We start from the raw sequence: 72,089 nt of genomic DNA, 5'->3' as shown, positions 1-72,089 counted from the left end.
ATTCATCCTCAGTGGTTGAACTCTAGAGTGAAAAACTGTGAGTAGAATGTCATATTCAAACATGTACTCAGATTAATATGCAATTTTTGTTTTACAGAAACAGTATGTGAACTTGTAAGTCAGTTGATGTGCTTATGTCTGATGTGACACAGTTAGGTGCCATGGCCTGTGCCCCCCTGAAATGGCGGCTGCCTGACCTGTGTGGAGGGACAAGTGAAAATGAGGTAATTCCGCTGGCGTTGTGCGCCGTTGAAGTCGGCGGTCGACGACCGCTGTGCAACACTGCATTGGTTATCATTGGGGCCTATGGGTTCCAGGAGCCAATGGCGAAGTACGCCGGCGGTGATGGTACGTACCGCTGCGGACGTGAGTGCCATTTTCTATCTGTTCACTCACTTGCAACCCGACCTTCAACAGGAGAGGACCTGACCTACACTGCAAGTGCTGCTGTGACCTGTGTCTGGAAGTGACCATAGCTCGTGTGTCTGGGGAAAGGGCCCCTGCCTTCACTTCGGAGGAGTTGGAGAGACTGGTGGATGGGGTCCTACCACAGTACCCTTTACTTTATGGTCCTCCAGACCAACAGGTGAATACACTGTGAGCATGATGCGTGGGGCATGAATGTATGGAGTGCTGTGTGTGTAAGCCTCATGTAGAGGGGGGCTGAGGGGTCCTGGGCAGAGTGCTGCCTGTATGGTGGTCAATGTCTGTGCGTAAGGGGAAAAGGGATATGGTGGGCCATGAATATGACTAATACCTTTTCTGCTGTATTTTTCCTGCAGGTCAGTGCCCATCAGAAAAAGGGTATTTGGCGTGCCATCACCAAGGAGGTGCGGACTCTGGGGGTCTTTGACAGGCGGAGCACCCACTGCTGCAAACAGTAGAAGGACCTGCACTGCTGGGCAAGGAAGATGGCAGAGGCCCAGCTGTGGCTGGCTTCCCAACGAGGAAGGGGTGCCTGTCGTACCCTGACCCCCCCTGATGTTCCGCATCCTGGCGGTGGCCTATCCAGAGTTGGATGGGTGCTTGAATGCATCACAGCAGCCACAAGGGGGTGAGTACAGATTCAGAGTCTTGACTTTGCGCGCGTTAAGGTGTTACCTGGGTGGGGAATGTGGGCTGTGGGTGCCCCTAGGCCAGGGCGAATATGGCAGGGTAGGTTCCATGATGGGCAAGCTCAGATGCACTCCAACCACAATAATGTTGGTGGCCATCTACTACTGGGCAGGGTCCTGTGATTTTCAAGTGTGCAGCTAATGGCATTAGGCATTGTACCCCGTGGGCTGGTGACTAGCATTGTAACTGGTAGTGCATGGACTAGTGCATAGGGCTGTTCCCTGTGAGTTGTGTTCCCCAACGGTAGTGTTGTTGCTGGCATTGACCAAGTGTATCCTTTTTCTCTCCCCCCCTTTTTTTTTTGCCGCCCTTTTCTTGTGTGCATTAGCATCATCTGGCAGAGGAGCAGAGGCACCGGCGACGGAGGGAGCTGCATCCCACATGGCCCAGGAGGGCGAATCCATCGACGGTGAGGGCACCAGTGGGACGGAGGGCAATGGGAGCACCACGACGGAGACAGGAGGGGACAGTACAGACAGCGACTCCTCCTCCGATGGAAGCTCCCTGGCGGTGGCGGACACCTCTGTGCCACCCGAACTACAGGTACATCCGCCACCCCCGTACCAGCATTGCCCTCCCAGCTACCCCTCAGCGTGTTTCCCGTGCCCGCTCACCCAGGAGGGTGGGCATCTCTTTCACCCCAGGCACCTCAGGCCTGCCCCAATCAGCCCTGCTGCCTTCAGTGAGGAGGCTATTGACCTCCTGACATCCCTCTCTGTTGGGCAGTTAACCATACTGAATGCCATCCAGGGTCTAGAAGGGCATTTGCAACAAACAAATGGATACCTGGAGGGCATTCACTCTGGCGTGGAGGCCCAACAGAGAGCATTCAAGGCTCTGGCCAACTCACCGATGGCAGCCATTGACCCTGTCTCCAGCCCCCCCCTCCAACTTCCTCTGCTCAGTCCCAAACCCCCCAACCCCACCCTATCCCAAGCACACCTTCAGACCAGCATTCACCCAAAACAACACACAGAAGTGGCTCAGGCAAGCATAAGTACCACACTTCATCCCACAGGGACTCACACACGCACCATCCAGATGCAGACACACCAACATCCACTGCCACTGTCCCCCTCCCCCTCGTCGTCCACCTCCCTCCCAGTAGTGTCTCCATACACACCTGCATGCACTACATCCTCATCCACTACCTGCATCACCAGCATGCCTATCACTACACGCCCCTCACTGGCAGTTGCCACCCCCACATCCATGCATATGTCCCCTGTGTCCTCTCCCACTGTGTCTGTGACCCCTCCTCCCAAAGTACACAAATGCAAGCACACAGACACCCAACAGCCATCCACCTCACAATAGCATCCAGCCCATGCATCTGCATCCAAACACACCAGACTGACACCTCCAACAACCACTCCCTCTTCCTCCACTCCCAAACATTCACCCTCTTCCTGCCCCAGTGTCCCTAAGAAGCTTTTCCTCGCCACCATTGACCTATTCACCATCCCTCCCCCATCCGTCACTTCGGGCCAAGGTGGCCAGAACCCACCCCAGCACCTCATCCACCTATTCCACGTCCACTGTGATTTCTGCAGCTACTGCAGGTGTGAGAGGCTCCAAGGAGGCACTCGTCAGCACAGTCAGTGTGCCAGAATCACCTGCCAAGGCCAAGAAGGAGACACCAGCCAGGAAGGGGAAGGAACACCAGCCAGCATGGGCAAGAAAAAAACACCAGCTGGCAGAAGCAAAGAGGCATCACAATCTGCCAAGGGCAGGAAGGGGCACACAACACCAGCCATGGTACTTCAGCTTTCCGAGACTGCAGGGGAAGGGCTGGAGCCTCCCCCCACCACTGACAGCACTGCCACCTGCACTGTGGCCAGCACCGCCGTCCGCCCCGCCGCCAGCAGCACCACTGCCAGCAGCAGCAGCCCCAGTGGGCAGCTGTCCTAGGCTGCATGTGAAGAGCTTGAGCCTCCCACCACCACTGAAAGCACCGCCACCTACACCACAGCCAGCACCGCTACCTGCACCACGGCCAGCACCGCCACCTGCACCACGGCCAGCACTGCCACCTGCCCCACCACCAGCAGCACCACTGCCAGCAGCAGCAGCCCCAGTGGGCAGTCGTCTGAGGCTGCAGGTGAAGCGCTGGAGACTCCCACCACCACTGACAGCACAGCCACCTGCACCGCGGCCAGCACCGCTACCTGCACTGCGGCCAGCACTGCCACCTGCACCGCGGCCAGCACTGCCACCTGTCCCACTGCCAGCAGCACCACTGGCAGCAGCAGCAGCCCAAGTGCACAGTCGTCCGAGGCTGCAGGTGAAGGGCTGGAGCCTCCCACCACCACTGACAGCATCGCCATCTGCACTGCAGCCAGCGCTGCTACCTGCCATGCCGCCAGCAGCACCACTGCCAGCAGCAGCAGCTCCAGTGGGCAGCAGTCCGAGGCTGCAGGTGAAGGGCTGGAGCCTCCCACCCCCACTGACAGCACAATTGCCATCCACTGATCAGCCGTCACTGCCGGTGAGCAGTGTGTAGTAGTGACTACATGGGCTGCAGTGCGTCCTGGCCTCTGCAACACCTGTCGGTGGGACACGCAGGTGAGAGACTGTGACCTTGCCCTATCCAGGATGAAGCACACTGGGCACAAAGCCCCCTTCAGAACCAGTGGAAGAAGGCATCCACTCACCCCCTCCTTGGCAGGATGAAGCACACTGGGCACAAAGCCCCCTCCAGAACCAGTGGAAGAAGGCATCCACTCACCCACTCCTTGGCAGGATTGAGCACACTGGGCACAAAGCCCCCTCCAGAACCAGTGGAGAAGCCACCCACTTGAGAGACTGTGACTTTGCACTCCCCAGGAGCAAGCACTGGGCAAACCACCCACTTGAGAGACTGTGGACTTGCACTCCCCAGGACCAAGCAGTGGGCAAACCACGTACTTGAGAGACTGTGGCTTTGCACTTCCCAGGGCCAAGCAGTGGGCAAACCACCCTTTTGACAGACTGTGGCTTTGCCCTCCCAAGGACCAAGCAGTGGGTCGGTACTTATAGGAGCCAGCCATTTAAGACCTAAATCCTGAATTCTATAGTAAAGGGCCTGAGGATTCTCCATGGGGTTTCACTTTGTTTTCCAAAACTTGATACAATAATATTCTGTATCATGTCCCACACATTCTAATATACCTTTCTTTATTTCGGGATAGAGATTATTACCCCCTGGGTTTATAGCCTGATAGGCGGCTTGTAATGTTCCCGTTAAGAGGGAGGCAATATATTGTCCCCACCTGTCTTTGGCCATGTAGCTGATATAGCAACACATTCAAATTTAGTAAAGAACGCATCTGGGTCCTCTCCCTCTTGAAACTTCTGCAGGACAGAGCTCGGGACAATGGGATGGACTCCACTGGAACCTATGGTATCAGTTAGTTTCCGTAATGCCGTTTCGTGAACCAACTGGTTGTTGGCTATGATTGCGGCTTGGCTTTTCAGAGCATTTTGGAGTGATTCATGGTCAGTACATGGCTCTTTCTGCTGCCATACCAATTGCAGATGACGTTATCCCTCTGCCAATTGGTGTATCATGTCTTCCAATGTGGGTTTGTCTTCCATTATTTTCTAGTTTATATTCACTCCTCTCCCATATATATAGGAAATCCCACTTCTGACACCACTGTGGTGGGCTCCCTGGGTGAGGGGGGGGAAGAACACAAAGGCCCTCATTACAACCCTGGCGGTCGGTGATAAAGCAGCGGTAACACCGCCAACAGGCCAGCGGTAAAAAAAAATTGAATCATGACCACGACGGAAACCGCCAACAAAGACAGCCACTTTAACACACTGACCGCCACGGCGATAGCAACAAACACCACAGCAGTAACCACCGACAGCCAGGTGGAAGACAATGTACCGGCCACAGCATTACAACAGGCCAATCCGCCACCTTTTCTGGGGCGGTACCAGTGCCATCAAAAGCACGGCGGAAACAGAACACAGAAGGGAAACCACTGACCTCTCGACACTCAACGAAGAACCAGGACGCCATGGAGCCAGAGTTACAGGTCCTGCCCATGTTGGTTTACCTCCTCTTCTACCAGGGGCAGCAAAGACGCCGGCGACGACCACAGTGAGTACTGCACCTAGCACACAGGGGACGGGGGAGGAAAGAGAGAGTGACACACACATACACGCAACACGCAATACACCGACCCCCACCCTCACCCACAACAACATACACACAAATACATGCAGCAACATGACATTTACACCCTGTCACCCCCGGGAGGACGCAAGGACAAAATGAAATGATTGTAACGAGTGTAATCATCAAAAAATCAGATAGGCCAGGATAACTTAAAATCATTAGTATATACAAATATGAACAGCAACTACACAAGTCCGGATAGTGTTGCAATCATTGTCCATGGACCAGTGGTCCCAAAATGCATGGGCGAAGCCCACACATGGTACCTGACTCGAAACGGAGAGAACACTGCTGGGGCATCAGATCAAAAATAAACAGGCACCTCAGGGGAGGGGTGGAGAGGGGGGGGCCTCAGCCGGATGAACGGACGAAGCCACTGCTCCACGAGGGACCTCCATGCCCACTGATTGGTCCTGGGGAGTGCAAAGCCACAGTCTCTCAAGTCTCTCAAGTGGGTGGGTTGCCCATTGATTGGTCCTGGGGAGTAAAAAGCCAGTCTCTCACGTCTCTCAAGTGTGTGGTTTGCCCACTGATTGGCCCTGAGGAGTGCAAAGCTAAAGTCTCTCAAGTGGGTGGGTTGCCCACTGATTGGTCCTGGGGAGTGCAAAGCCACAGTGTCTCAAGTGGATGCTGTTCTCCACTGGTTCTGAAGGGGGCTTTGTGCCCAGAGTGCTTCATCCTGCCAAGGACTGGGGGAGTGGATGCTTTTCTCCACTGGTTCTGGAGGGGGCTTTGTGCCCAGAGTGCTTCATCCTGCCAGGGACTGGGGGATTGGATGCTTTTCTCCACTGGTTCTGGAGGGGGCTTTGTGCCCCGAGTGCTTCATCCTGCCAAGGATAGTGATAGTGGATGCTTTTCTCCACTGGTTCTGGAGGGGGCTTTGTGCCCAGAGTGCTTCATCCTGCAAAGGACTGGGGTAGTAAATGCCTTTCTCCACTGGTTCTGGAGGGGTTTTTGTGCCCAGAGTGCTTCATCCTGCCAAGGATTGGGGGTGTGGATGATTTCTCCACTGGTTCTGGAGGGGGCTTTGTGCCCAGAGTGCTTCATCCTGCCAAGGACTGGGGGAGTGGATGCTTTTGTCCACTGGTTCTGGAGGGGGCTTGGTGCCCAGAGTGTGCTTCATCCTGCCAAGGACTGGGGTAGTGTATGCCTTTCTCCACTGGTTCTGGAGGGGGCTTGGTGCCCAGAGTGCTGCACATGCAGTGTGGCAGATCCCATTCCCTCACCTGGGTGTGTGTGCCACGAGATTGCCTGGGAACAGGTAGCATGATACTCCATGGAGTCAGAGACACACTCCACCCTGCTGTGAATTTGCCTGCCACCTGGTGGTACTAACAGTGCTGGGTGTCTTGCCTCATGTAGGCTGTGCAGGGTCCAGGCCGCCTCCTGTAGCCTCAGACCGCTGTCCACTGGGAATGTTTGCCATGTCGGCTGTGGTGACACTGTTTGAGCACGTCGCAGGGCTGGTGGCAGTGGTTGCGGCGGTGTCTGTGGCGGAGATGCTGCCGGTGGTGAACGTGTCAGCACCAGTGGAGAGAGACAGCAGGATGTCTCCTTCAGCCTCAGACGGCTGCCCACTTGCTAAGGCAGCAGATGTACAGGTGGCGGTGCAGGTAACGGTGCAGGTGGCGGTTCAGGTGTCGGTGTCCACCACCGTACAGGTTGCTGTTCTGGTTGCCAGAAGGGGTGACTCTAGTCCCTCATCCGGAGGGTCCTTGCGCTGTGCTGACTTCCCCTGAGACTTATGTCCCTTCCCCACCTTGGATGTCGCTGCTGGTCCTTTGGCACTGTCCACTTTTGTCTTGGAGGAGGCCTTGCTAGGTGGTTGCTGCAGCTTTTTCCTACAGCATGTGGACACCTTCTTCACCTTGGCAGGTGGCAGAATGGGCTGATCCTTGGCCTCACTAGGTGGCACACTGGCAGCCCTGATGGGTGCCGCCCGCGATGTGACAGGACTTGCTGAGACCACAGTGCTGGGGGATTTGGTGGCTGAGGTGCTGGGATGGGACCTGGACATCCTGGCCCTAGGGGAAGGATGCAGGGGGGAGGTGTAGGGAAGAGGTCAATATTAGCCAGGAAAGGGTTTTTAGACACACTGGGATGGGAAGATGGAAGGGGTTTGGGAGTGGAGGAAGAGGTAGTGCTTGTAGGAGGTGTCTGTCTGCTGAATTTGGGTGAAGGTGCATGGGCTGGAGGCTGTTGTGAGGTGGATGGCTGTTGAGTGGGTGTGTGCCTGCATTTGTGTACTTTGGGAGGAGGGCTCACAGACACACTGGGAGAGGACACAGGGGACATGTGCATGGTAGTGGGGGTGGTGAGTGCACGTGAAAGGTGTGTGGTGATGGGCGTGCTGGTGATGGAGGTAGTGGCTGAGGATGTAGTGCATGCAGGTGTGAGTGGAGATGAGACAGGGAGGGGGAGAAGGATATGGATGAGGGGGACACAGTGGAGGCAGTGGATGTTAGTGTGTCTGCATGGGGATGGTGCTTGTTTGAGTGCCTGTGGGATGTGTAGTGCTTATGTTTGCCATGTCCACTCTTGTGTGTTGATGAGTATGCATGCTGGTCTGATGGTGTGCTTGGGATAGGCTGAGGTACAGGGGATTGGGTCTGGGTAGTGGAGGTTGGAGGGGTGAGGCTGGACACAGGGAAAATGGCTGCCGTCAGTGCTGAGGCCAGAGCCTGAAATGCTCTCTGTTGGGCTGCCATGCCAGAATGAATGCCCTTCTGGTGTGCATTTGTTTGCTGCAAATGCCTCTCGACACCCTGGGTGGCATTCAAAATGGTTGATTGCCCAACAGTGAGGGATCTCAGGAGGTCAATAGCCTCCTCACTGAGGGCAGCAGGACTGACTGGGGAAGGGCCTGAGGTGCCTGGGGTGAAGGAGATGCCCACCCTCCTGGGTGAGCGGGCACGGGAAACTCGATGAGGGGCTGCTAGGAGGGCCATGCTGGTAAGGGGGTGGCGTCTGTGCCTGTTGTTGTGGTGGGCACAGAGGTGCCCACCACTGCAAGGGAGCTCCCATCAGAGGAGGAGTCGCTATCGCTGGTGTCTTCTCCTGTCCCCGTCATGGAGCACCCCTCGCCCTCTGTCCCACTGGTGCCTTCAAACTCCGTAAATTCACCCTCCAGGGCCATGTGGGTTGCAGCTCCCTCCTGCTCCGGTGCCAATGCTCCTCCACCAGATAATGCTAATGCACACAAGGACAGGGTGACAAAACAAAAAGGGGGGGAAAGATAGAAGAGAAACGTGGTCAATGCCTGCAACACCACTGGGCTAGTGTATGCACTAACAGTGCAGGGGAAAAGCACATGCCCATGGGGGACTTTGCCTAGACCTATTTGATGCACAGCTGGAACCCACAGGAGCCTGACTAGGTGTAGAGGGCAACTACCACCTTTGGGGTTGGAGTGGCACTGAGCCTGCAAAACAATGGATGTTCCTTGGCGCGTCTGCCCTGGCCTAGGGGAACCCACAGCCCACTTCCCTCACCCAGACACCTCGTAAAGCGCGCAGAGCCAGCTGAATGAGACTGTACTCACCTCCTTGTGGCTGCTGTGATGCCCTCAAGCGCCCATCCAACTCAGGATATGCCACCGCCTGGATCCCGTACATCAGGGGGGTCATGGTGTGACGGGCACCCCTTCCACGTTGGGAGGCCATCCCCAGCTGGGCCTCCGCCGTCTTCCTGCTCCAGCGGCGCAGGTCCTCCCATCCTTTCTGGCAGGGGGTGCTCCATCTATGGTAGACCCCCAAGGTCCGCACTTCCTTGGCGATGGAACGCCGAATACCCTTCTTCTGCTGGGCGCTGACCTAGAGGAATAGTGAAGTAAAAATGGATGTTAATCCCCCGTCCGGTTCTTCTCACTCATTGCCCACAAACCTCCCACCCTGGCCCAGAAAAACTCTTATCCCAAGAGATCTACATAAAGGGATAATCCACTTTTTCCTAGGGACCAAGTGCCAGATGTATGAAAGCATTTTGCATTCGCAAACGGTGCGAATGCCCGTTTGCGAATGCAAAATGCAAGTTCAGAATGTATGAAATACATTCAAAACACAATTTTAAGGAATCGCTAAAATAGCGATTCCCTAAAATTGCGACCCTGTTTAGAGAGTCGCAAATTGAGACTCACTAAATTAGAATTCGCAAATAAGGATTCCTTATTTGCGATTTCTTAGCACTTGTATAAAGCAATTCCTAAATCCAATTTTGGCATTTAGGAATCGCTAATTACCATCAAGTTGAACTTGGTGGTAACCATGTGCAAAATTAAAAAATGCATTTAAAAATGCATTTTTAAATTGTACATGTAAAGCACACATGCCCTTTTGGCATGTGTGCACCTTACATGTCCCCAATTTTTTTTTGGGGTGCAGCAGAGGGGGCCTTAGCCCCCCCGGCACGCTGGGGTTTTGCATTTCCAAAATTGCGATTTCTGATACAGAAATCGCAATTTCGGAAATGCAAAAAATTCGCAGATATGGGCCAACAGGCCCATAGCTGCGAATGGGGCCGGTATCGCAATTTGCGATTCGGTAATAGCATTTGCGATTTTTAAGAAATCACTATTTCCGAATCGCAAAGGGCTGTAATGATGCATCTGGCCCCAAGTATCTAGGGCAAAAAAATACAAAATGCGCAAGGGTCTCAGGTTGCATGGGGCAAAAATGACAGAAACTCGAATTGCTGTTGTCCTTGCTCCAACTCGTGGTGAACGTCTTTAACGGCAAAGTCCTTCATCTAAATTTAATAAAAAGGCTTTTAATGTAAGGAGGTTTTACATTGTCCATATAGGTTTCGAACTTTGGGGAACATTTGTGATCTAGAAAGTGTATAGTCCTACTGCCTTGCCCCTGTTTGGACCAAATCTGCATCAGAACTATCTCCCAATAGCATCGCTTTATACTTGGTTTCACTTCCTTGGTTAAACTGCGGGGATCTCTCCACACCTCCTTCATTTGAATACTTTGGCACATATCTCTAATGCATTTAAACCAAGGAATTGACATTGCACCCTCGAGAGTTAGTAACTCTGCAGCGGCTACTTGGAGGGATACCAAATGGTCAGATGACCAGAGGTGCACCCAATGCAAAAGTGGTTTCAAAGCGATTTCGTTATGGATGTTACTAAGCGCTAGATCAAATCTAAGGTGGATAAGAGGTGTGCTCATCGGCAAGTCCCTCCTTACAGGTCAGGCAGCCGCCATTTCAGGTGGCCACATGGCAGGCTAACTAACTGCGTCACAGCACTTTTGGCCAGGAATACGGACAGACAAAGGCACACAACGTTTACATCACGATTGTGCTAAACAGCCTTGTGAAACCTATGTGGTATATGACCCTCTGCTCACCCTTCTCCTCCATAGGGCACGTCCGCTGGGGCAGGTGATGAGATGGCGGCATCCTCCGGTGTACAGACTCCTGGTGGACCTGTCGACAATGGAAGACAAACACATCATTATCACCTACAGACTTCATCGTGCCACAATCCAGGAACTGTGTGCCCAGTTGGAGACAGACCTGATGTCAGCTATCCGCCATCCCACAGGAATCCCCCCTCTAGTGCAGGTCCTGTCAGTGCTCCATTTCCTGGCCAGTGGTTCCTTTCAAACAACAGTGTCCATGGCTTCAGGGATGTCACAGCCAATGTTCTCTAACATGTTGTCCAGAGTGTTATCTACCCTGCTGAAACACATGCGCAGCTACATCGTGTTCCCTCAGGTGGAGGATTTGCCCACAGTGAAAGGTGACTTCTATGCCCTGGGACATATCCCCAACATTATTGGTGCCATTGATGGTACACATGTGGCATTTGTCCTCCCCCCGCAGGAATGAACATGTGTACAGAAACCGCAAAAGCTACCATTCTCTGAATGTGCAGATGGTATGTTTGGCAGACCAGTACATCTCCCATGTGAATGCCAAGTAACCTGGCTCTATGCATGATGCTTACATTTTGAGGAATATCAGCATCCCTTATGTGATGGGCCAACTCCAGAGGCACTGTGTGTGGCTAATAGGTGAGCCCAAGGTCCCAGCACAGTTGACATATGTGTCTGGGTATGGGAGAGTCCATAAGGGTTAGAGAATGTCTAACCGTTGTCCCTCGATATTTGCTGGTGACTCTGGTTACCCCAACCTGTCATGGCTACTGACCCCAGTGAGGAATCCCAGGACAAGGGCAGAGGAACACTACAATGAGGCACATGGGCAGACTAGGAGGATAATAGAGCACACCTTCGGCCTCCTGAAGGCCAGATTCCGGTGCCTCCATCTGACAGGTGGCTCCCTATACGACTCACCGAAGAAGGTGTGCCAGATCATCGTGGCATGCTGTATGTTGCACAACCTCACTTTGCGACGCCAGGTGCCTTTTCTGCAGGAAGACGGGCCTGATGCTGGTTTTGTGGTAGCTGTGGAACTTGTGGACAGTGAAGAAGAGGAGGCAGAAGAAGAAGATATAGACAACCGAAAAAACATCATCATGCAATACTTCCAGTGAGACACAGGTAAGAGGATGGCACTGCTTCTCACATCTCAGACTACAGTAGGACATAGCATTAATCTGCCTTTTTACCTCTGTGTATGGACCCTGACATGTCACTTTGCAATTCCATTTCACAGATCTGGGTTCCACTTTGTGCCCTCTGCTATGTTTACTGCTGCCCAACAACTGTGTAACATTGGTATGTGAACATTGACATTGCTATATTTCTGAGAGGTCCTAATAACACATTTTTGAAAGTACAGACTGACTCCAGATTGATTTGTGATTCAAGCTTGTTTATTTCTGTGCTAATAAGTGGAGGGGGGTGTGCAATGGGCTTGGGTGATTTTGGAGGAATGTCCATGGTAGAGTTCAGTGTCTTGGTATCACAGGTGCATTGTCCAAGGGGGCATAGGAAGTGGAGTGATGGCAGGTCAAAGTTGTCAGGGTGACAAAGTGGGACAAAAGGGTGACAATCAGGAGAGTCTTATTTCCTGGCGGGGGTCTTGGCAATGTTCTCTGTCTTGTTCCTGGATCTTAGGGACCGTTTTGCGGGGTGGTTCTCCTTCTGCAGAGGGTTGGGTGCTGGTGGCCTGTTGGTCCTGTGGTGGGACCTCCTGTCCACTAGCGCCGGCGGAGGTGTAGGGCTGTTCATCGTTCAGGCTAGTGTCAGGGGCCCGTTTTTGTGCACTGTGTCCCTCATGGTGTTGGCCAGGTCTTCCAGCACCCCTGCAATGGTGACCAGGGTGGTGTTGATGGACTTCAAGTCCTCCCTGATCCTCAGGTAGTGTTCCTCCTGCAGCCGCTGGGTCTCCTGAAACTTGGCCAGTACCGTGCCCATGGTCTCCTGGGAATGATTGTATGCTCCCATGATGTTGGAGAGTGCCTTGTGGAGAGTGGGTTCCCTGGGCCTGTCCTCCCAGCTTCCCTGTTATCCTGTGCCTCTGTCCCCTGAACCGTATGCCCACTGCTACTGACCCCAGGTCCCTGATTGTCTTGGATTGGTGGGACTGCCTCTGGTCCCTGTAGTGGTGGACACACTGCTGATTGACGTGTCCTGGGGAGAGACGGATGGGCCCGCTGGCTGGATGCTGTGGTGGTGTCTCCTGCTGTCTTCACTGTGGGCCTCTTCTGGGGCTGGGGGGCTGGATATGTCTAGCACCTCCTGTCTGGTGTCGTTGGGTATGGGTCCTGTTGGGGTGTAAATGCATAGTTATTGTTTCTGTGTCTGCCATATTATGCATTGGGTGAGTTACCCTCTACTCCTGTGCTTGCATTGTTGTGTTTGCCATTGTGTGAATAGCGTTTTGGGGTCTGTGTGGGTATCTGTACTGGACATGCTTTGGTAATGGGTGTCCATGCTTTGGTGTTGCATGCAAGGCTTGGTATTGGGATGGCTGGATTGTGATAGTGGGGCATATGTGAGGTGTTGAGTGATGGGGGTGAGGGTAGGGGTATGTGATACATGCAGGTGGGGTGGGGGGATATGGTAGTTAAGATATGACTTACCAGAGTCCAGTCCTCCTGCTACTCCTGCGAAGCCCTCAGGATGCAGTATTGCCAAGACTTGCTCCTCCCGTGTTGTTAGTTGGGGGGGGAGGAGGTAGGGGTCCCCCGCCAGTCCTCTGTACAGCAATCTGATGTCTGGATACCACGGAACGCACCTTCCCCCGTAGGTCGTTCCAACTCTTCCTGATGTCATCCTGTGTTCTTGGATGCTGTCCCACTGCGTGGACCCTGTCGACGATTCTCTGCCATAGCTCCATCTTCCTAGAAATGGGGGTGTGCTGCACCTCTGATCCGAAAAGCTGTGGCTCCAACTGGATGATTTCCTCCACCATGACCCTGAGCTCCTCCTCAGAAAACCTGGGGTGTCTTTGAGGTGCCATGATGTGGTGTGGGTGATGTGTGAGGTGATGTTTGTTGTGCTGTGTGAAATGTTGTGTTGGGGTGTGTTCTTTGAGGTGCGTGGATGTTGTATGAGTGATGGTGTGGTGTGCTTGTAGATGCTGGTGTAGTGTTTGCTATTCTCTCTCTCTGCTTCTTCACAAAAATTTAGTTTTAAGGGTTTGTGGGTAATGTGGATGTGTGTCTTAGAGTGTTGTAGGTGTGTAAGTGTGGTGTGTGTATGTGTATCAGGTGTGTGTATATTGAATTGTCCAATGTGGTTGTGTTTTATAAATGTGTGTGTATTTTCAGCGCGGCGGTGTGTACCGCCAATGGATTACATTGGTTGAAAGACCACCGCGTTGATTTGTGGGTCGAGATAGTGTGGGCGTATTCTTGATGGCGTGATGGTGTGAGTTTTCCTATCGCCAGTTTATCACTGACCTTTGGTGTGGTGGACTTGTGTGGGTATCTGTATTGTGGCGGATTACGAGATATGGGTCGTAATACCAGTAGCGGATGTCCGCCGTGGCCACGGTATGTTGGCGGCCTTCAGCACGGCGGTAAGTGGGATTTACCGCCAGGGTTGTAATGAGGGCCTAAGTAAGATTCTGGCTAGTAGACTGGTGCAATATATCCCCTCCCTGGTCCATGACGATCAAAATGATTTTATACCAGCACAATCCACATCCCTCAATCTTAGGTGTTTGTTTGCCCTCCTACATATGCCGAGCACCGAGAGACCGCCCGTTTGATTCAGTAAGGTGGGATTACCTTAGAGCAGTGATTCTTCGGATGGGCCTGGGCGAAGGGTGGGCTTGGTGGGTTGATCTGCTGTACAGTGAATCAATAGTGCAGGTGCAGACGGGCCGAATGGTATCGGACGCCTATTCTATATTCAGAGGTACTAGACAGGGATGTCACTTATCTCCTCTGCTGTTTGCACTGTCTGTCGACCCCTTAGCAGCTAGGTTTTGGGCGGAGGGCTGGGATAGAGGAGTGATGTGGGGTCAAGTTGAATATAACATTCCACTCTATGCGGATGACATATTAATATACCTGAGGGAGGGTGAAACTGGGATTCCATGGGCACTTTAGTTGCTGGAGGAGTTTGGCAGTCACTCTGGTCTTAGGCTCAATAGAAGTAAGACTCACGTCTTCCCGTGGGGGGCGGGCGATCCACAGCCACTATCCTGTCCAGAAGATATTGGATGGGCACCCAGTACTTTTAAATATCTGGGGGTAGAGGTGTTCCATGATCTAGGGGACCTTCGGGATGGTAACCTGGGTAGGACTCTGCACTCCTTTAGGTCTTCAGTGGCATTTTGGCGCTCTCTTAAATTATCCACAATGGAGTGGATCTCCCTCTCAAAAATGATCATGTTACCCCGTCTGCTATATAATTTTTCCAATATCCCGGTAACGATCCAGATTCAAGACCTTATATGGAATGGGGATTGTAGGCGAACAGCCTTATTTGTCTTATGTCGACCTGTTGAAGAAGGCAGACTCGGGGTTCCAGATTTCGAGCTCTATTACTTATCGTGCCAACTACATTGGATGGCTAGATGGTTTATAGGGGAAGGACGACTGGACCGGGTGACTTCCGGAGGAAAGATCAGGGGGTACCTGATATTGGCGCAAATGCTTAATACCAGGTATCATTACCGGCGGGAAATGTCCTGTTGACGGTGGCCTCTGCATGTTGGAGGAGGTGCTTGGCTGCGCTGCCCCAGGGCACCCCATGGATGGTATTACCAAGAGCTCAAGTTGGGGCCTGAACACGGGCGGGAGTAGAGACATCAGGAGACTTTTTTAGGGACGGTGTGATGAGGTCCTTCACTAATATGGAGGAGGAGAGTGGAATCTCGAGGGGTCAATTCCTCCCATACCAAGCACTGACACACTTCATTAAGGAACATTCACACACTGTGAACGCAGAGCCAGAGGTTCATACAATTCTCCTCCTTTTACTGACAATGGGGGGAGATACTCACCTCATTACTAAATTGTATAGGGCCCATTGTGTGGCAACACTTGGATCCCTTCAAGAACTTAGGGCAAGATGGGAGACAACTCTGGGTAGAAGCATGACAGACGCGGAGTGGCGGAGGGTGCTGGCACATCCCCATAGGATATCACGCAACACCCGCCTACAGTACATCAGTACAATTATGCCAATAGAACATACATTACACCGCACAGGATACAGGTGATATACAGGGGAGACCCCTGGGCATGTCCCAGATGCGGGGCTGCAGATGCGGACCTAGATCACATGTTGTGGCACTGTTCTGAAATACAAAAAGGCTGGTGGCGTGTCTTGGGTGACATGGAAGAAGTGTTGGGAGTGAGTGTGCAGATGGACCCCTTTGTGTGTCTTCTGGGTCTGATCCGGGGATCGGCCTCCCGGAAAACTAGTGGTAGATTCCTGGAACTGGCGCTGGGAGTATTTAAATAGCAAATTGCTATGCTTTGGAAGTCCCCTAGCGGCCCTTCAGTGGTGGTCTGGAGACGTGATGTATCAAACTGGGCGCAAGCAGAATTGCAGGCACAGAGGCGAGAGGAGGCCCGGGGAGTCCGACAGTGCCCAATCGCCCCACTCTTGGCTAATACTGGAAAATTGGGAGCCACTGATATTAGAGGAAGGAAATGGATCAGAGAATAGGGAGGGAGTGGTGGATGCAGCCCACCTGGGTCCCAGTACTGCCAATACACAGGGCTGAAGTGGACTGGTGGGGAAGAGAGGACGGTCACTATAAGAGAAGACTCTAAAAGAGAATAATGTGATTCTAAGTAGAGAGCACCTTGAACCCTCTATGTGACATTTATGATAACTAGCTGTTGTATAATGTGAAGACATCCCAGTGGAAACGCCTGGGGGAAGGGCAGTGATGATTGGGAGCCCACCCCTAGGTAAGGGCCCTGTTTACCCTTGACCACGAGTGTCTTACCAGCGCAAAGGTAAACTTCCTAGTTATAATAATATATCAGACATGTTGATATAGTGTTGCAGAGCAGGAAGACTTATAATGGGGTAAAATGATGTGAACTGTTGCAGCAGAGGACAGGAGAGTTGTAATGATATGTAAATTTCATACACCAGCATATTAAGAGATGACCTGTACTGCATATCAATTTTAGTGAATTTGAATTTAACTGTATTGAGATCTGGATGCTCTGTAACATGCCTTATTAATCCTAAAAAAGACTTCTTTTACGAGAAAACTGTCAATAAATATATCTTTAAATAAATCAAAATCTATAGATAGAACTCCGAATCAGTTATCCCAATGTTATTATTGTGCAGAATGGGGGCACATAGCCCGGAACTGCCCCCACAAAATTGATAAGGTAGAACCCATGACAATAGGGATTACTTGGGGGAGGGTCCTCTTTATGGGTAAGGATGTGCCTCAGTATACTAAGGAACTCCTGATAAATGGACGTGTATCAAGGACCCTCATCAAGTCCGGGTGTAGTCAGTTCATAATCCGTGCAAGTTTAGCACCGAAAACTTTATATACCACCCATCAGAAGGTTTCTATCTGCTGTATTCACGGGGATATGAAACAATATCCGCTGATAACTATAACAATCGAGTGGAGAGGACAAATTGAGAATTTAAAAATGGGGGCTCTTCCTCATCTAGTGGAAGAAACAATTATAGGTACTGACTATGTCAATTTCCATCTGTTATTGGATAAGTCTTCAGGAGGAAAACAGAGTAGAAGAATGTTGGACCGAAGCTCCTTTTTCCCAGATTCCCATCACTCCTGATAAGGAACTGGTCAACCAAAGTAAAAGACAGAGAAGGGAAGAGAGCATTTCAAAAGGGGATACCATGAAATAAGACTCTCACAGACAATAAACCAGTTTTAGCATCCCTACCACCATTTAAGAACAGCCAAAGGGAGGACCCTACCTTACGGCATGCGTGGGAAGCAGCCATGACTGAAAATAACAGACATGCGGGTCCCTAATGTTTGCTTCACAATGGACTGTTATATAGAGTTATACGAAGTAAAGAGCAGGACAGATGACAGCTACTAGTTCCCCAACCAAATTGTATTCAGGCCCTACAGCCTGGTAGGGGGGGATCATTTTGGTTGAGAAGAGATGGAAAAATACCTGTTGCAGCGATTTTATTGGCCAGGTGTCTTTTCCGATATACAACGGTTTTGTCAACAATGCCCAAAATGTCAGCTCATTAACCGCGGAACAAATAGGAAAGCACCTCTCTTTCCTCTACCTATTATCGATGTTCCCTTTTCCTGGGTAGGGATGGATCTGGTAGGACCCCTAACTCCGTCCTCAAAGGGCAACATGAATATACATGTTCTTGTAGACTATGCTACAAGGTATCCTGAAGCCATTCCCTTAAGTATAATGAACACTAAAAATGTAGCACAAGCTATGATTGGGTTTTTCTCAAGAGTTGGATTCCCTAAAGAGTTATTTACGGATCAGGGAACTCCATTCATGTCCCGACTAATGTCAGAGATCTGTCATTTACTTGGAGTAACCCACATCCGTACCTTGGTCTATCAACCCCAGACAGATGGCCTAGTAGAGAGATACAACGCACCCTGAAAACTCTATTAGGGAAAGTCATAGCGGATTCGGGTAAAGACTGGGATAAGAAACTACGCCTTGTACTTTATGACATAAGAACGCATGTCCAGTCATCCGCGGGTCATAGTCCATTCGAGTTAGTTTTTGGGCGACAACCCCAGACTTTATTGGATATGGCTGCAGAGAAATGGGAGGAAACTGGAAATGAGGAGAAAGACATCTTAGACTACACCCAATATTTAAAAGAACAGATTCACACTGTATGGGAAGACGTTAGGACACACCTCGAAGAGGCTCAAACTAGACAAAAAAGATATTACCATAGGAACTCATCTCTCAGTACATTCCAACCAGGGGACCAAGTAGTAATATTACTTTCCAGCTCAGAGAATAAACTATTGGCAAAATGGCAGGGTCCATACAAAGTAACAAAAATAGTGAGTCCTGTCACATTTGACATAGAACTATCTAATAGCCCCCACCAAACTCAAATCTATCACGTTAACCTACTAAAAAATGGGAGGACACTGAGGGCCTGATTACAACTTTGGAGGAGGTGTTAATCCGTCCCAAATGTGACGGATATACCACCAGCCGTATTACGAGTTCCATAGAATATAATGGACACGTAATACGGCTGGTGGTATATCCGTCCCTTTACCGTCACTTTTGGGACGGATTAACACCTCCTCCAAAGTTGTAATCAGGCCCTGAGTACTTAGCTGGGGCGATACCGACAAGTTTCTTGGTAAACAGGGTAATGCCTCTCAAAATTAATCTAACTCCACAAACAGAGCAAAATTCTGAGGGTCTTCTTACATTCCCCTCCACGCTCTCACAAGAACAACAGGATAAAATAAGGTCTGTCCTTCTTAGTTATCAGAGCCTTTTTTCCCTAATCCCAGGAAGAACATCCCTCATTCATCACAGGATCAAAACCCAAGAAGGTAAAACTGTCAGGCTCCGCCCATATCGTATACCAGAAGGACGGAGACATGTATTAGAACAAGAAGTCCAAAATATGTTACAGTCAGGCATCATCGAACCACCAACAAGTCCCTGGTGCTCACCCGTAGTACTAGCTCCAAAACCCAATGGTTCTTTCCGCTTCAGTATCGATTCAGACAATTAAACAGTATTTCACAATCCGATACCTACCCTATACCCAGGGTTGACGAGCTATTAGAACAATTGGGCAAAGCGCAACATATGTCTACACTAGATTTAACAAAGGAGTACTGGCAGATTCTCTTACACCCCGACAAGGAAAAGTCAACATTCTCTACTCTGTCAGGCCTATATCAATTTACTGTTCTTCCTTTTGGACTGTATGGGGCCCATGCCACCTTTCAAAGGTTAATGGGCAGACTCTTATGGGGACACAAGGGATATGCAGCGGCATATCTTGATGATATCGTCATGTACAGTAAAAATTGGAGGGACCATTTGCAACATTTAAAAGCAGTGTTCCAAACATTACTTAAGGCAGGGTTAACTGTTAACCCTAAAAAATTTAACCTTGCGAGGGATATCATTGCCTATTTAGGGTATCACATTGGAAAGGGACAAATACTACCCCAAGTCGATAACGTACCAGCAATTCTAAAAATACCTCAACCCACCTCCAAACGAGAAGTACGTTCCTTCTTATGACTGGTAGGCTCTTACCTTCGATTCATACCTTCGATTCATACCCATATACTCTACTATCGCTGCACCTCTAACCGATCTTAGGTAATCTGAACAAAATCAAAGTGTTAGCTCCCCACCAGCTTCAAAGTTTTGAGACCCTAAAAAAGAGTTTGACAACAGAACCAGTTTTGCAATGCCCTGATTTTTCACAATAATTTTTCCTACAAACTGATGCCTCTGACGTCGGTATCAGGTCTGTTCTATCCCAAAAAAACAAAGGGGATGCCCTTCTTCCTATTGTCTGTATCAGCAGGAAATTATTACCCAGAGAGCAAAATTATCCTATAATAGAAAGAGAGTGTCTGGCAATTAAATGGGCAATCGAGAGCCTCCAGTATTACTTGTTGGGACATCTCTTTACCCTCTATACCGATTATGCCCCTCTCACGTGGCTGGCCAGACATAAAGACACAAATCTGAGGATATTGCGTTGGTTTATGGACCATTTGTCTTCCAGGTTCATCACAAATTACAACAGCAGACTATCTCTCTAGACATCCTATGGATCAAGGTCTCCATCTGCCCTTCTCATGGGGAAGGATGTGTGACAGGGTTGCGATATCCCTGTTTCTCGGGGGTCGCACAGGGCCGTTGTGTTCATACCCCAGGGGTGCCTCAGAGGGGGCCCACGATCAGAGCGTCAATCCGGATATACGATTGACGGCGGGCCAAAAGGACACCAGAAGATGTGAGGAAGAAAGGGAGGAGACAACCACAGAGGAGGACAGTGCGAGGAGGGAGAACGAGAAACAACACCGAACGATCCCCGAGGAGTTGGAGTCGACAGCGAGGAAAAGCGCTGAGGAGACCGTACTATCAGCGGCGCGTCAGGGTGCAGAAGAGAGCAGAGATTTACCATCGCTCACTAGACAAGCTGGAGAACCCTGCAATGTCCCTGGAGGGACGTGGCTTACTCAGGTGCGTGCCTACCTCCCTAACACCAGCAGTTTGTTGTAGAAGTGTGGTAGTGGAAGAGAGGACGCAGGACGGACAGGAGAGGAAGGAGGGGGAATAACCAAGGCATGGAGTAATAAGAGGGAAAGATCAGGAGAACAGAGATAATGTCAGATATTGTGTTAAAATACCTGTTTTTCTCCTTTTCACCGAGGTGTCCGCAACAACTATAGACATGCTCTTTCTAGGTCATCCCGGGAAGTTCTTTTGTTTCCGGTGCTACCCAGTTCCCCTACAGGCACTCCTCCGACCCCGTCCTACTCTCCGCACTGTAACTAAACCAAAGAGATTACCCAATTCAAACCAAACCCACTTACTTTTTGTTTTGGTGTTTTTTTTTCTTTTTCACGGTTTTGCTGTATTGTTCTCCACTCCTCTACATGATGAGGTTTCATCCGGAGGCCAAACTAATGAAGAAAAAGCCGAAAGAAGAAAGGACACATAAGAAAAAAAAAAAAAAAAAAAAAACTGGACGAAAAAGGAGAAAATCAAGACGAACACAACTGCGAAGGAAAAGCAGAATCCTATAGATTTACTTTTTTTTCTTTTCATACGTTACGAGAACATAAGAAAATTAAGAGATCCATAAAAGACTTAGCCAGTCGGTCTGTATTTCTTGATTAAAACAAAACACTAGTGGTCATTACAACCCTGGTGGTCGGTGTTAAAGCGGCGGTAAGACCGCCAACAGGCTGGCGGTAAAAAATTTGCAATTATGACAGTGGCGGAAACCGCAAACAAAGACAGCCACTTTAACACTCCGACTGCCACGGCGGTACAAACAAACAGCTTGGTGGTCACCGCCAACAGACAGGCGGGAGACAAAGTAACGCCCACAGTACCACAACCTACCAATCCACCACCTTTTCCGGGGCGGATTCACTGCGGATAAAAACACGGCGGAAACAGGATTTAGAAGGGAAAACGCTCAACTCTACACACCCCACGAGGAACCAAGACACCATGGAGCCGGAACTCCAAATTCTCCCTGCGATAGTCTTCCTGCTCCTCTACCAGGAGCACAAACGCCAGCGGCGAAGACCACGGTGAGTACTGCACCTGCGACACAGGGGAAGGGGGAGGGAAAAAACAGGGACACACACATGCAACACCACCACCCTCACCCACTACAACACACACACTAATACATATTAATACATGATAGTTACACCCCCCAACCCCCAGAAGAATGCAAAGACAAAAGAAAATGAGTGTAACCATTGTACTATATTAAAATCAAGTAGGTAAAAATATATATATATACACTATAAACAAAATATACACCAAGCATATTAGTCCAGGTAGTGCTCCAATTAAGTCCGTGGAACACTGGGCCCACTCGGTTTGGGAGAGGCCCACACAGGATCCCCGACCATGATGGAGAGAACACTGCAGGGGCATCAGAGAGCAAGAAAATAGGCACCTCAGGGGGAGGAAAAGGGGGGGCACCTCAGCCGGTTGAGTGCACAACGCCAAATCCACGAGGGGGCCACTTGCCCACTGTTCAATCCTGGGGAGTGCAAAGCCACAGTCTCTCAAGTCTCTAGAGTGGGTGGGTTGCCCACTGTTCAATCCTGGGGAGTGCCAAGCCACAGACTCTTAAGTCTCTACAGTGGGTGGGTTGCCCACTGTTCCATCCTGGGGAGTGCAAAGCCACAGTATCTCAAGTCTCTACAGTGGGTGGGTTGCCCACTGTTCCATCCTGGGGAGTGCAAAACCACAGTCTCTCAAGTCTCTACAGTGGGTAGGTTGTCCACTGTTCAATCCTGGGGAGTGCAAAGCCACAGTCTCTCAAGTCTCACAAGTGGGTGGGTTGCCCACTGCTTTATCCTGGGGAGTGCAAAGCCACAGTCTCTCAAGTGGATAACAGTCTCCACTGGTTCTGGAGGGGGCTTTGTGCCCAGAGTGCTTCATCCTGCTAAGGACAGAGGTAGTGGATGTATCTCTCCACTGGTTCTGGAGGGGGCATTGTGCCCAGAGTGCTTCATCCTGCTAAGGACAGAGGTAGTGGATGTATCTCTCCACTGGTTCTGGTGGGGGCCTGGTGCCCAGAGTGCTTCATCCTGCTAAGGACAGAGGTAGTGGATGTATCTCTCCACTGGTTCTGGAGGGGGCATTGTGCCCAGAGTGCTTCATCCTGCTTGTGGCGGACTCAGTAGCGTCAGTGCCCTTGGTGCTCATGGGCCAGCGGTGCTTGAGGTGGCGGTGCCCTGTTCAGCGGTGCTTGTAGCGGAGGTGCCCTGTTCAGCGGTGCTTGTAGCGGCGGTGCCCTGTTCAGCGGTGCTTGGAGCGGCGGTGCCCTGTTCAGCGGTGCTTGGAGCGGCGGTGCCCTGTTCAGCGGTGCTTGGAGCGGCGGGCTCCTTTGCAGTGACTCAGCTGCTGGCAGTCCTCTCCGTCCCAATGGGGCTTGTGCTGGCGGATTGCAGTGACTCAGCTGCTGGCAGTCCTCTCTGTCCCAGTGGGGCTTGTGCTGGCAGTCCTCTCTAGCCCAGCGGGGCTTGTGCTGGCGGTCCTCTCTGTCCCAGCAGAGCTTGTGCTGGCGGTCTTCCCTAGCCCAGCAGGGCTTGTGCTGGCAGTCTTCTCTGGCCCAGCGGGGATGATGGCGGTGGCCTCCTGGGCAGCGGGAATGATGGCTGTGGCCTCCTGGCCAGCGGGGATGACGGCTGCGGTCTCCTCCGCCGTGCTGCTCTTCCCAGACTTTCCTGGTTTCTTGTGGCCCTTACCCACCTTGGAAGGTGTTGCAGCTGACTCCACACTCCCACCGGGACCCCTGGGAGCGGCTTTGTTAGCTGGAGTCTTCCCCCTCTCCCGCCGGGCATTGGCCAACTTTTGATGCTTGACAGGTGCCGGACTGTCCGTGCTGTGGCTCCGTGCCACACTGGCTGCCCTGGTGGCCGGTGCACTCCAGATTCCGGTGACTACAGGCACCACTGGTCCTGCGAGATGTTGTGGCTGAGGTGCTTGTTTGGGACCTAGGAGACGGACAGGGTGGGGGAGGTTTGGGAAAGAGGTCAAGGTTGGACAGGAAAAGCTTTTTGGAGACACTGGGACAGGTAGCTGGAGGGCGTTTGGGAGTGGAGGAAGAGGTTGTGGTTGTAGGAGGTGTTCGTTTGCTGACTTTGGGTGAAGGTGCATGCGCTGGAGGCTGTCGTGAGGTGGATGGCTGTTCGGTGGGTGTGTGCCTGCGTTTGTGTATCTTGGGAGATGGCGTCACAGACACACTGGGAGAGGACCCGGGACGTGTGAATGGTAGTGGGGGTGGTGACTGCATGTGAGCGGGGTGTGGTGGTGTGTGTGCTGGTGATGGCAGTAGTGGCTGTAGATGTAGTGCATGCAGGTGTGAGTGGAGGGAGGAGGGAGACGAGTAGGAGGGGGACACAGTGGAGGCAGTGGATGTTGCTATGTCTGCATGTGTGTGATGCTTGCGTGAGTGCCTGTGGGATGTGTGGTGCTAATGTTTGCCTGAGCTTCCCTTGTGTGTTGACATGTGAGTATGCTGGTCTGTAGATGTGCTTGTGATAGGCTGGGGTACAGGGGATGTGGTCTGGGTGGAGGAAGTTGGAGGGGGGAGGCTAGACACAGGGACAATGGCTGCCATCAGTGCTGAGGCCAGAGTCTGAAAAGCTCGCTGAAGGGCCGCCTGACTATAATGAATGCCCTCCAGGACTGCATTGGTTTGTTGCAACTGCCTTTCAACACCCTAGATGGCATTCAAAATGGTAGACTGCCCAACAGTGAGGGACCTGAGTAGGTCAATGGCCTCCTCACTGAGGGCAGCAGGGGTGACTCGGGCAGGGGCTGAGGTGCCTGGGGCGAAGGTGATGCCCACCCTCCCTGGTGAGCGGGCACGGGGCAAAGGCTGAGGGGCTGCTGGGAGGGCGGTGCTGATAGGGGGGTGGAGGCTGTACCTGAAGATGGGGGGGCACAGATGTTGCCGCCACCACAAGGGAGCTCCCATCAGAGGACGAGTCCATGTCGCTGGTCTCAGCTCCTGTCCCCGCCGTGGAGCTCCCCTCGCCCTTCCTCCCACTGGTGAAGTCAGAGTCCATAGTGTGGCCCTCCATGGCCATGTGGGATGCAGCCCCCTCGTGCTCCGGTGCCACTGCTCCTCCGCCTGATGATGCTAATGCACACAAGAACAGGGAGACCATAAAAAGGGGGGGGGGACAGAAGAAAGACATGTTGAGTGCATGCATTACCGCTACCGTTGGCGGACCCAACAGACACAGAAGCCCCCTGCACTATGCCACGCTCTTGGGCTCCACTGTTCAGTTCCTGGGAAATGGCCTACTAGGCTATGGATGACATCTGCACACATGGATGACACAGGGGCATGACTAAGTGTACTTGGCACTCTACAGAGGTGGGGTGGGGTGCCACGTGGCCTGCCTTATGGAGGGACCTTGCCTACGGAACTCGCCCTAGCCTAGGGAAACCCACAGCCCATCTCCCCCACCCAGACCCCTCCACCGCAAAATCAGCAGGATGAGAGTGTACTCACATCCTTGTGGCTGCTGTGATGCCCTCAAGCGCCCATCCAACTCCGGGTACGCCACCGCCAGTATCCTGAACATCAGGGGGGTCATGGTGCGACGGGCACCCCTCCCACGTTGGGAGGCCATCCCCAGCTGAGCCTCCGCCGTCTTCTTGCTCCAGCGGCGAATGTCCTCCCATCTTTTCCAGCAGTGGGTGCTCCGTCTGTGGTAGACCCCCAGGGTCTGGACATCGTTGGCGATGGCACGCCAAATAGCTTTTTTCTGTTGGGCGCTGACCTACATGAATTGTACAGGGGGAAGAGAAACGTATTACCAACTGCACCGTCACAGTCATTGGTCCCCATCCCTAACCTTGTCATGTGGCACATGCACTCACCGTCGTTTCATGCACGCCGCAATCTCCCCCCCTTCTTACATCCACCCCACTCCACACAGGCATAGCCCATACAGTATACTCCCAGTGTACTTACCTGTTTGTCTGGAGGACCGTACAGTAGCGTGTACTGGGGGAAGACTTCGTCCACGAGTTTCTCCAACTCCTCCGATTTGAAGGCAGGGGCCCTTTCCCCAGACACATGAGCCATTGTCTCTTCCAGACCGAGGTCACAGCAGCACTTGCAGTGTAGGTCCTCTCCTGTCGAAGATCAGATATCGAGTGATTGAACAGATAGAAAATGGCAGTCACGTCTGCGGCGGTGCGTACTGTCACCACCGGCGTACATCGTCATTGGCTCCTGGGACCCATAGGGTCCAATGTTAACCAATGCAGAATTGCGCTGCGGTCTTCGACCGCCTACCGCGACGGTGTACAACGCCAGCGCATTTACCTCACATCCCATTGTCCCAATTTACAGGTCAGGCAGCTGCCATTTCAGGGGCCCACATGGCTTCATTTTTAACTGCGTCACACATACCTAGGCCTAGACTCAACACACATACAGGCACTTGTTGGAGTATGATTCGTGTTCTGTGTAAGCTGTGGGTTCGTACCTCTGAGTTGGTTGACTCTGTGCTCGCTGTTGTCCTTCATAGGCACCGTCCGCTGGGACATATGAGGAGATGGCGGCATCCTACGGTGTACCAACCGTTGGTGGACCTGTCGACAGTGGAGGAAAGACATGTGATCATCACCTACAGGCTTGACCGTGACACAATCCAGGAACTGGGTACCCAGCTGGAGCCAGACCTGATGTCAGCTATCCGCCATCCCACAGGAATCCCCCCTCAAGTGCAGGTGCTGTCAGTGCTCCATTTCCTTGCAAGTGGGTCATTTCAAATAACAGTGGCCTTAGCATCAGGGATGTCCCAGCCTATGTTTTCCAACGTGTTGTCCAGAGTGTTGTCTGCCCTGCTGAAACAGATGCGGAGCTACATCGTTTTCCCTCAGGTGGAGGATTTGCCTACAGTAAAAGGTGATTTCTATGCCCTGGGACATATCCCCAACATAATAGGTGCCATTGATGGGACCCATGTGGCTTTGGTCCCCCCCACAAGAGTGAACAGGTGTACAGGAATCGGAAGAGTGACCATTCCATGAATGTACAGATGGTATGTTTGGCAGACCAGTACATCTCCCATGTGAATGCCAAGTTCCCTGGCTCAGTGCATGACGCCTACATCCTGCGGAATAGCAGCATCCCTTATGTGATGGGTCAACTCCAGAGGCACTGTGTGTGGCTATTAGGTGAGCAACTGGAAGCAAGACAGTGGGAATGGTTGTCTGGGTCTGGGGATATCCCTACAGTTGTCCATCGCCATTTGCAGGTGACTCTGGTTACCCCAACCTGTCGTGGCAACTGACCCCAGTGAGGAATCCCAGGACAAGGGCAGAGGAACGCTACAATGAGGCACTTGGGCGTACACAGCGGATAATCGAGCGGACCTTCGGCCTCCTGAAGGCCAGGTTCCGGTGCCTCCATATGACAGGTGGATCCCTATTCTACTCACCAAAGAAGGTGTGCCAGATCATCGTGGCCTGCTGTATGCTTCACAACTTAGCTTTGCGACAACAGGTGCCTTTTCTGCAGGAGGATGGTCCAGATGGCGGTGTTGTTGCAGCTGTGGAGCTTGTGGACAGTGAAGACAAGGAAGCAGAAGAAGAAGACATGGACAACAGGGACTCAGTGATCCAGCAGTATTTCTAGTGAGACACAGGTAAGAATACAAACCTGTCTACTACATGTACTTTAACACTACTACCTCTCCACTGTCTGTCGTTTTCGCCCAGTGTATGGTCACTGAGTTGTCACTTTCCCTTACGATTTCACAGATGTGTATCCCACAGTGTGACTTCTGCTTTGATTCCTCATGGACTAGAGCTGTGTGACATAGGTATGTTGACATTACAAATGAAAGAGCTTTTTGCCACAGTAATTGCTAATACACTATTCCGAAATCGCAGACTGACTCCAGATTGTTCAGTGCTTTAAGGGTGTTTATTTTAGTGCTCAATATTGGAGGGGGTAGCAAAATGGTGAGGGTTGATGGTGGAGGAATGTCCATGGCAGAGTCCAGTCTATTAGTCTCACAGGTGCATTGCCCAAATGGGCATAGGAAGTGGAGCTGGGGCAGTTTAACGATGGACAAGGTGACAAAGTGGGACAGAAGGATGACATTCAGGGTGGTCTCATTTCTTGGCGGGGGTCTTGGCATCGTTCTCTGTCTTTGTCCTGGATCTCAGGGACCATTTGCGAAGTGGTTCTCCCTCTGCAGGGGGTGGGGTGCTGGTGTGGTGGTCCTATGGCGGTTCCTCCTGTCCAATAGCGCCGGCGGAGGTGGTGGGCAGTTCCTCGTCCAGGCTAGTGTCAAGGGCCCCTTGTAGTGCCACAGTGTCCCTCCTGGTGTTGAGTACTTCCTCAGCACCCCACCAATGGTGCCCAGGGTGAAATTGATGGCTCTGAGTTCCTCCCCAAATAATGTTCCTCCTGCAGGCGCTGGGTCTCCTGAAACTTGGCCAGTACCATTGCCATCGTCTCCTGGGAGTGGTGGTAGGCTCCCATGATGTTGGAGAGGGCCTCATGGAGAGTGGGTTCCCTTGGCCTGTCCTCCCCCTGTCGCACAGCAGCCCTCCCAGTTCCCCTGTGTTCCTGGGCCTCCATCCCCTGGAACGTGTGCCCACTGCCACTGCCCCTAGGTCCCTGTTGTTGTTGGGGTGGTGGGTTAGCCTGGGTTCCCTGTAGTGGTGGACACACTGCTGATTGACGTGTCCTGGGGACGGAGGTATGGGCCCGCTGGGTGGGTGCTGTGCTGGTGTTTCCAGAGGGGGGAAGCTCTGTAGTGGCCTGTGACTGTGTCAGGGGAACCGACTGTTCCGAGGTCCCCGATGGGCCGGTTTGGTCATCTAGATCCAGTTGGACAGAGGTGCTGTCATCACTGTGGGCCTCTTCTGTTGGTGGTGTGGACATGTGTGGACCCTCCTGTCCGTCGACATTGGGTAGGGGTCCTGCAGGGGTATAAAAGGATGTTTATTACATCTGTGTGTGGCATGGTGTGCAATGGGTGGGTGACCGTGAACCCCAGTGCTTGCATTCCTGTGTGGGACCTTGTGTGATGATGTTTTAGTGGGGTGTATTGGTATGTGCAGTGGACATGCTTTAGTGATGTGTGTCCATGCTTTGTTGTTGCATGCAGGGCTTGGTGTTGGGATGGGTGGTTTGTGATGTTGGGACATTTGTGAGGAGTTGGAGTGATGGGGGTGAGGGTGGGGGTATGTGATGGCATGCAGGTAGGGTGGGGGATGGAATAGTTACGATTTGACTTACCAGAGTCCATTCCTCCAGCTACTCCTGCGAGGCCCTCAGGGTGCAGAATCGCCAAGACAAACTCCTCCCATGTTGTTAGTTGTGGGGGACGAGGTCGGGGTCCGCCACCAGTCCGCTGAACCGCATGGTTGTGTCTTGAGAGCACGTAACGCACCTTCCCCCGTAGGTAGTTCCACCTCTTCCTGATGTCCTCCCGATTTCTTGGGTGTTGTCCCACGGCGTTGACCCTGTCCACTATTCTTCGCCATAGCTCCATCTTCCTTGCAATGGAGGTGTGCTGCACCTGTGATCCGAATGGCTGTGGCTTTACCCGGACGATTTCCTCCACCATGACCCTGAGCTCCTCCTCCGAGAACCTGGAGTGTCTTTGCCGTGCCATGGGGTGGTGTGGGTGATGTGTGGGGTGGTGTGTGGGGCGATAAGTGTGCTGATATGTAGTGGTGTGTTGTGTGAGGTGCGTGGAAGTTATGTGGGTGATGGTGTGTGTGCCTGTGGATGCTAGTATTGTTGATGGTGGTGTCTCTCTCTGGCCTTCTCTCTGTAATTGTGGTCGTAGGGGTTTGTGGGTGATGTGGGTGTGTGTTTTATATTGTATTGGGTGTGTGGGAATGGTGTGTGTATGTGTTTCAGGTGTGTGTATTTCGAATTGTCCAATGTGGTTGTGTTTTGTATATGTGTGTGTATTTTGAGTGCGGAGGTGTGTACCGCCAATGGAATACTGCGTTGAAAGACTCGATTCGTGGGTCGTGATAGTGTGGGCATATTTTTGTTGGCGTGACGGTGTCAGTTTTGTTTTCGCCAGTTTATCACTGACCTTTTGGTGTGGCGGACTTGTGTGGGTGTCTGAATATTGGCAGATTCCGTGCTGTGGGTCATAATAGCTGTGGCGGAATTCCACGGCTGCTGCAGTGTGTTGGCGGTCTTCTGCACGGCGGTAAGCGGCTTTTACCGCCAATGTTGTAATGACCGCCTTTGTGTTCTTTCCCCCCCCTCACCCAGGGAGCCCGCCACGTAGGGGTTTCTTCAACTCTTTCTTTTGGTCACCTAGAGGTTTTGCCATTGTATCAAAACTTTTGGAATTTTAAGGAAAGAACACTGCTACTGGGGACCTGGTTAGCAGGATCCCAGTGCACTCCAGTCCATGCTGCATGCAGGAACCAGGCAGAAAGTGGGGGGTACTGCAACAGGGTGCCAGTTTCCCACATCACCATTTAACTTGAGAGAGCTTTGTTCATCCAAGTGGCAATACAACTCATGCCCAGGCTTAGATCTGAGGGTCCGTGGTCCTGCACAGATGACAGATAGAAGATTTGTGTGTCATCGGCATAAGAAAAGAGGGTCAGGCCACAGCTCTCCACTACATCTGCTAAAGGACAGACATAGATATTAAACAACATCAGACTAAGCAGGGAGCCTTGAGGGACTCCAGAAGTTAAGGACCATGTCTCTGACCTAGCATTGGCTGCGAAGACATGAAAAGTCCAATCTTTGAGGAAAGATATCAAGGCCAATGCTGTTCCTTCCAGACCTAACACAGCTAATCTCTAAGTCGATGGAATGGGACACGGTATCAAAGGCTGCGCTAAGATCTAATAAAATAAGGTCAGCTATGCCATCTTCGTCTAAAAGGCATCTAACATGGTCTGTGAATCTCAGGAGAGTGGATTAATATGCTCAGCCCTGAAACCCGACTGTGAAAGGTGTAAAAAACATTGGTTTTCCACATGCAATGTGAGACAAGCATTCACATGTTTCCCCATGACTTTTGAGAAATAGGGCAGCAGAGAGATAAGACGGAAGTTAGACCAAATGGTCGGGTGAAGATTTGTGTTTTTCTGTTGTGGAAGAAACATCGCATGCTTCTGTCTCGCTGGAAGAGAGCCGTCATCATGAGGAAAATTAAGAATGTTTCCAACCACCTGTAGAAGCTTCAGATCCACTAGTCCAAGTTTGGAGGGAGGTAAGGGATCCAGCAGTGAGCCTGATTTGATAAACTGTAGGATAGTCCGAAAGATAGAGATATCCATCAGGGGCCATGATTTTAGTTTAGAAGTGAAGTCCGAGCTAGGCATATTGCTATTGTGCTCACCACAGGAGGGGTTGTCAATATAATCCGAAACAGCAGGGTCTGGCTCAATTATGCCACCCTTAAGGTCTATAGACAACTGGGCATGGATATCTGCCATCTTATTGATAAAGAAGAGCGCCAGTTCCTTACACTGAGCATGAGAAAGTGAAGGAGCTGGAACTAATATGCCAGGATCAGAAAACTCTTTCCCCACCTTGAAGAGCGTTTTGGGACATTTGTGAGCATTAGTAATTTGATCAGAGTAAAACTGTGCTTGTGCTGTTCTGCAGAGCCCATGATAACTGTTTATCACTTGTTTGTAGGTGACTTTAGATTCCTCATCATATGACTCCTCCAAAGTCATTCCAAGATCTTACAATGTTTTTCCTTCAGCTGGAGAGTTTAGTTGAACCCAGGAGCCAGAGGGATAGATCTAGCCAGATGATTAGACAAATTCAGTAAAGTTGCATCTAAGTTATTCAGTTTTTAACTCTCAATCAGTCCGAAACAACTGTGTGCTTAAGAGCAGGTTGGGTATTAAGAAGTTGCCAGTTTAAGGTTGCAACATTCAGCTTTGCCCAGTCCTAGACTTTCTAGCCGGGTTAGACAATTCTAAGGATGCGATCTTTGGAATTTTAATAGTAAAAGGAATTGCTAGGTGATCTGACCTTAGTAACGAAATAGGGGATCCTTGGACAGGTCTTTCACGTTGGCAAAAATCTGATCCAAAAGGTGTCCAGCATTGTGAGTAGGAGTCGTATTGCTGAGGGCCAGACTAAGGACCCTCAGATCCTCAATAATACCACATCGTAGACTACATTTGGTGTTTCCAAATGGATGTTGAGATCTCCCAGCACAATAAGATTTGCAAATTTCAAAACAAAAGGAGCCTATAGGTCAGGAATCGTGGAACACCAATCATCTCCCCCCACCACAGAGACCTCGACTGGCTCCCCGTAGGAGGCTGGCCTGGCTTGTAGTGGGTACCAGAGGTACTTACACCTTGTGCCAGGTCCAGTTATCCCTTATTAGTGTAGAAGAGGTGTTTGTAGCAGCTTAGGCTGATAGAAGGTAGCTATGGCAAAGCAGCTTAGGCTGAACTAGGAGACATGTAAAGCTCCTACTATACCACTGGTGTCATATGCACAATATCATAAGAAAACACAATACACAGATATACTAAAAATAAAGGTACTTTATGTTTATGACAATATGCCAAAAGTATCTCAGTGAGTACCCTCAGTATGAGGATACGAAATATACACAAGATATATGTACACAAACCAAAATTATGCAGATAATAGCAAAAGAAGTAATGCAAGCAATATAAAGTTACAGTAGATTGCAATAGGAGCACATAGGTATAGGGGCAACACAAACCATATACTCCAAAAGTGGAATGCGAACCACGAATGGACCCCAAACCTATTCGAGCTTGTAGAGGGTCGCTGGGACTGTAAGAAAACAGTGAGGGTTAGAAAAATAGCCCACCCCAAGACCCTGAAAGGTAGGTGTAAAGTACAACCCCCCAAGAGCATAGAAGTCGTGATAGGGGGATTCTGCAAGGAGAACAAACACCAGCAATGCAACAACAGTGGATTTCCGGACCTGAGTACCTGTAAGACAAGGGGACCAAGTCCAAGAGTCGCGACAATGTCGAGAGTGGGCAGGAGCCCAGGAAATGCCAGCTGAGGGTGCAAGGAAGCTGCCACTGAGTGGAAGAAGCTTGGTGTTCTGCAAGAACGAAGAGGACTAGGAACTTCCCCTTTGGAGGGTGGATGTCCCACGTTGTGAAGAAGCTTGCAGAGGTGTTCCCATGCAGAAAAACCGCAAACGAGCCTTGCTAGCTGCAAGGGTCGCAGTTAAGGTTTTTGGATGCTGCTGTGGCCCATCAGGGACCAGGATGTCGCCACTTGGCTGAGGAGACAGAGGGGGGGGCCAGCAAGTCAGGGAGCCCTCACAAAAGCAGGCAGCACCCGCAGAAGTACCTGAACAGGCACTTAGAAGAAAAGTGAACTGGAGTCCACCCGAAGTCACAAAAGGGAGTCCCACGACGCCGGAGGACAACTCAGAAGGTTGTGCACTGCAGGTTAGAGTGTCGGGGACCCAGGCTTGGCTGTGCACAAAGGAAATCCTGGAAGAGTGCACAGGAGCAGGAGCAGCTGCAAATCACGCGGCACCCAGCAATGCAGTCTAGCGTGGGGAGGCAAGGACTTCCCTTCACCAAACTTGGACTGAAGAGTCACTGGACTGTGGGAATCACTTGGACAGAGTTGCTGAGTTCCAGGGACCATGCTCATTGTGCTGAAAGCGGACCCAGAGGACCAGTGATGCAGTCTTTTGTTGCCTGCGGTTGCAGGGGGAAGATTCCGTCGACCGACGGGAGATTTCTTCAGAGCTCCTGGTGAAGAAAGGAGTCAGGCTATCCCCAGAGCATGCACCACCTGGAAACAGTCGAGAAAGCCGGCAGGATGAAGCGATACAAGGTTGCTAGTAGTCAACTTTGCTACTTTGATGCGGTATTGCAGGCGTCCTGAGCAGTCAGCAGTCGATCCTTTGGCAGAAGATAAAGAGGGAGATGCAGAGGAACTCTGGTGAGCTCTTGCATTCGTTATCTGGTGAGATCCCCAAAGCAGAGACCCTAAATAGCCAGAAAAGGAGGTTTGGCTACCTAGGAAGAAAGATTGGCTACCAAGAGAGGTAAGAGCCTATCAGAAGGAGCCTCTGATGTTACCTGCTGGCACTGGCCACTCAGAGCAGTCCAGTATGCCACAGACACCTCTGTTTCCAAGATGGCAGAGGTCTGGGACACACTGGAGGAGCTCTGGGCACCTACGCTGGGAGGTGCAGGTCAGGGGGGTGGTCACTCCCCTTTCCTTTGTCCAGTTTCACGCCAGAGCAGGGCTGGGGGATCCCTGAACTGGTGTAGACTGGCTTATGCAGAGATGGGCACCATCTGTGCCCATCAAAGCATTTCCAGAGGCTGGGGGAGGCTACTCCTCCCCAGCCTTCACACCTATTTCCAAAGGGAGAGGGTGTAACACCCTCTCTCAGAGGAAATCCTTTGTTCTGCCTTCCTGGGCCAGGGCTGCCTGGACCCCAGGGGGCAGAAACCTGTCTGAGGGGTTGGCAGCAGCAGCAGCTGCAGTGCAAACCCTGAAAAGGCAGTTTGCCAGTACCCAGGTTTTGTGCTAGAGACCCGGGGGATCATGGAATTGTCCCCCCAATGCCAGAACGGCATTGGGGTGACAATTCCATGATCTTAGACATGTTACATGGCCATGTTCGGAGTTACCATTGTGACGCTATACATAGGTAGTGACCTATGTATAGTGCACGCGTGTAATGGTGTCCCCGCACTCACAAAGTCTGGGGAATTTGCCCTGAACGATGTGGGGACACCTTGGCTAGTGCCAGGGTGCCCACACACTAAGTAACTTTGCACCAAACCTTCACCAGGTGAAGGTTAGACATATAGGTGACTTATAAGTTACTTAAGTGCAGTGGTAAATGGCTGTGAAATAACATGGACGTTATTTCACTCAGGCTGCACTGGCAGGCCTGTGTAAGAATTGTCAGAGCTCCCTATGGGTGGCAAAAGAAATGCTGCAGCCCATAGGGATCTCCTGGAACCCCAATACCTTGGGTACCTCAGTACCATATACTAGGGAATTATATGGGTGTACCAGTATGCCTATGTAAATTGGTAAATTTAGTCACTAGCCTGTTAGTGACAAATTTTTTGAAAGCAGAGAGAGCATAACCACTGAGGTTCTGGTTAGCAGAGCCTCAGTGAGACAGATAGGCATCACACAGGGAACACATACATATAGGCCACAAACTTATGAGCACTGGGGTCCTGGCTAACAGGGTCCCAGTGACACATACAAACATACTGACAACATAGGGTTTTCACTATGAGCACTGGGCCCTGGCTAGCAGGATCCCAGTGAGACAGTGAAAACACCCTGACATATACTCACAAACAGGCCAAAAGTGGGGGTAACAAGGCTAGAAAGAGGCTACTTTCTCACACTCCCATCCAGAAGAGAGGTCAGTTCAAGATCCTCATGCTTGCCTACAAAGCTCTACATGACTAAGGACCAGTTTACATCAACCAGTGACTGAGAATCAGTAGCAAGGGGTGGTGTACAGTAGAATGGTGCAGAGTGCAGTAGCGTAGAATTAAATAGAGTAGACTGTGGTGTACTAAGTTTGTTAAGTGGCGTAGAGTCATGTAGCATTGAGTGGAATAGCACAGAGTAGTGTGGCATAGAATGCAGTGGCATAGAGTAGAATAGTGTAGACCCGAGTTACATAGTGTGAAATGGGGTGGAGTAGACTAGTGTAGAAGTGAATTATGTAGAGTGGAGTACAGTTGAATGGCATAAAGTGGAATAGCATATAGTGTAGTGGCACAGAGTGGAGTGGGGTACAGTGGAGTGACATACAGTAGAGTGGTGCAGAAGGGAACAGTGTAGAGTACATTGGTGTAGGGTGGAGTGGCATAGAGTGTAATATCGTACAGAGGAGTGGCGTAGAGTATAGTGGCAAACAGTGGAGTGGTGTACAGTGCAGTGGCACAGAGTAGAATAGAGTTGAGTGGCATAGAATGGAATAATGTAGAACTTAGTGGTGTACAGTGGTATAGAGAGGAATGGCATACAGTGGAATGGCAAAGAGTGCAGTGACATACAGGGGAGTTGTGTAGATTACAGTGGCATACAGTAGAGTGGCATGAAGTGTAGTGGCGTAGAGTCGAACTGATAAGAGTATTATATTGTAGAGTAGAGTGATGTAGAGCAGAGTGGTGTAGAGTGGAACAGCATAGAGTGCACAGGTGTAGAGTGGCATAGAGTAGAATAGTACAGAGTGGAGTTGCATAAAGTGAAGTAGTGTACAGTAGAATAGTGTATGAAGGGTTGCTGAAGAGTGGAGTGGAATATAGTTGAGGGGTGTAGAGAGGAGCGGCATAAGGTGGAGTTACATTGAGTGGAGTGGTGTACAGTGTAGTGGTGTAATGTACAGTGGCATCCAGTTGAGTGGTGTAGGGTGGAATAGTATAGAATGGAGTGGCGCTGAGTGGAATAGTGAAGAGCAGCATGGCACACAGTGGAGTGGCATACAGTGGAACAGAGTAGAGTGGTATACAGTAGTGTGGCATACAGTGGAATAACATAGAGAGTAGTGGCATAGAGTGGAGTGTTTTACAGTGGAGTGGCAGACAGTACAGTGCTGTAGAGTGGAATGGGTGAGTGTGGAGTGCCAAAGAGAGGAATAGAGTAGAGGGAAATGGTGTGGAGTGACGTACAGTTGAATGACATAGAGTGGACTAGCATAGGGTGAAGTGGCATACAGTAGAGAGGCATACAGTTTAGTGGTGTAGAGTAGAGTGGCTTAGAGTGGAGTGGCATAGAGTGGAGTGGCACACAATTCAGTGGCTTATAGTGGAGTGACATAGGGTGGAGAGGCGCATAGTGCAATGGCTTATAGTGAAGTGACATAAAGTGGAGTAGCGTATAGTGAAGTGATGTAGACTGGAATGGCATAGACTGGAGTGGCATATAGTTGAGTGGCGTAAAGCAGAGTGACATACAGTGGAATAGCATGGAGTGGTATGAAGCCAAGCCATGTAAAGTTGAATAGCGTAGGGTGGAGTGGCATAGAGTGGAATAGAGTGAAGTGGCATAAAGTGGAATAACAGAGAGTGGAGTGGTATGCAGTAGAGTGGTGTACAGAGGAACAGCATATAGCGGAGTGCCTTAAAATGGAGTCAGTTAGAATTCATTAGTGTGGAGAGGAGTGGCATAGAGTGGCATGTCATTAAGTGGAGTGATGAACAATCGAGTGGTGGACAGTACAGTGGCAGACAGTGGATGGCGTACAGTGGAATAGCATAGAATGGAATAGTGTTGAGTGGAATAGTGAAGAGGGGTGCACAGTGGAATAGCATAGAGTGGAGTGGCATGAGTGGTGTACAGTTGAGTGGCATACATTGGAACAGCATAGAGTGGAGTGGCTTAGAGTGGAATGGAGTACAGTGAAGTAGCAGACAGTACTTTACAGTGGTCTGCTTTGTGCGGAGTGGCAGAGAGTGAAATAGCGCAGAGTGGGTGCTGTAGAGTGGAGTGGCATAGAATGGAATGACATAAAGTGGAGTGGCATAGACTGGAATGGCATAGAGTGTAATGCATGGTGTGCAGTAGCATTGTCCTGTGTGAGCCACTCACCTGAATTCCAGGTGTTCCGATGGGGCAATGACAATTCCCCAGACTTGGTGAGGAATAACATGACCAGGATGAAGAGTACATTGCCCTTTTGCAAGCCCTCAAGGGGATGGTGGATTTGGGAAGAGAAAAAGTGAAAATACCAGCTTCTGCTTTGTGAACTGCAGAATCGTACTACTGGACCCTGGACTGCGTGCCATGTAGGGGATCAGGACTTCTGCTTTCTCAAAATACGGGGTTCTTGGTTTTTAGGATTCTGAGCTTCAAAATAATTACTTCATTAATACATTGAATTCTCATAAACTATTGTACATTGCATAATGTCAGTTACTGTTGATACACTGTGCATGCGTTTCTATAAGGCTGAACAAGTCTCTTCCTCTTTTTACAATCCAGTCTCTGAAGCAATGTCCAAACTCAAAACTATCAACTTGACTAAAGGGCTTCTTTGTGTTCTGGCATAGTGTCTTTCCAATAATAGTTTTGATAAACTAGCTCTATTTCCAATCTCCTAATTCTCAGGGGAGCGCTTGTTACAGGAAATACAGCTTTCCTTAATGGTTGTTTAGTGGTATCTTGGATTCCCACCCAAACGATAAATCACGCTAGCTCTTATTGTCAGAAATTATTTAAAAGACAGAGCTCTGTTTTGTTTCATTGAAGCGATAAATCTTTCTTTATGTTGAACTGAAGTTACTTGCTTGCATATTTCAGAAGAACCCAAACTGGGGTTTTTCACCTTTCTTATGTTCTCTCTTTTGCAGGAAATACAGGATCGTTGGCAGAAGATGGAAGAGGAGAGCTGGGACACTGCAGGAAGCCAACCGAGGGGCGAGGATTGCCGGATCTCGACTGGAGGCTGTCCAGAGGACAGGAAAGGCTGGAACTCGACTGGAAGCTGGTCGAAGAATGAGAAATACTGGAACTCGGCTGCAAGCAGGCTGGAGAACAAGGAACTTGACCTGCATCTGGAATTCGATGGGCGGCAGACTGGTTGACAAGGAACTTGACTTGACTGGATGCACGTGAGCAGAGCAATAGGTACAAAGTCATGCACGGCCTCAGACTCACAAGCCTCCTTAAATATTCAAATGTGCACATGTGCTTTTTGGCAGTTGATTGCTCATTAAGGAACTTAGCAATTATCCTCCTGATTGTGGCGCATGTTCAGTACAGGCCACATTGTGAAGAGCACATGTTTTGGCAGTTACAGTTGGAGCAGGTGGAAAGGCAGCTGGTTGCTTGTTAAGAAATGAGCAATTATCCTCCCCCGATTGTGTCACATGTTCAATACAGATCACATTGTGAAGAGCACATGTTATGGCAGTTACAGTTGGAGCAAGTGGAATACAGTGTGCATAATCAGCACACATTGGTTATAATAAATGATACATTTAACAAGCATTGGTTATTACAAACTTGGGGGGTTATTACAACTTTGGAGGAGGTGTTAATCCGTCCCAAATGTGACGGATATACCACCAGCCGTATTACGAGTTCCAAAGAATATAATGGACTCGTAATACGGCTGGTGGTATATCCGTCACTTTACCGCACCTTTGGGATGGATTAACACCTCCTCCAAAGTTGTAATAACCCCCTTAATGTTCAAGGATGTAGTGAATATACCCAAATAAGTCTGAATGTTGCAAGCATACAGCATCTTACTGTAGTCGAACCCTTGAATGTGCTAGTGTACCCACAACAAGCATAGAATGAAATAGAGTAGACTGGTGTCTACTGAGTCAGTAAAGTGGCATAGGGTCAAGTGGCGTAGTGTGGAATGGCACAGACTGGATTGGGGGGGTGTAAAGGGAAGTGGCATAGAGTGGAATAGTGTGGACTGGAGTTGCACAGAGTGGGATAGAGTGGAATAGCATAGCATGGAATGCTATAGAGTAGAATACAGTTGAATTATTTAAAGTGGAATAGCGTAGAGGGAGGAGGCCCAGAGTGAACTGGCATACAGTGGAGAGGCATACAATATATTGGCATAGAAGGAAGTTACATAGAGTGTAATGGCATAGGGTGAAGTGGCGCATAGTGGTGTGGTACAGACTGGAGTGGCACAGAGTGCAATGTCATATAATGGAGTGGTGTAGAGTGTAGTAGCAAACAATGGATTGGTGGAGAGGAGTGGTATACAGTACAGTGACATATAGTGGAGTGGCATATAGTGGAATAGCGTAGAGTGTAGTGTTGTACAGTGGTGTACAGTGGAATATCATTCAGTGGAATAGTATCGAGTGGAGTGAGATACAGTGGAGTGGTATAGAGTGCAGTGGCATTTAGTTGAGTAGCATAGAGTAAAGTGGAGTAGAGTTGAATAGCTTAGAGTGTTGTATTGTAGAGTGCAGTTGTTGAGAGTGGAGTGGCATAGTGTGGAATAGCATATAGTGCATGGGTGAAGAGTGGAACAGAGTCAAGTACAGTAGAGTGGAATAGTGTAGAGTGGAGTGGTGTGGAATGGAGAGGAATACAGTGTAGTGGCATACAGTAGAGTGGTCTACAGTGGAACAGGGCATAGTGGAGTGCCTTAGAACACTGTGGCATAAAGCTGAGTGGTATAGAGAGGAGTGGCATAGAGTGAAGTGACATTGAGTGGAGTGATATGGAGTGGTGTACAGTACAGTGGTGTACAGAGGCGTAGAGTGGAATTGCATAAAATGTAGTGGCATTGAGTGGAATAGTGAAGAGTAGAGTGGTGTAGGGTGGAGTGGTGTACATTGGAATACAATAAAGTGGAGTGCCGAAAAGTGGGGTACAGTTGAGTGACATCCAGTGGAATAGTGTAGATTGTTGTGGCATAGATTGTAGTGGTGTAAAGGGTAGTGGCAGACAGTACAGTGTCATAGAGTGGAGTGGCTGAGTGTGGCATAGAGTGGAGTGGCATAAAGTGGAATGGCATAAAGTGAAGTTTGGTACAGTGAAATAGAGTAGACTGGAGTCTACTAAGTCAGGTAAATGGGGTATATTGTCAAGTGAGGTACAGTAGAATAGCATATAGTGGAGTAGCATAGAGTGGGGTGGCATTCAGTGGAGTAGCATAGACTGGAGTTGCACAGAGTAGAGTGGGGTAGAGTAGAATAACATAGAGGGGAATGGCATAGAATGGAGTACATTTGAACGCCATGGAGTGGGTTAGCTTAGAATGGAGTGGCATAAAGTGTAGTGGCATATAGTAGAGTGGTGTGGAATGTAGTAGCTAGAGTGTAGTGGCAGAGTGGAGTGGCATAGAGTGGAGTTGCATAGAGTGTAATATTGCACAGTGGGGTGGCATAGAGTGTAGTGGCAAACAGTGGAGGGGCATAGAGAGGAGTGGTGTACAGTGCAGTGGCGTAGAGTGGAATAGAGTGTAGTGACATAGAGTGGGGTAGTGTATAGTGTAATGGTGTACAGTAGTGTAGAGTAGAGTGGCATCAGTGAAACAGCATAGAATGTAGTGGCATAGAGTAGAGTTCTGTAGAGTACAGTGGATACAGTAGAGTAGGTTAGAGTGGAGTGCCATAGAGTTTAACAGCATAGAGTGTAGTATCGTAGAGCAGAGTGGCATAGAGTGAGGTGGCATAGATTAGAATGGTGGAGAGTGCAGTGGAGTATAATGGTCTAGGGGCAAGAGTGATGAAATGGGATAGTGCAGAGTGGAGTGGGATAGAGTGCAGTGGTGTAGAGTGGAGTGGCATACATTAGAGTCACGTAGAGTCCAGAGTCTAGAGCGTAATAAATGAAAAATTATGACATGAACTGGCGTAGAGTGGAATGGTGTAGAGTCTGGTGGCTTACAATGGTGTGGCCTACACAAGAATAGTGAAGAGTAGAGTGGCATAGAGTGTCATACAGTTGAATGGCAGACTGGAATAGCTTGGAGTGACGAAGAGTGGAATAGTGTAGAACGGAGGGTGTACAGTGTAGTGGTGTACAGTGGAGTGGAGTGGCATACAGTAGAGTGGCACAGAGTTGAGTGGCATAGGGTGGAATAGCATAATGTGAGAAAGAAAAGTTTTAGCATGGTCAACCCAATGTTTTTCTGTCTGATACTGACTGTGCCCTGGGCTCCTTTTAACAGGTCCAGGGCCAGTGCTCTGAATAAAATATATATGGTCAAATGGCACAATGTTATAATTCCAATTGGCAATGACAGACTCTGTAAATCCCTAGTAGATGATAGGGTAAGGGGGATTCAAACTACCTATAAGCCCCTAGTATATAATAGGGCAGGTGTGTTTAGAGGTCCAGTAGATTTCTTGCACTTGAGTGTGCACTTCTGTGTCCCTGCTGTCATTTGTAATGGCAGCCCTGCCTTGCAGACTGTCTTTAAAATGTAAAATGCACGGAAACCCGACTTTGTAATTGAAGGTACTTCCAAAGTAACAATCTAATGTATTTCTACATATGTGACACCAACCCCCCAAGTCTTCCCTAGATGCCCCAGAGGTAGGGTGCCCTGTAACTATAAGCAGGGGCATTATAAAATATGTTTTATATGCCTTGGTGAGCTGGTGGGGAAATACTACACCTCCAATTTCCCCCCAATGTACAAAGTTAGCTCCAAGGGCTATAAAGGAAATATATTTCATAAGCCTAAATATTAGAGGAAAATGATGAAAATACCATGGAAGGACTCAAAATAATGGTAATAATAAATGCAACAATTTGCAGTTGTTGAATTTATCATAACTAATACAGAAAATAAGTTATGAGACTTTCTTTACTGTAAGCCAAATTCCAGTCTGCTAGTGGTGCTTCCTGATTGGTCAGCCCTAACAGGATTCTTCAGGCTGCTTTGATGAGGTGATAAGTGGACTGCACTGAGCAGAGGTTATCTGATGGAGGAGGTAGGCAGGTGGTGAATCCAGGCCAGGAAGGGGGCTGGGTGAATCAAGGTGAGGCTTCAAAAGGATATCAGTCAGAACGGAATATAGCCAGGCCTGCCCTCTCACCCCTGAGCCCCGCAGATAGATGGTGGGCTTAGGAAAGGATTTTGCAGATGTCCAGAGGAGGAGGTTATGGAAATGAGCTAAACCAGGCGGTTAGTTTAGCCATATTTTACACTTCTGGAGGAAAATCATCCATCTTGCAATGTTGAATTGTAGTGCTTCATGAGACAAGAAGATGCCACACTTCAGAGGAAGTTATCATACTTCTGGGTGGCACCCTGTAGCTCATTGGACAAGGATGCCCTCTGAATGTCCCCCAAGATGACTGAATAAAAGTGGCTGATCTGCATTGGAATTTAGATCTGTTGCCTGAAACCACAAGAAGGAGAAGGACTGCCCTGCTGAAACCCTGGTTTGCAACCCAAAGGCCTGCACACTTAAGGACTGCACCTGTTGCAAACTGGAACCACAGCCTAAAGGACTTTGCCTTGCTCCAAAAGAACTCAGAAATGGGTCCCCGAAGCAACAGGTTAAAAGAGCTTCCCTGAACCACCTTCCACAAAAGTCCCCATCCTGGAGTGCGGCCAGTGGAGATGCAAGGATTTGGCCAGGTGCATTGTGAGAATTGTAGTCCAAACATCCCAAGGAGCAACTCAAAGAATCTGGAACCTTGGAACTTTCTTACATCAAGAAACACTTCTGGGAGCCAGTGTAGAAGTGTTACATTGTGGACTGCTGAACTTTTGACTGTGTCCCAGTCCAGTGTCTCCCCACTGAAAAAAGGTGTGTTGGATTCACCAAACAAATACCCCTTCAAATTACAGATGGAAAAGCATAGAGTTGGGTCTTGGGCTCCTTGCATAGCCTCAGGGCTTGCAGGACAACTATCTGCTACACTGCTGCCACTTTTCAAACACACACATCCCCATAGGCAAAGATGGAAACATCATCCCATACGGAAACAAATGAAGATATTGGTAGACGTCAGCTACTACAACGTGAAGGAATTGAGATTATACTGCAAATGGTGCCATATTTTGTGCTAAGGATGAGTCTCATTAGAATAAGGCTGTGGTGAGAGTGAAACTATTTCCCACAAAGGCAAGATATTTGACCAACAATGTGGCGCAATCTCTTGTGGAAGAAGAGTGTACCACTATGCATCAACAAATAATTGCATCTTCCTGTCCATAACCAATACCTTGTCTTGGCTCTCCATCTAACCTGGCTATGGCTGTAGATAGAATATTCATTCCAGCACCTAATTAGTGCTGGTGGTTGCAGGTGCTGGGCTCAAGCACTCACTTTTGAGGATCAGGACTTATCTTTTAGACTTGTACCTAGAGCTAAAGAGAGAAGGGCAGAAAAGAAGGTGGAAGAAAAAAATTGGAAAACAGTGACAAAGGGCGAAAGCAATGATGAAAAAGAACATGCAAGAGTGAGACAAAGGTTTAGGAAGTGTAGGTGAAAGAAAGACACCTGAAGTGGACTCATGATAAAACAGCCTCTCTGTTCCACAGCCCAGGAGTTCGGCAGCACCGTCAGTGCGATGGGTTCTACTCCTAAGAAAACGTTGGAGCCTGGCACTTATTTATTTATTTATGTGTGTATTTTGCAGTTAGAGATGGGGTTTCTGGTTGGCTAGGCTATGCACCTAAGCTGGGCAGAACCCACCCTGTCTAGTCAGGGTGAGGGAGTTACAAACCCAAGATAACCCCTGCTCACCCCTTTGGTAGCATGGCACGGGCAGTCAGGCCTATCCCAGAGCCAATGTGTAAAGCAATTGCACAACACACAACACACATGACACAATATCCCCACCACAAAGGAAACACACTACCATGTTATATAAAATAAACTATATTGTACGCAACATCTTCAGACCAACCTCAACATGTCAGTAATACCCTGCTACCAAGTAGTTGTCAGAACATTACACAGTACTTATTTTGCAACATAAGCAGTAGTCAGGAAAAACATTACTACAATAATGCACATCACAAGATCCCCATAAATGCCAATACCAGGACTATCAGGAAACACATGGCAAGTCATAAAAAAAGGTTAGCATAAAATTCCCAGAATGCCCATAAAAGGAACATCAGAAGATACATGGAGGAAGTTATGAAAAACACATCTGCATATACTGTATGTCATCATGAACATGTCACCACCCAATGTACGTGCTTTTATCATGAGGGCACCTCGAGTGACGCAAAGGAAAGGGGGCCCCCAGCGCTCCTTGGAGCCAAAGCGGGTGCCACCTGATGATTGGTGGAGGGGGGCATCATGCACCCCCTCCATTCTTATGTAGTGGCCCTTTCTGAGGCCTGCGCCCAAACTGGAGTACCCACTGTCCCTGCGGGCCCCCTGGGGCAATGACCGGCCCTCCCGGGGGAGAAGCGAAACAAAGAGGAAAGGCTCCAGTGGTGAGTGGGGCATCCGGTGAGGCTTCTGCAGCACCTGTGACTTCTCCTCAGTGATGGGGGCCCGGTGGAGCAGGAAGCCTCCGATGAGGCCTCCTCCCTGCAAGTCCTGCACTCGCACCCAATACAGTGCGTGACTCTGATGCAACTCTCCTGGGCCGCAGCAGTGAAGCCTGACAACAGTCAGGGCCAGATGGTGCCCTGGGGGTGCTCTCTGTAGTGTGCTTTGCCCCAGAGGCACCGCTAGGAGGGCGCTCGCTCCAGGTTTCGTTTCATCATGATCCCGAAGCACAGGAACAGTGCGCTTCCAACATGTTTTTACACGAGGAATGCCCGGTCGCAGCGGCGATTCTCCCCAGCAGCAGCAACACCATTAAGCGCTACGGTGACACGCTCACAAGGCGCGATGGGCTTCAAAACTAAAACGCTTCTCAAGGTGCTAGGTAATAAAAAATGAAGCACTCCTCATGTGCTTCAAACATGCAACTGCAGGAGTCAGGGACCATGGCACCCAGCTCCTGAGGACACGAAGATGGAGCACAGGGTGGTAGGGCCCAGCAGCAGGCCAGCACAAAGGGGATGCAGACAGTGGCAGTCCCTCCAGGTGACCCAGCAGGTCACAGGTCAGCACAGCAGCAGCAGTCCAAGGCGGTTCCTGGTGAGTCCCTCCAGCAGCATTCTGTTCCCAGTTATAAGCATGTTTCTTGTGTGTAGGTGTCTCTTTTTCATGGGGAAAAGCCCCTGTACTTATACTCAGCTTTGCACAAGGTTAAACAAAGAGGGGAGAGAAGGTTCCAACAAGTTACAACTGGTTCCAAGAGTGTCCCCTCTCTCCTGCAGCACAGGCTCCAGACATCATTTGGGGGTAAACAAGCTCTTTGTGTGAGGTCAGGGCACAGCCTTTAAAAATGCAAGAGTGCTCCGTCTCCCCTTCTCTCAGCCCAGGAAGACCTTTCAAAATGTAGATGCACCTCTGTGACACCTCCACCCTCCATGTGTACAGGCTGTCTGAAAAGTATGCACAAAGCCCAACTGTCACTCTGCCCAGACGAGGATTGGAGTCAAGCTGCAAAACACCAGAGTCATAAGCACAGAAAAATGCTTTCTAGAAGTGGCATTTCTGTAATGATAATAAAAAATCCACCTACACCAGTATGCAGCATTTCTAACTACCATTACAACCATACCAAACATGCCTACACTACCCCTCATAAATCAGACAATACCACCTAATCACAAGACTGGGCATTCCCAATGAAATCCTATGAATAAAGCAGCACTCATATCCGTGAGAAACCAACTAGGCTGTTTGTCACTACCAGGACAGGCCCCACAACCAGGCACATGTCCTGCCCTCCACATACATAGCACCCTGGCCATAGGGCAAGCTAGGGCCTACCTTAGGGGTGACATACATGTAGTAAAAGGGGAGTTCTGGGGCTGGCAAGTAAATTTGGATGGCAGGTCTCTGTGGCAGTAATCTGCGCACGTAGGTCCTGCGCTTGCAAGCTTGAGATAGGTTTGAAAGGCACCTTCTGTGGGTGGCGCAAGCAGCTCTGTTTGCCCACTAGTCGCATTTTTTTACAGGCCCTGGTTGTAGGGATACCACTGTACGAGGAACTTACAGGTAAATTAAATGGGCCAATTAGCTGTAAGCAAATCATACCAACTTTAGAAGGGGGAGCTGTAGGAGGCTGGACTGGCTTGTAGTGAGTACCAAGGGGTACTTGCACCTTGCACCAGGCCCAGTTATCCCTTATTAGTGTATAGGGTGTCTAGCAGCTTAGGCTGATAGATAATTGTAGCTTAGCAGAGCAGCTTAGGCAGAACTAGGAGACGTGTGAAGCTACTACAGTACCACTTAGTGTCATATGCACAATATCATAAGAAAACACAATACACAGTTATACTAAAAATAAAGGTACTTTATTTTTATGACAATATGCCAAAGTAACTTAGAGTGTACCCTCAGTGAGAGGATAGGAAATATACACAAGATATATATACACAATAGCAAAAATATGCAGTATAGTCTTAGAAAACAGTGCAAACAATGTATAGTTACAATAGGATGCAATGGGGAAACATAGGGATGGGGGCAACACAAACCATATACTCCAAAAGTGGAATGTGAACCACGAATTGACCCCAAACCTATGTGACCTTGTAGAGGGTCGCTGGGACTATTAGAAAATAGTGAGAGTTAGAAAAATAACCCTCCCCAAGACCCTGAAAAGTGAGTGCAAAGTGCACTAAAGTTCCCCTAAGGACAAAATAGTCGTGTTAGAGGGAAAATGCAAGGAAAACACAAATCAGCAATGCAACAACGATGGATTCCTGACTGAGGGTACCTGTGGAACAAGGGGACCAAGTCCAAAAGTCACAAGCAGCTCGGAGATGGGCAGATGCCCAAGAAATGCCAGCGGTTGGTGCAAAGAAGCTCTTACTAGGCTGAAGAACTGTGAATACTGCAGGAACGACAAGGGCTAGAGACTTCCCCTTTAGAGGATGGATCCCCCACGCCTTGGAGAGTCGTGCAAAAGTGTTTTCCCGCCGGATGGACGCCAACAAGCCTTGCTACACGCAAATCGTGCATTTGGCATTTTAGGACGCTGCTGGGGCCCAGGAGGGACCAGGAGGTCGCAAATTGGACCTGCAGAGAGAGGGGACGTCGTGCAAGACAAAGAGCCCTCACTGAAGCAGGTAGCTCTCGTAGAAGTGCCACAAACAGGCACTACGAGGATGCGTGAAACAGTGCAAGCCGAAGTTGCACAAAGGAGTCCCACGTCGCCGGAGACCAACTTAGAAAGTCGTGCAATGCAGGTTAGAGTGCCGTGGACCCAGGCTTGGCTGTGCATGAAGGATTTCCGCCGGAAGTGCACAGGGGCCGGAGTAGCTTGCAAAGTCGCGGTTCCCAGCAATGCAGCCCAGCGAGGTGAGGCAAGGACTTACCTCCACCAAACTTGGGCTGAAGAGTCACTGGACTGTGGGGGTCACTTGGACGGTGTCGCTGGATTCGAGGGACCTCGCTCGTCGTGCTGAGAGGAGACCCAAGGGACCCGTAATGCAGCTTTTTGGTGCCTGCGGTTGCAGGGGGAAGATTCCGTCGACCCACGGGAGATTTCTTCAGAGCTTCTGGTGCAGAGAGGAGGCAGACTACCCCCACAGCATGCACAAGCAGGAAAACAGTCGAGAAGGCGGCAGGATCAGCGTTACAGAGTTGCAGTAGTCGTCTTTGCTACTATGTTGCAGGTTTGCAGGCTTCCAGCGCGGTCAGCGGTCGATTCCTTATCAGAAGGTGAAGAGGGAGATGCAGAGGAACTCGGCTGAGCTCATGCATTCGTTATCTCAAGTTTCCCCAGAGACAGAGACCCTAAATAGCCAGAAAAGAGGGTTTGGCTACCTAGGAGAGAGGAAAGGCTACTAACACCTGAAGGAGCCTATCAGCAGGAGTCTCTGACGTCACCTGGTGGCACTGGCCACTCAGAGCAGTCCAGTGTGCCAGCAGCACCTCTGTTTCCAAGATGGCAGAGGTCTGGAGCACACTGGAGGAGCTCTGGACACCTCCCAGGGGAGGTGCAGGTCAGGGGAGTGGTCACTCCCCTTTCCTTTGTCCAGTTTCGCGCCAGAGCAGGGGCTAAGGGGTCCCTGAACCGGTGTAGACTGGCTTATGCAGAATTGGGCACATCTGTGCCCAACAAAGCATTTCCAGAGGCTGGGGGAGGCTACTCCTCCCCTGCCTTCACACCATTTTCCAAAGGGAGAGGGTGTCACACCCTCTCTCAGAGGACGTTCTTTGTTCTGCCATCCTGGGCCAGGCCTGGCTGGACCCCAGGAGGGCAGCTGCCTGTCTGAGGGGTTGGCAGCAGCAGCAGCTGCAGAGAAACCCCAGGAAGGGCAGTCTGGCAGTACCAGGGTCTGTGCTACAGACCACTGGGATCATGGAATTGTACCAACAATGCCAGGATGGCATAGAGGGGGCAATTCCATGATCATAGACATGTTACATGGCCATATTCGGAGTTACCATGGTGAAGCTACATATAGGTAGTGACCTATATGTAGTGCACGCGTGTAATGGTGTCCCCGCACTCACAAAGTTCAGTGAATTGGCTCTGAACAATGTGGGGGCACCTTGGCTAGTGTCAGGGTGCCCTCACACTAAGTAACTTTGCACCTAACCTTTACCAGGTAAAGGTTAGACATATAGGTGACTTATAAGTTACTTAAGTGCAGTGTAAAATGGCTGTGAAATAACGTGGACGTTATTTCACTCAGGCTGCAGTGGCAGGCCTGTGTAAGAATTGTCAGAGCTCCCTATGGGTGGCAAAAGAAATGCTGCAGCCCATAGGGATCTCCTGGAACCCCAATACCCTGGGTACCTCAGTACCATATACTAGGGAATTATAAGGGTGTTCCAGTAAGCCAATGTAAATTGGTAAAATTGGTCACTAGCCTGTTAGTGACAATTTGAAAGTAATGAGAGAGCATAACCACTGAGGTTCTGGTTAGCAGAGCCTCAGTGAGACAGTTAGGCACCACACAGGGAACATATACATGCACACCTATGAGCACTGGGGCCCTGTGTGACAGGGTCCCAGTGACACATACATATAGGCCACAAACCTATGAGCACTGGGGTCCTGACCAGCAGGATCCCAGTGACACATAACAACCATACTGAAAACATAGTGTTTTCACTATGAGCACTGAGGCCTGGCTATCAGGATCCCAGTGAGACAGTGAAAACAGTGACAAACACCCTGACATACACTCACAAACAGGCCAAAAGTGGGGGTAACAAGGCTAGAAAGAGGCTACCTTCTCACAGGAGCACCTGCACTTATCACTGCTCAGCAGTGATAAAGTGCTCAGAGTCATAGAGCAAACAGTAAGTGGTCAGAAAAAATAGGAGGAAGGAGGGAAAAAGTCTGAGGATGAACCCACAAAAAGGACAAGGTCCAACATTAGCAAATTAAGCATTGAGTTTCTCTGCTCAGTTAAATTAATATTAAATTGTTAGAATATACTGATGTTTAAATAGCACAAACCAAGGGGGCATAGTTCACGTAAAAAATGTTAACGCTGGCTTACGTAATTTCTTACAGCCACGCTTGCGCCATATTTACAAAATGGCACAGCATGGTGGTAAGAAAAGGCTAGCATAAACAAATATGCTATTTTTGTGACATGTCACAAACAATTTGACTCTACTACTGCAAAAGTGGCACTAGCATGATTTGCAGCAGGTTCTTTGGCGCTAATCGTGCTAGTGTCACTTTTTGCATTAAAACTGTAAAAAAAAAACTGCAAAAACGCCAAAAAGAAGCCATGAGGTAAAAAAAAATGGAAAAGTCAGAACAGGAGAGACTCCAGAGAGACCTCAATCAACCCAGTACAAGCCAGGATGTCCAGCCAGATGCTTAGGGGATGGAGAAAAGGAAGAGGCTACTTTCTCACACTCCCATCCAGAAGAGAGGTCAGTTCAAGATCCTCATGCTTGCCTACAAAGCTCTACATGACTAAGGACCAGTTTACATCAACCAGTGACTGAGAATCAGTAGCAAGGGGTGGTGTACAGTAGAATGGTGCAGAGTGCAGTAGCGTAGAATTAAATAGAGTAGACTGTGGTGTACTAAGTTTGTTAAGTGGCGTAGAGTCATGTAGCATTGAGTGGAATAGCACAGAGTAGTGTGGCATAGAATGCAGTGGCATAGAGTAGAATAGTGTAGACCCGAGTTACATAGTGTGAAATGGGGTGGAGTAGACTAGTGTAGAAGTGAATTATGTAGAGTGGAGTACAGTTGAATGGCATAAAGTGGAATAGCATATAGTGTAGTGGCACAGAGTGGAGTGGGGTACAGTGGAGTGACATACAGTAGAGTGGTGCAGAAGGGAACAGTGTAGAGTACATTGGTGTAGGGTGGAGTGGCATAGAGTGTAATATCGTACAGAGGAGTGGCGTAGAGTATAGTGGCAAACAGTGGAGTGGTGTACAGTGCAGTGGCACAGAGTAGAATAGAGTTGAGTGGCATAGAATGGAATAATGTAGAACTTAGTGGTGTACAGTGGTATAGAGAGGAATGGCATACAGTGGAATGGCAAAGAGTGCAGTGACATACAGGGGAGTTGTGTAGATTACAGTGGCATACAGTAGAGTGGCATGAAGTGTAGTGGCGTAGAGTCGAACTGATAAGAGTATTATATTGTAGAGTAGAGTGATGTAGAGCAGAGTGGTGTAGAGTGGAACAGCATAGAGTGCACAGGTGTAGAGTGGCATAGAGTAGAATAGTACAGAGTGGAGTTGCATAAAGTGAAGTAGTGTACAGTAGAATAGTGTATGAAGGGTTGCTGAAGAGTGGAGTGGAATATAGTTGAGGGGTGTAGAGAGGAGCGGCATAAGGTGGAGTTACATTGAGTGGAGTGGTGTACAGTGTAGTGGTGTAATGTACAGTGGCATCCAGTTGAGTGGTGTAGGGTGGAATAGTATAGAATGGAGTGGCGCTGAGTGGAATAGTGAAGAGCAGCATGGCACACAGTGGAGTGGCATACAGTGGAACAGAGTAGAGTGGTATACAGTAGTGTGGCATACAGAGGAATAACATAGAGAGTAGTGGCATAGAGTGGAGTGTTTTACAGTGGAGTGGCAGACAGTACAGTGCTGTAGAGTGGAATGGGTGAGTGTGGAGTGCCAAAGAGAGGAATAGAGTAGAGGGAAATGGTGTGGAGTGACGTACAGTTGAATGACATAGAGTGGACTAGCATAGGGTGAAGTGGCATACAGTAGAGAGGCATACAGTTTAGTGGTGTAGAGTAGAGTGGCTTAGAGTGGAGTGGCATAGAGTGGAGTGGCACACAATTCAGTGGCTTATAGTGGAGTGACATAGGGTGGAGAGGCGCATAGTGCAATGGCTTATAGTGAAGTGACATAAAGTGGAGTAGCGTATAGTGAAGTGATGTAGACTGGAATGGCATAGACTGGAGTGGCATATAGTTGAGTGGCGTAAAGCAGAGTGACATACAGTGGAATAGCATGGAGTGGTATGAAGCCAAGCCATGTAAAGTTGAATAGCGTAGGGTGGAGTGGCATAGAGTGGCATAGAGTGAAGTGGCATAAAGTGGAATAACAGAGAGTGGAGTGGTATGCAGTAGAGTGGTGTACAGAGGAACAGCATATAGCGGAGTGCCTTAAAATGGAGTCAGTTAGAATTCATTAGTGTGGAGAGGAGTGGCATAGAGTGGCATGTCATTAAGTGGAGTGATGAACAATCGAGTGGTGGACAGTACAGTGGCAGACAGTGGATGGCGTACAGTGGAATAGCATAGAATGGAATAGTGTTGAGTGGAATAGTGAAGAGGGGTGCACAGTGGAATAGCATAGAGCGGAGTGGCATGAGTGGTGTACAGTTGAGTGGCATACATTGGAACAGCATAGAGTGGAGTGGCTTAGAGTGGAATGGAGTACAGTGAAGTAGCAGACAGTACTTTACAGTGGTCTGCTTTGTGCGGAGTGGCAGAGAGTGAAATAGCGCAGAGTGGGTGCTGTAGAGTGGAGTGGCATAGAATGGAATGACATAAAGTGGAGTGGCATAGACTGGAATGGCATAGAGTGTAATGCATGGTGTGCAGTAGCATTGTCCTGTGTGAGCCACTCACCTGAATTCCAGGTGTTCCGATGGGGCAATGACAATTCCCCAGACTTGGTGAGGAATAACACGACCAGGATGAAGAGTACATTGCCCTTTTGCAAGCCCTCAAGGGGATGGTGGATTTGGGAAGAGAAAAAGTGAAAATACCAGCTTCTGCTTTGTGAACTGCAGAATCGTACTACTGGACCCTGGACTGCGTGCCATGTAGGGGATCAGGACTTCTGCTTTCTCAAAATACGGGGTTCTTGGTTTTTAGGATTCTGAGCTTCAAAATAATTACTTCATTAATACATTGAATTCTCATAAACTATTGTACATTGCATAATGTCAGTTACTGTTGATACACTGTGCATGCGTTTCTATAAGGCTGAACAAGTCTCTTCCTCTTTTTACAATCCAGTCTCTGAAGCAATGTCCAAACTCAAAACTATCAACTTGACTAAAGGGCTTCTTTGTGTTCTGGCATAGTGTCTTTCCAATAATAGTTTTGATAAACTAGCTCTATTTCCAATCTCCTAATTCTCAGGGGAGCGCTTGTTACAGGAAATACAGCTTTCCTTAATGGTTGTTTAGTGGTATCTTGGATTCCCACCCAAACGATAAATCACGCTAGCTCTTATTGTCAGAAATTATTTAAAAGACAGAGCTCTGTTTTGTTTCATTGAAGCGATAAATCTTTCTTTATGTTGAACTGAAGTTACTTGCTTGCATATTTCAGAAGAACCCAAACTGGGGTTTTTCACCTTTCTTATGTTCTCTCTTTTGCAGGAAATACAGGATCGCTGGCAGAAGATGGAAGAGGAGAGCTGGGACACTGCAGGAAGCCAACCGAGGGGCGAGGATTGCCGGATCTCGACTGGAGGCTGTCCAGAGGACAGGAAAGGCTGGAACTCGACTGGAAGCTGGTCGAAGAATGAGAAATACTGGAACTCGGCTGCAAGCAGGCTGGAGAACAAGGAACTTGACCTGCATCTGGAATTCGATGGGCGGCAGACTGGTTGACAAGGAACTTGACTTGACTGGATGCACGTGAGCAGAGCAATAGGTACAAAGTCAAGCACGGCCTCAGACTCACAAGCCTCCTTAAATATTCAAATGTGCACATGTGCTTTTTGGCAGTTGATTGCTCATTAAGGAACTTAGCAATTATCCTCCTGATTGTGGCGCATGTTCAGTACAGGCCACATTGTGAAGAGCACATGTTTTGGCAGTTACAGTTGGAGCAGGTGGAAAGGCAGCTGGTTGCTTGTTAAGAAATGAGCAATTATCCTCCCCCGATTGTGTCACATGTTCAATACAGATCACATTGTGAAGAGCACATGTTATGGCAGTTACAGTTGGAGCAAGTGGAATACAGTGTGCATAATCAGCACACATTGGTTATTATAAATGATACATTTAACAAGCATTGGTTATTACAAACTTGGGGGGTTATTACAACTTTGGAGGAGGTGTTAATCCGTCCCAAATGTGACGGATATACCACCAGCCGTATTACGAGTTCCAAAGAATATAATGGACTCCTAATACGGCTGGTGGTATATCCGTCACTTTACCGCACCTTTGGGACGGATTAACACCTCCTCCAAAGTTGTAATAACCCCCTTAATGTTCAAGGATGTAGTGAATATACCCAAATAAGTCTGAATGTTGCAAGCATACAGCATCTTACTGTAGTCGAACCCTTGAATGTGCTAGTGTACCCACAACAAGCATAGAATGAAATAGAGTAGACTGGTGTCTACTGAGTCAGTAAAGTGGCATAGGGTCAAGTGGCGTAGTGTGGAATGGCACAGACTGGATTGGGGGGGTGTAAAGGGAAGTGGCATAGAGTGGAATAGTGTGGACTGGAGTTGCACAGAGTGGGATAGAGTGGAATAGCATAGCATGGAATGCTATAGAGTAGAATACAGTTGAATTATTTAAAGTGGAATAGCGTAGAGGGAGGAGGCCCAGAGTGAACTGGCATACAGTGGAGAGGCATACAATATATTGGCATAGAAGGAAGTTACATAGAGTGTAATGGCATAGGGTGAAGTGGCGCATAGTGGTGTGGTACAGACTGGAGTGGCACAGAGTGCAATGTCATATAATGGAGTGGTGTAGAGTGTAGTAGCAAACAATGGATTGGTGGAGAGGAGTGGTATACAGTACAGTGACATATAGTGGAGTGGCATATAGTGGAATAGCGTAGAGTGTAGTGTTGTACAGTGGTGTACAGTGGAATATCATTCAGTGGAATAGTATCGAGTGGAGTGAGATACAGTGGAGTGGTATAGAGTGCAGTGGCATTTAGTTGAGTAGCATAGAGTAAAGTGGAGTAGAGTTGAATAGCTTAGAGTGTTGTATTGTAGAGTGCAGTTGTTGAGAGTGGAGTGGCATAGTGTGGAATAGCATATAGTGCATGGGTGAAGAGTGGAACAGAGTCAAGTACAGTAGAGTGGAATAGTGTAGAGTGGAGTGGTGTGGAATGGAGAGGAATACAGTGTAGTGGCATACAGTAGAGTGGTCTACAGTGGAACAGGGCATAGTGGAGTGCCTTAGAACACTGTGGCATAAAGCTGAATGGTATAGAGAGGAGTGGCATAGAGTGAAGTGACATTGAGTGGAGTGATATGGAGTGGTGTACAGTACAGTGGTGTACAGAGGCGTAGAGTGGAATTGCATAAAATGTAGTGGCATTGAGTGGAATAGTGAAGAGTAGAGTGGTGTAGGGTGGAGTGGTGTACATTGGAATACAATAAAGTGGAGTGCCGAAAAGTGGGGTACAGTTGAGTGACATCCAGTGGAATAGTGTAGATTGTTGTGGCATAGATTGTAGTGGTGTAAAGGGTAGTGGCAGACAGTACAGTGTCATAGAGTGGAGTGGCTGAGTGTGGCATAGAGTGGAGTGGCAGAAAGTGGAATGGCATAAAGTGAAGTTTGGTACAGTGAAATAGAGTAGACTGGAGTCTACTAAGTCAGGTAAATGGGGTATATTGTCAAGTGAGGTACAGTAGAATAGCATATAGTGGAGTAGCATAGAGTGGGGTGGCATTCAGTGGAGTAGCATAGACTGGAGTTGCACAGAGTAGAGTGGGGTAGAGTAGAATAACATAGAGGGGAATGGCATAGAATGGAGTACATTTGAACGCCATGGAGTGGGTTAGCTTAGAATGGAGTGGCATAAAGTGTAGTGGCATATAGTAGAGTGGTGTGGAATGTAGTAGCTAGAGTGTAGTGGCAGAGTGGAGTGGCATAGAGTGGAGTTGCATAGAGTGTAATATTGCACAGTGGGGTGGCATAGAGTGTAGTGGCAAACAGTGGAGGGGCATAGAGAGGAGTGGTGTACAGTGCAGTGGCGTAGAGTGGAATAGAGTGTAGTGACATAGAGTGGGGTAGTGTATAGTGTAATGGTGTACAGTAGTGTAGAGTAGAGTGGCATCAGTGAAACAGCATAGAATGTAGTGGCATAGAGTAGAGTTCTGTAGAGTACAGTGGATACAGTAGAGTAGGTTAGAGTGGAGTGCCATAGAGTTTAACAGCATAGAGTGTAGTATCGTAGAGCAGAGTGGCATAGAGTGAGGTGGCATAGATTAGAATGGTGGAGAGTGCAGTGGAGTATAATGGTCTAGGGGCAAGAGTGATGAAATGGGATAGTGCAGAGTGGAGTGGGATAGAGTGCAGTGGTGTAGAGTGGAGTGGCATACATTAGAGTCACGTAGAGTCCAGAGTCTAGAGCGTAATAAATGAAAAATTATGACATGAACTGGCGTAGAGTGGAATGGTGTAGAGTCTGGTGGCTTACAATGGTGTGGCCTACACAAGAATAGTGAAGAGTAGAGTGGCATAGAGTGTCATACAGTTGAATGGCAGACTGGAATAGCATGGAGTGACGAAGAGTGGAATAGTGTAGAACGGAGGGTGTACAGTGTAGTGGTGTACAGTGGAGTGGAGTGGCATACAGTAGAGTGGCACAGAGTTGAGTGGCATAGGGTGGAATAGCATAATGTGAGAAAGAAAAGTTTTAGCATGGTCAACCCAATGTTTCTGACTGATACTGACTGTGCCCTGGGCTCCTTTTAACAGGTCCAGGGCCAGTGCTCTGAATAAAATATATATGGTCAAATGGCACAATGTTATAATTCCAATTGGCAATGACAGACTCTGTAAATCCCTAGTAGATGATAGGGTAAGGGGGATTCAAACTACCTATAAGCCCCTAGTATATAATAGGGCAGGTGAGTTTAGAGGTCCAGTAGATTTCTTGCACTTGAGTGTGCACTTCTGTGTCCCTGCTGTCATTTGTAATGGCAGCCCTGCCTTGCAGACTGTCTTTAAAATGTAAAATGCACGGAAACCCGACTTTGTAATTGAAGGTACTTCCAAAGTAACAATCTAATGTATTTCTACATATGTGACACCAACCCCCCAAGTCTTCCCTAGATGCCCCAGAGGTAGGGTGCCCTGTAACTATAAGCAGGGGCATTATAAAATATGTTTTATATGCCTTGGTGAGCTGGTGGGGAAATACTACACCTCCAATTTCCCCCCAATGTACAAAGTTAGCTCCAAGGGCTATAAAGGAAATATATTTCATAAGCCTAAATATTAGAGGAAAATGATGAAAATACCATGGAAGGACTCAAAATAATGGTAATAATAAATGCAACAATTTGCAGTTGTTGAATTTATCATAACTAATACAGAAAATAAGTTATGAGACTTTCTTTACTGTAAGCCAAATTCCAGTCTGCTAGTGGTGCTTCCTGATTGGTCAGCCCTAACAGGATTCTTCAGGCTGCTTTGATGAGGTGATAAGTGGACTGCACTGAGCAGAGGTTATCTGATGGAGGAGGTAGGCAGGTGGTGAATCCAGGCCAGGAAGGGGGCTGGGTGAATCAAGGTGAGGCTTCAAAAGGATATCAGTCAGAACGGAATATAGCCAGGCCTGCCCTCTCACCCCTGAGCCCCGCAGATAGATGGTGGGCTTAGGAAAGGATTTTGCAGATGTCCAGAGGAGGAGGTTATGGAAATGAGCTAAACCAGGCGGTTAGTTTAGCCATATTTTACACTTCTGGAGGAAAATCATCCATCTTGCAATGTTGAATTGTAGTGCTTCATGAGACAAGAAGATGCCACACTTCAGAGGAAGTTATCATACTTCTGGGTGGCACCCTGTAGCTCATTGGACAAGGATGCCCTCTGAATGTCCCCCAAGATGACTGAATAAAAGTGGCTGATCTGCATTGGAATTTAGATCTGTTGCCTGAAACCACAAGAAGGAGAAGGACTGCCCTGCTGAAACCCTGGTTTGCAACCCAAAGGCCTGCACACTTAAGGACTGCACCTGTTGCAAACTGGAACCACAGCCTAAAGGACTTTGCCTTGCTCCAAAAGAACTCAGAAATGGGTCCCCGAAGCAACAGGTTAAAAGAGCTTCCCTGAACCACCTTCCACAAAAGTCCCCATCCTGGAGTGCGGCCAGTGGAGATGCAAGGATTTGGCCAGGTGCATTGTGAGAATTGTAGTCCAAACATCCCAAGGAGCAACTCAAAGAATCTGGAACCTTGGAACTTTCTTACATCAAGAAACACTTCTGGGAGCCAGTGTAGAAGTGTTACATTGTGGACTGCTGAACTTTTGACTGTGTCCCAGTCCAGTGTCTCCCCACTGAAAAAAGGTGTGTTGGATTCACCAAACAAATACCCCTTCAAATTACAGATGGAAAAGCATAGAGTTGGGTCTTGGGCTCCTTGCATAGCCTCAGGGCTTGCAGGACAACTATCTGCTACACTGCTGCCACTTTTCAAACACACACATCCCCATAGGCAAAGATGGAAACATCATCCCATACGGAAACAAATGAAGATATTGGTAGACGTCAGCTACTACAACGTGAAGGAATTGAGATTATACTGCAAATGGTGCCATATTTTGTGCTAAGGATGAGTCTCATTAGAATAAGGCTGTGGTGAGAGTGAAACTATTTCCCACAAAGGCAAGATATTTGACCAACAATGTGGCGCAATCTCTTGTGGAAGAAGAGTGTACCACTATGCATCAACAAATAATTGCATCTTCCTGTCCATAACCAATACCTTGTCTTGGCTCTCCATCTAACCTGGCTATGGCTGTAGATAGAATATTCATTCCAGCACCTAATTAGTGCTGGTGGTTGCAGGTGCTGGGCTCAAGCACTCACTTTTGAGGATCAGGACTTATCTTTTAGACTTGTACCTAGAGCTAAAGAGAGAAGGGCAGAAAAGAAGGTGGAAGAAAAAAATTGGAAAACAGTGACAAAGGGTGAAAGCAATGATGAAAAAGAACATGCAAGAGTGAGACAAAGGTTTAGGAAGTGTAGGTGAAAGAAAGACACCTGAAGTGGACTCATGATAAAACAGCCTCTCTGTTCCACAGCCCAGGAGTTCGGCAGCACCGTCAGTGCGATGGGTTCTACTCCTAAGAAAACGTTGGAGCCTGGCACTTATTTATTTATTTCTGTGTGTATTTTGCAGTTAGAGATGGGGTTTCTGGTTGGCTAGGCTATGCACCTAAGCTGGGCAGAACCCACCCTGTCTAGTCAGGGTGAGGGAGTTACAAACCCAAGATAACCCCGGCTCACCCCTTTGGTAGCATGGCACGGGCAGTCAGGCCTATCCCAGAGCCAATGTGTAAAGCAATTGCACAACACACAACACACATGACACAATATCCCCACCACAAAGGAAACACACTACCATGTTATATAAAATAAACTATATTGTACGCAACATCTTCAGACCAACCTCAACATGTCAGTAATACCCTGCTACCAAGTAGTTGTCAGAACATTACACAGTACTTATTTTGCAACATAAGCAGTAGTCAGGAAAAACATTACTACAATAATGCACATCACAAGATCCCCATAAATGCCAATACCAGGACTATCAGGAAACACATGGCAAGTCATAAAAAAAGGTTAGCATAAAATTCCCAGAATGCCCATAAAAGGAACATCAGAAGATACATGGAGGAAGTTATGAAAAACACATCTGCATATACTGTATGTCATCATGAACATGTCACCACCCAATGTACGTGCTTTTATCATGAGGGCACCTCGAGTGACGCAAAGGAAAGGGGGCCCCCAGCGCTCCTTGGAGCCAAAGCGGGTGCCACCTGATGATTGGTGGAGGGGGGCATCATGCACCCCCTCCATTCTTATGTAGTGGCCCTTTCTGAGGCCTGCGCCCAAACTGGAGTACCCACTGTCCCTGCGGGCCCCCTGGGGCAATGACCGGCCCTCCCGGGGGAGAAGCGAAACAAAGAGGAAAGGCTCCAGTGGTGAGTGGGGCATCCGGTGAGGCTTCTGCAGCACCTGTGACTTCTCCTCAGTGATGGGGGCCCGGTGGAGCAGGAAGCCTCCGATGAGGCCTCCTCCCTGCAAGTCCTGCACTCGCACCCAATACAGTGCGTGACTCTGATGCAACTCTCCTGGGCCGCAGCAGTGAAGCCTGACAACAGTCAGGGCCAGATGGTGCCCTGGGGGTGCTCTCTGTAGTGTGCTTTGCCCCAGAGGCACCGCTAGGAGGGCGCTCGCTCCAGGTTTCGTTTCATCATGATCCCGAAGCACAGGAACAGTGCGCTTCCAACATGTTTTTACACGAGGAATGCCCGGTCGCAGCGGCGATTCTCCCCAGCAGCAGCAACACCATTAAGCGCTACAGTGACACGCTCACAAGGCGCGATGGGCTTCAAAACTAAAACGCTTCTCAAGGTGCTAGGTAATAAAAAATGAAGCACTCCTCATGTGCTTCAAACATGCAACTGCAGGAGTCAGGGACCATGGCACCCAGCTCCTGAGGACACGAAGATGGAGCACAGGGTGGTAGGGCCCAGCAGCAGGCCAGCACAAAGGGGATGCAGACAGTGGCAGTCCCTCCAGGTGACCCAGCAGGTCACAGGTCAGCACAGCAGCAGCAGTCCAAGGCGGTTCCTGGTGAGTCCCTCCAGCAGCATTCTGTTCCCAGTTATAAGCATGTTTCTTGTGTGTAGGTGTCTCTTTTTCATGGGGAAAAGCCCCTGTACTTATACTCAGCTTTGCACAAGGTTAAACAAAGAGGGGAGAGAAGGTTCCAACAAGTTACAACTGGTTCCAAGAGTGTCCCCTCTCTCCTGCAGCACAGGCTCCAGACATCATTTGGGGGTAAACAAGCTCTTTGTGTGAGGTCAGGGCACAGCCTTTAAAAATGCAAGAGTGCTCCGTCTCCCCTTCTCTCAGCCCAGGAAGACCTTTCAAAATGTAGATGCACCTCTGTGACACCTCCACCCTCCATGTGTACAGGCTGTCTGAAAAGTATGCACAAAGCCCAACTGTCACTCTGCCCAGACGAGGATTGGAGTCAAGCTGCAAAACACCAGAGTCATAAGCACAGAAAAATGCTTTCTAGAAGTGGCATTTCTGTAATGATAATAAAAAATCCACCTACACCAGTATGCAGCATTTCTAACTACCATTACAACCATACCAAACATGCCTACACTACCCCTCATAAATCAGACAATACCACCTAATCACAAGACTGGGCATTCCCAATGAAATCCTATGAATAAAGCAGCACTCATATCCATGAGAAACCAACTAGGCTGTTTGTCACTACCAGGACAGGCCCCACAACCAGGCACATGTCCTGCCCTCCACATACATAGCACCCTGGCCATAGGGCAAGCTAGGGCCTACCTTAGGGGTGACATACATGTAGTAAAAGGGGAGTTCTGGGGCTGGCAAGTAAATTTGGATGGCAGGTCTCTGTGGCAGTAATCTGCGCACGTAGGTCCTGCGCTTGCAAGCTTGAGATAGGTTTGAAAGGCACCTTCTGTGGGTGGCGCAAGCAGCTCTGTTTGCCCACTAGTCGCATTTTTTTACAGGCCCTGGTTGTAGGGATACCACTGTACGAGGAACTTACAGGTAAATTAAATGGGCCAATTAGCTGTAAGCAAATCATACCAACTTTAGAAGGGGGAGCTGTAGGAGGCTGGACTGGCTTGTAGTGAGTACCAAGGGGTACTTGCACCTTGCACCAGGCCCAGTTATCCCTTATTAGTGTATAGGGTGTCTAGCAGCTTAGGCTGATAGATAATGGTAGCTTAGCAGAGCAGCTTAGGCTGAACTAGGAGACGTGTGAAGCTACTACAGTACCACTTAGTGTCATATGCACAATATCATAAGAAAACACAATACACAGTTATACTAAAAATAAAGGTACTTTATTTTTATGACAATATGCCAAAGTAACTTAGAGTGTACCCTCAGTGAGAGGATAGGAAATATACACAAGATATATATACACAATAGCAAAAATATGCAGTATAGTCTTAGAAAACAGTGCAAACAATGTATAGTTACAATAGGATGCAATGGGGAAACATAGGGATAGGGGCAACACAAACCATATACTCCAAAAGTGGAATGTGAACCACGAATGGACCCCAAACCTATGTGACCTTGTAGAGGGTCGCTGGGACTATTAGAAAATAGTGAGAGTTAGAAAAATAACCCTCCCCAAGACCCTGAAAAGTGAGTGCAAAGTGCACTAAAGTTCCCCTAAGGACAAAATAGTCGTGTTAGAGGGAAAATGCAAGGAAAACACAAATCAGCAATGCAACAACGATGGATTCCTGACTGAGGGTACCTGTGGAACAAGGGGACCAAGTCCAAAAGTCACAAGCAGCTCGGAGATGGGCAGATGCCCAAGAAATGCCAGCGGTTGGTGCAAAGAAGCTCTTACTAGGCTGAAGAACTGTGAATACTGCAGGAACGACAAGGGCTAGAGACTTCCCCTTTAGAGGATGGATCCCCCACGCCTTGGAGAGTCGTGCAAAAGTGTTTTCCCGCCGGATGGACGCCAACAAGCCTTGCTACACGCAAATCGTGCATTTGGCGTTTTTGGACGCTGCTGGGGCCCAGGAGGGACCAGGAGGTCGCAAATTGGACCTGCAGAGAGAGGGGACGTCGAGCAAGACAAAGAGCCCTCACTGAAGCAGGTAGCTCCCGTAGAAGTGCCACAAACAGGCACTACGAGGATGCGTGAAACGGTGCTCGCCGAAGTTGCACAAAGGAGTCCCACGTCGCCGGAGACCAACTTAGAAAGTCGTGCAATGCAGGTTGGAGTGCCGTGGACCCAGGCTTGGCTGTGCATGAAGGATTTCCGCCGGAAGTGCACAGGGGCCGGAGTAGCTTGCAAAGTCGCGGTTCCCAGCAATGCAGCCCAGCGAGGTGAGGCAAGGACTTACCTCCACCAAACTTGGGCTGCAGAGTCACTGGACTGTGGGGGTCACTTGGACGGTGTCGCTGGATTCGAGGGACCTCGCTCGTCGTGCTGAGAGGAGACCCAAGGGACCCGTAATGCAGCTTTTTGGTGCCTGTGGTTGCAGGGGGAAGATTCCGTCGACCCACGGGAGATTTCTTCAGAGCTTCTGGTGCAGAGAGGAGGCAGACTACCCCTCAGCATGCACAAGCAGGAAAACAGTCGAGAAGGCGGCAGGATCAGCGTTACAGAGTTGCAGTAGTCGTCTTTGCTACTATGTTGCAGGTTTGCAGGCTTCCAGCGCGGTCAGCGGTCGATTCCTTATCAGAAGGTGAAGAGGGAGATGCAGAGGAACTCGGCTGAGCTCATGCATTCGTTATCTCAAGTTTCCCCAGAGACAGAGACCCTAAATAGCCAGAAAAGAGGGTTTGGCTACCTAGGAGAGAGGAAAGGCTACTAACACCTGAAGGAGCCTATCAGCAGGAGTCTCTGACGTCACCTGGTGGCACTGGCCACTCAGAGCAGTCCAGTGTGCCAGCAGCACCTCTGTTTCCAAGATGGCAGAGGTCTGGAGCACACTGGAGGAGCTCTGGACACCTCCCAGGGGAGGTGCAGGTCAGGGGAGTGGTCACTCCCCTTTCCTTTGTCCAGTTTCGCGCCAGAGCAGGGGCTAAGGGGTCCCTGAACCGGTGTAGACTGGCTTATGCAGAATTGGGCACATCTGTGCCCAACAAAGCATTTCCAGAGGCTGGGGGAGGCTACTCCTCCCCTGCCTTCACACCATTTTCCAAAGGGAGAGGGTGTCACACCCTCTCTCAGAGGACGTTCTTTGTTCTGCCATCCTGGGCCAGGCCTGGCTGGACCCCAGGAGGGCAGCTGCCTGTCTGAGGGGTTGGCAGCAGCAGCAGCTGCAGAGAAACCCCAGGAAGGGCAGTCTGGCAGTACCAGGGTCTGTGCTACAGACCACTGGGATCATGGAATTGTACCAACAATGCCAGGATGGCATAGAGGGGGCAATTCCATGATCATAGACATGTTACATGGCCATATTCGGAGTTACCATGGTGAAGCTACATATAGGTAGTGACCTATATGTAGTGCACGCGTGTAATGGTGTCCCCGCACTCACAAAGTTCAGTGAATTGGCTCTGAACAATGTGGGGGCACCTTGGCTAGTGTCAGGGTGCCCTCACACTAAGTAACTTTGCACCTAACCTTTACCAGGTAAAGGTTAGACATATAGGTGACTTATAAGTTACTTAAGTGCAGTGTAAAATGGCTGTGAAATAACGTGGACGTTATTTCACTCAGGCTGCAGTGGCAGGCCTGTGTAAGAATTGTCAGAGCTCCCTATGGGTGGCAAAAGAAATGCTGCAGCCCATAGGGATCTCCTGGAACCCCAATACCCTGGGTACCTCAGTACCATATACTAGGGAATTATAAGGGTGTTCCAGTAAGCCAATGTAAATTGGTAAAATTGGTCACTAGCCTGTTAGTGACAATTTGAAAGTAATGAGAGAGCATAACCACTGAGGTTCTGGTTAGCAGAGCCTCAGTGAGACAGTTAGGCACCACACAGGGAACATATACATGCACACCTATGAGCACTGGGGCCCTGTGTGACAGGGTCCCAGTGACACATACATATAGGCCACAAACCTATGAGCACTGGGGTCCTGACCAGCAGGATCCCAGTGACACATAACAACCATACTGAAAACATAGTGTTTTCACTATGAGCACTGAGGCCTGGCTATCAGGATCCCAGTGAGACAGTGAAAACAGTGACAAACACCCTGACATACACTCACAAACAGGCCAAAAGTGGGGGTAACAAGGCTAGAAAGAGGCTACCTTCTCACAGGAGCACCTGCACTTATCACTGCTCAGCAGTGATAAAGTGCTCAGAGTCATAGAGCAAACAGTAAGTGGTCAGAAAAAATAGGAGGAAGGAGGGAAAAAGTCTGAGGATGAACCCACAAAAAGGACAAGGTCCAACATTAGCAAATTAAGCATTGAGTTTCTCTGCTCAGTTAAATTAATATTAAATTGTTAGAATATACTGATGTTTAAATAGCACAAACCAAGGGGGCATAGTTCACGTAAAAAATGTTAACGCTGGCTTACGTAATTTCTTACAGCCACGCTTGCGCCATATTTACAAAATGGCACAGCATGGTGGTAAGAAAAGGCTAGCATAAACAAATATGCTATTTTTGTGACATGTCACAAACAATTTGACTCTACTACTGCAAAAGTGGCACTAGCATGATTTGCAGCAGGTTCTTTGGCGCTAATCGTGCTAGTGTCACTTTTTGCATTAAAACTGTAAAAAAAAAACTGCAAAAACGCCAAAAAGAAGCCATGAGGTAAAAAAAAATGGAAAAGTCAGAACAGGAGAGACTCCAGAGAGACCTCAATCAACCCAGTACAAGCCAGGATGTCCAGCCAGATGCTTAGGGGATGGAGAAAAGGAAGAGGCTACTTTCTCACACTCCCATCCAGAAGAGAGGTCAGTTCAAGATCCTCATGCTTGCCTACAAAGCTCTACATGACTAAGGACCAGTTTACATCAACCAGTGACTGAGAATCAGTAGCAAGGGGTGGTGTACAGTAGAATGGTGCAGAGTGCAGTAGCGTAGAATTAAATAGAGTAGACTGTGGTGTACTAAGTTTGTTAAGTGGCGTAGAGTCATGTAGCATTGAGTGGAATAGCACAGAGTAGTGTGGCATAGAATGCAGTGGCATAGAGTAGAATAGTGTAGACCCGAGTTACATAGTGTGAAATGGGGTGGAGTAGACTAGTGTAGAAGTGAATTATGTAGAGTGGAGTACAGTTGAATGGCATAAAGTGGAATAGCATATAGTGTAGTGGCACAGAGTGGAGTGGGGTACAGTGGAGTGACATACAGTAGAGTGGTGCAGAAGGGAACAGTGTAGAGTACATTGGTGTAGGGTGGAGTGGCATAGAGTGTAATATCGTACAGAGGAGTGGCGTAGAGTATAGTGGCAAACAGTGGAGTGGTGTACAGTGCAGTGGCACAGAGTAGAATAGAGTTGAGTGGCATAGAATGGAATAATGTAGAACTTAGTGGTGTACAGTGGTATAGAGAGGAATGGCATACAGTGGAATGGCAAAGAGTGCAGTGACATACAGGGGAGTTGTGTAGATTACAGTGGCATACAGTAGAGTGGCATGAAGTGTAGTGGCGTAGAGTCGAACTGATAAGAGTATTATATTGTAGAGTAGAGTGATGTAGAGCAGAGTGGTGTAGAGTGGAACAGCATAGAGTGCACAGGTGTAGAGTGGCATAGAGTAGAATAGTACAGAGTGGAGTTGCATAAAGTGAAGTAGTGTACAGTAGAATAGTGTATGAAGGGTTGCTGAAGAGTGGAGTGGAATATAGTTGAGGGGTGTAGAGAGGAGCGGCATAAGGTGGAGTTACATTGAGTGGAGTGGTGTACAGTGTAGTGGTGTAATGTACAGTGGCATCCAGTTGAGTGGTGTAGGGTGGAATAGTATAGAATGGAGTGGCGCTGAGTGGAATAGTGAAGAGCAGCATGGCACACAGTGGAGTGGCATACAGTGGAACAGAGTAGAGTGGTATACAGTAGTGTGGCATACAGTGGAATAACATAGAGAGTAGTGGCATAGAGTGGAGTGTTTTACAGTGGAGTGGCAGACAGTACAGTGCTGTAGAGTGGAATGGGTGAGTGTGGAGTGCCAAAGAGAGGAAAAGAGTAGAGGGAAATGGTGTGGAGTGACGTACAGTTGAATGACATAGAGTGGAGTAGCATAGGGTGAAGTGGCATACAGTAGAGAGGCATACAGTTTAGTGGTGTAGAGTAGAGTGGCTTAGAGTGGAGTGGCATAGAGTGGAGTGGCACACAATTCAGTGGCTTATAGTGGAGTGACATAGGGTGGAGAGGCGCATAGTGCAATGGCTTATAGTGAAGTGACATAAAGTGGAGTAGCGTATAGTGAAGTGATGTAGACTGGAATGGCATAGACTGGAGTGGCATATAGTTGAGTGGCGTAAAGCAGAGTGACATACAGTGGAATAGCATGGAGTGGTATGAAGCCAAGCCATGTAAAGTTGAATAGCGTAGGGTGGAGTGGCATAGAGTGGCATAGAGTGAAGTGGCATAAAGTGGAATAACAGAGAGTGGAGTGGTATGCAGTAGAGTGGTGTACAGAGGAACAGCATATAGCGGAGTGCCTTAAAATGGAGTCAGTTAGAATTCATTAGTGTGGAGAGGAGTGGCATAGAGTGGCATGTCATTAAGTGGAGTGATGAACAATCGAGTGGTGGACAGTACAGTGGCAGACAGTGGATGGCGTACAGTGGAATAGCATAGAATGGAATAGTGTTGAGTGGAATAGTGAAGAGGGGTGCACAGTGGAATAGCATAGAGCGGAGTGGCATGAGTGGTGTACAGTTGAGTGGCATACATTTGAACAGCATAGAGTGGAGTGGCTTAGAGTGGAATGGAGTACAGTGAAGTAGCAGACAGTACTTTACAGTGGTCTGCTTTGTGCGGAGTGGCAGAGAGTGAAATAGCGCAGAGTGGGTGCTGTAGAGTGGAGTGGCATAGAATGGAATGACATAAAGTGGAGTGGCATAGACTGGAATGGCATAGAGTGTAATGCATGGTGTGCAGTAGCATTGTCCTGTGTGAGCCACTCACCTGAATTCCAGGTGTTCCGATGGGGCAATGACAATTCCCCAGACTTGGTGAGGAATAACATGACCAGGATGAAGAGTACATTGCCCTTTTGCAAGCCCTCAAGGGGATGGTGGATTTGGGAAGAGAAAAAGTGAAAATACCAGCTTCTGCTTTGTGAACTGCAGAATCGTACTACTGGACCCTGGACTGCGTGCCATGTAGGGGATCAGGACTTCTGCTTTCTCAAAATACGGGGTTCTTGGTTTTTAGGATTCTGAGCTTCAAAATAATTACTTCATTAATACATTGAATTCTCATAAACTATTGTACATTGCATAATGTCAGTTACTGTTGATACACTGTGCATGCGTTTCTATAAGGCTGAACAAGTCTCTTCCTCTTTTTACAATCCAGTCTCTGAAGCAATGTCCAAACTCAAAACTATCAACTTGACTAAAGGGCTTCTTTGTGTTCTGGCATAGTGTCTTTCCAATAATAGTTTTGATAAACTAGCTCTATTTCCAATCTCCTAATTCTCAGGGGAGCGCTTGTTTCAGGAAATACAGCTTTCCTTAATGGTTGTTTAGTGGTATCTTGGATTCCCACCCAAACGATAAATCACGCTAGCTCTTATTGTCAGAAATTATTTAAAAGACAGAGCTCTGTTTTGTTTCATTGAAGCGATAAATCTTTCTTTATGTTGAACTGAAGTTACTTGCTTGCATATTTCAGAAGAACCCAAACTGGGGTTTTTCACCTTTCTTATGTTCTCTCTTTTGCAGGAAATACAGGATCGTTGGCAGAAGATGGAAGAGGAGAGCTGGGACACTGCAGGAAGCCAACCGAGGGGCGAGGATTGCCGGATCTCGACTGGAGGCTGTCCAGAGGACAGGAAAGGCTGGAACTCGACTGGAAGCTGGTCGAAGAATGAGAAATACTGGAACTCGGCTGCAAGCAGGCTGGAGAACAAGGAACTTGACCTGCATCTGGAATTCGATGGGCGGCAGACTGGTTGACAAGGAACTTGACTTGACTGGATGCACGTGAGCAGAGCAATAGGTACAAAGTCAAGCACGGCCTCAGACTCACAAGCCTCCTTAAATATTCAAATGTGCACATGTGCTTTTTGGCAGTTGATTGCTCATTAAGGAACTTAGCAATTATCCTCCTGATTGTGGCGCATGTTCAGTACAGGCCACATTGTGAAGAGCACATGTTTTGGCAGTTACAGTTGGAGCAGGTGGAAAGGCAGCTGGTTGCTTGTTAAGAAATGAGCAATTATCCTCCCCCGATTGTGTCACATGTTCAATACAGATCACATTGTGAAGAGCACATGTTATGGCAGTTACAGTTGGAGCAAGTGGAATACAGTGTGCATAATCAGCACACATTGGTTATAATAAATGATACATTTAACAAGCATTGGTTATTACAAACTTGGGGGGTTATTACAACTTTGGAGGAGGTGTTAATCCGTCCCAAATGTGACGGATATACCACCAGCCGTATTACGAGTTCCAAAGAATATAATGGACTCGTAATACGGCTGGTGGTATATCCGTCACTTTACCGCACCTTTGGGACGGATTAACACCTCCTCCAAAGTTGTAATAACCCCCTTAATGTTCAAGGATGTAGTGAATATACCCAAATAAGTCTGAATGTTGCAAGCATACAGCATCTTACTGTAGTCGAACCCTTGAATGTGCTAGTGTACCCACAACAAGCATAGAATGAAATAGAGTAGACTGGTGTCTACTGAGTCAGTAAAGTGGCATAGGGTCGAGTGGCGTAGTGTGGAATGGCACAGACTGGATTGGGGGGGGTGTAAAGGGAAGTGGCATAGAGTGGAATAGTGTGGACTGGAGTTGCACAGAGTGGGATAGAGTGGAATAGCATAGCATGGAATGCTATAGAGTAGAATACAGTTGAATTATTTAAAGTGGAATAGCGTAGAGGGAGGAGGCCCAGAGTGAACTGGCATACAGTGGAGAGGCATACAATATATTGGCATAGAAGGAAGTTACATAGAGTGTAATGGCATAGGGTGAAGTGGCGCATAGTGGTGTGGTACAGACTGGAGTGGCACAGAGTGCAATGTCATATAATGGAGTGGTGTAGAGTGTAGTAGCAAACAATGGATTGGTGGAGAGGAGTGGTATACAGTACAGTGACATATAGTGGAGTGGCATATAGTGGAATAGCGTAGAGTGTAGTGTTGTACAGTGGTGTACAGTGGAATATCATTCAGTGGAATAGTATCGAGTGGAGTGAGATACAGTGGAGTGGTATAGAGTGCAGTGGCATTTAGTTGAGTAGCATAGAGTAAAGTGGAGTAGAGTTGAATAGCTTAGAGTGTTGTATTGTAGAGTGCAGTTGTTGAGAGTGGAGTGGCATAGTGTGGAATAGCATATAGTGCATGGGTGAAGAGTGGAACAGAGTCAAGTACAGTAGAGTGGAATAGTGTAGAGTGGAGTGGTGTGGAATGGAGAGGAATACAGTGTAGTGGCATACAGTAGACTGGTCTACAGTGGAACAGGACATAGTGGAGTGCCTTAGAACACTGTGGCATAAAGCTGAGTGGTATAGAGAGGAGTGGCATAGAGTGAAGTGACATTGAGTGGAGTGATATGGAGTGGTGTACAGTACAGTGGTGTACAGAGGCGTAGAGTGGAATTGCATAAAATGTAGTGGCATTGAGTGGAATAGTGAAGAGTAGAGTGGTGTAGGGTGGAGTGGTGTACATTGGAATACAATAAAGTGGAGTGCCGAAACGTGGGGTACAGTTGAGTGACATCCAGTGGAATAGTGTAGATTGTTGTGGCATAGATTGTAGTGGTGTAAAGGGTAGTGGCAGACAGTACAGTGTCATAGAGTGGAGTGGCTGAGTGTGGCATAGAGTGGAGTGGCATAAAGTGAAGTTTGGTACAGTGAAATAGAGTAGACTGGAGTCTACTAAGTCAGGTAAATGGGGTATATTGTCAAGTGAGGTACAGTAGAATAGCATATAGTGGAGTAGCATAGAGTGGGGTGGCATTCAGTGGAGTAGCATAGACTGGAGTTGCACAGAGTAGAGTGGGGTAGAGTAGAATAACATAGAGGGGAATGGCATAGAATGGAGTACATTTGAACGCCATGGAGTGGGTTAGCTTAGAATGGAGTGGCATAAAGTGTAGTGGCATATAGTAGAGTGGTGTGGAATGTAGTAGCTAGAGTGTAGTGGCAGAGTGGAGTGGCATAGAGTGGAGTTGCATAGAGTGTAATATTGCACAGTGGGGTGGCATAGAGTGTAGTGGCAAACAGTGGAGGGGCATAGAGAGGAGTGGTGTACAGTGCAGTGGCGTAGAGTGGAATAGAGTGTAGTGACATAGAGTGGGGTAGTGTATAGTGTAATGGTGTACAGTAGTGTAGAGTAGAGTGGCATCAGTGAAACAGCATAGAATGTAGTGGCATAGAGTAGAGTTCTGTAGAGTACAGTGGATACAGTAGAGTAGGTTAGAGTGGAGTGCCATAGAGTTTAACAGCATAGAGTGTAGTATCGTAGAGCAGAGTGGCATAGAGTGAGGTGGCATAGATTAGAATGGTGGAGAGTGCAGTGGAGTATAATGGTCTAGGGGCAAGAGTGATGAAATGGGATAGTGCAGAGTGGAGTGGGATAGAGTGCAGTGGTGTAGAGTGGAGTGGCATACATTAGAGTCACGTAGAGTCCAGAGTCTAGAGCGTAATAAATGAAAAATTATGACATGAACTGGCGTAGAGTGGAATGGTGTAGAGTCTGGTGGCTTACAATGGTGTGGCCTACACAAGAATAGTGAAGAGTAGAGTGGCATAGAGTGTCATACAGTTGAATGGCAGACTGGAATAGCATGGAGTGACGAAGAGTGGAATAGTGTAGAACGGAGGGTGTACAGTGTAGTGGTGTACAGTGGAGTGGAGTGGCATACAGTAGAGTGGCACAGAGTTGAGTGGCATAGGGTGGAATAGCATAATGTGAGAAAGAAAAGTTTTAGCATGGTCAACCCAATGTTTCTGACTGATACTGACTGTGCCCTGGGCTCCTTTTAACAGGTCCAGGGCCAGTGCTCTGAATAAAATATATATGGTCAAATGGCACAATGTTATAATTCCAATTGGCAATGACAGACTCTGTAAATCCCTAGTAGATGATAGGGTAAGGGGGATTCAAACTACCTATAAGCCCCTAGTATATAATAGGGCAGGTGAGTTTAGAGGTCCAGTAGATTTCTTGCACTTGAGTGTGCACTTCTGTGTCCCTGCTGTCATTTGTAATGGCAGCCCTGCCTTGCAGACTGTCTTTAAAATGTAAAATGCACGGAAACCCGACTTTGTAATTGAAGGTACTTCCAAAGTAACAATCTAATGTATTTCTACATATGTGACACCAACCCCCCAAGTCTTCCCTAGATGCCCCAGAGGTAGGGTGCCCTGTAACTATAAGCAGGGGCATTATAAAATATGTTTTATATGCCTTGGTGAGCTGGTGGGGAAATACTACACCTCCAATTTCCCCCCAATGTACAAAGTTAGCTCCAAGGGCTATAAAGGAAATATATTTCATAAGCCTAAATATTAGAGGAAAATGATGAAAATACCATGGAAGGACTCAAAATAATGGTAATAATAAATGCAACAGTTTGCAGTTGTTGAATTTATCATAACTAATACAGAAAATAAGTTATGAGACTTTCTTTACTGTAAGCCAAATTCCAGTCTGCTAGTGGTGCTTCCTGATTGGTCAGCCCT

This window comes from Pleurodeles waltl, chromosome 7, assembly GCF_031143425.1.
Source record: "Pleurodeles waltl isolate 20211129_DDA chromosome 7, aPleWal1.hap1.20221129, whole genome shotgun sequence".
Lineage (NCBI taxonomy): Eukaryota > Metazoa > Chordata > Amphibia > Caudata > Salamandridae > Pleurodeles > Pleurodeles waltl.
The sequence above is the reverse complement of the archived record's forward strand: the minus strand, read 5'-3'. Positions refer to the sequence as shown.